The sequence below is a fragment of the Panicum virgatum genome, chromosome 2K (assembly GCF_016808335.1).
Source record: "Panicum virgatum strain AP13 chromosome 2K, P.virgatum_v5, whole genome shotgun sequence".
NCBI lineage: Eukaryota > Viridiplantae > Streptophyta > Magnoliopsida > Poales > Poaceae > Panicum > Panicum virgatum.
In genome coordinates this window covers 16,797,040-16,867,513 of record NC_053137.1, presented here as the reverse complement: position 1 = coordinate 16,867,513, position 70,474 = coordinate 16,797,040, and the positions used below count along the sequence as shown (strand labels likewise).

General features: G+C 45.0%; 6 protein-coding genes and 2 pseudogenes across 6 annotated transcripts in view; 5 read left to right on the top strand and 3 right to left on the bottom strand.

The window, feature by feature from the left end:
- Positions 1–5,035, top strand: part of LOC120669339 (granule-bound starch synthase 1b, chloroplastic/amyloplastic-like) — a 6,097-nt gene extending 1,062 nt beyond the window's left edge. The window contains exons 2-14 of the mRNA XM_039949110.1: positions 1,184–1,527; positions 1,837–1,917; positions 2,020–2,118; positions 2,216–2,305; positions 2,422–2,485; positions 2,563–2,663; positions 3,120–3,229; positions 3,326–3,572; positions 3,650–3,826; positions 3,917–4,108; positions 4,273–4,359; positions 4,443–4,571; positions 4,667–5,035. Of these exons, the coding sequence (XP_039805044.1) occupies positions 1,195–1,527; positions 1,837–1,917; positions 2,020–2,118; positions 2,216–2,305; positions 2,422–2,485; positions 2,563–2,663; positions 3,120–3,229; positions 3,326–3,572; positions 3,650–3,826; positions 3,917–4,108; positions 4,273–4,359; positions 4,443–4,571; positions 4,667–4,783 (1,827 nt within the window). The 5' untranslated portion in view covers positions 1,184–1,194 and the 3' untranslated portion in view covers positions 4,784–5,035. The remainder of the gene's footprint in view (positions 1–1,183; positions 1,528–1,836; positions 1,918–2,019; positions 2,119–2,215; positions 2,306–2,421; positions 2,486–2,562; positions 2,664–3,119; positions 3,230–3,325; positions 3,573–3,649; positions 3,827–3,916; positions 4,109–4,272; positions 4,360–4,442; positions 4,572–4,666) is intronic.
- A 7,736-nt stretch (positions 5,036–12,771) lies between these two features.
- On the top strand, positions 12,772–14,388 carry LOC120669330 (type III polyketide synthase B-like). Its single transcript, XM_039949103.1, has 2 exons — positions 12,772–13,039; positions 13,158–14,388. Exons 1-2 carry the CDS (start codon positions 12,841–12,843, stop codon positions 14,201–14,203), a joined length of 1,245 nt encoding a protein of 414 aa, XP_039805037.1. The 5' UTR covers positions 12,772–12,840; the 3' UTR covers positions 14,204–14,388.
- A 112-nt stretch (positions 14,389–14,500) lies between these two features.
- Positions 14,501–16,211, bottom strand: LOC120669322 (annotated as a pseudogene).
- Positions 16,212–20,477: 4,266 nt separating this feature from the next.
- LOC120669312 lies at positions 20,478–21,645 on the top strand (annotated as a pseudogene).
- Positions 21,646–32,045: 10,400 nt separating this feature from the next.
- LOC120695155 lies at positions 32,046–37,508 on the bottom strand. Its single transcript, XM_039978464.1, has 3 exons — positions 37,288–37,508; positions 36,187–36,663; positions 32,046–32,050 (listed from the first exon to the last, which is right to left on the bottom strand). The coding sequence occupies exons 1-3, from the start codon at positions 37,469–37,471 to the stop codon at positions 32,046–32,048; spliced, it is 666 nt and encodes a 221-aa protein (XP_039834398.1). The 5' UTR covers positions 37,472–37,508.
- Positions 37,509–47,902: 10,394 nt separating this feature from the next.
- Positions 47,903–48,959, top strand: LOC120669302 (ethylene-responsive transcription factor 1B-like). Its single transcript, XM_039949081.1, has one exon. The coding sequence runs from the start codon at positions 47,960–47,962 to the stop codon at positions 48,719–48,721; it is 762 nt and encodes a 253-aa protein (XP_039805015.1). The 5' UTR covers positions 47,903–47,959; the 3' UTR covers positions 48,722–48,959.
- Positions 48,960–54,104: 5,145 nt separating this feature from the next.
- LOC120695154 (probable trehalase) lies at positions 54,105–59,256 on the top strand. Its single transcript, XM_039978463.1, has 11 exons — positions 54,105–54,135; positions 54,178–54,883; positions 55,974–56,089; positions 56,254–56,354; positions 56,465–56,574; positions 56,688–56,760; positions 57,019–57,186; positions 57,277–57,367; positions 58,197–58,314; positions 58,409–58,622; positions 58,838–59,256. Exons 1-11 carry the CDS (start codon positions 54,105–54,107, stop codon positions 58,922–58,924), a joined length of 1,815 nt encoding a protein of 604 aa, XP_039834397.1. The 3' UTR covers positions 58,925–59,256.
- Positions 59,257–59,613: 357 nt separating this feature from the next.
- LOC120669292 (antifungal protein ginkbilobin-like protein) lies at positions 59,614–60,421 on the bottom strand. Its single transcript, XM_039949071.1, has one exon. It carries the CDS (start codon positions 60,249–60,251, stop codon positions 59,817–59,819), a length of 435 nt encoding a protein of 144 aa, XP_039805005.1. The 5' UTR covers positions 60,252–60,421; the 3' UTR covers positions 59,614–59,816.
- Positions 60,422–70,474: the final 10,053 nt, after the last annotated feature.

Below are 70,474 nucleotides of genomic sequence, written 5' to 3'. Positions count from 1 at the left end.
GACAAACTGGGGCTGTGTTTAGTTCCAAAATTTCTCTCTCCAAACTTTACTATTCATCTATCACATCAAATCTTTTGACTCATGCATGGAGTATTAAATGTAGGTAAATAAAAAAACTAATTGCATAGTTTTGATGTACACGACGAGACGAATCTTTTGAGCCTAGTTAGGTCATGGTAGGACAACAATTACAACAAACAAACGAAAAGTGCTACAGTGTACTACAGTGTTCGATGCGACCTTTTTTACCACTATTTTACGGATCTAAACACAGCCTGGGTCCACTTTCTTTTCAACATGAACATGGAAGTAGGTTGCTAGGACAGCGACATTTGTGAATTTGTGATAATTATGGATTTTCCATGTTTTTGCTACACCATAAAATTTCATTGGTTCAACCCTATATCACCTGATAAAAAGAAAAGAAAAATTCTCACATACTATAATCATCTCTCCACAAGCAGTCCTCAGTATGAAAAATGTCCTATTTTCTTCAACGGAAAAAAATCTCCTATTTCAGTTGAGTAATATTAACTAGAGTTTATTTAAGTAGTAGAACCCAAGAGGAAATATTTTCTTTTCTTATTACTTTTACTTTGTTTGAAGCCACAATTATAAACAAAGAAACCTATTTTTTATCTTTTTAGTGGAAAAGGTTCTTTCCCTTTATCCTTACTTTGTCCGACACCGAACTGGCTAGCTGAACTACTGTACGAGGGTGCTGAAGTGCACAGTCAGTTAGGTGTCAGAAACCTCATTAACTTTTTGCATAGGTCTAGCTAGGATCTTGGGTAACTGAATGTGGCGATAACAGAAGAGGCCTTCCCTTGGATGGTGTCTTAGATTGAACTGGAGGCATTGTCCCCTTGAATAACATCAGCACCTTGAGTTTGAGTATTCTCATCATTCAAACACTTGAAACATCTAAAAGTTATATTTGGATCTAGTCACATAACATTTGTTCTACATCAACATAACATGTTCTTTGTGCCACTTTGTGTAGATTGTTTTCTTTTTTTAAAAAAAAATCAGGTTTCATATTTTTTGTTTATATTATAAGCATCTAGTATACAAATATTTGTGCCACTCCCCATTGAGAATATTTGTGTAAGCAATGTAGTTTTTCATGTTTATCTGAACCAGGATGACATAAAAAACTTTTGTCTTCATTGGCATTTGACAGGTCACCACTGAATGGCTGCAGCAATGGGTTCAATATCTGCCTATGGTTCTTACCAAACAAATAGGCCCAGTGCACTGAAGCAGACACCTCACATGCAATTCCAACAATGTTGTAGAGGTGGAGTTAGGTTCGTAAGCAATCATTCCCAATCCGTGCGAAGTAAGACACGGCTGTCCAAAAGAAGAGCCACAAATAATGGAATTCGTCCAAAGACTACCAGGTCTCAGGCACCTATTGTATGTTCCACTGGAATGACCATAATTTTTGTTGCAACTGAAGTACACCCATGGTGCAAAACTGGTGGCCTCGGTGATGTTGTAGGAGGACTGCCCCCAGCTCTGGCTGTAAGTGTTCTTGCGAAACATTGCTATTTTCAATAACCACAAGTTCCAAAGTTTGAGTTCATTCTGCAAACCAGTTATGTTCTGGTGTTCCTTGCCAAATTCTTAGGTAATTAAGCCTTGTTGATAATATCTGATCACCCTTGAATTGAACCATATCAAGAGATTAACTCAAGATAGTTTCTCTGCTTACTATAATGATGCTTAATGCAGGCTGTTCTGTATCTATTTCTTCTGTTCTGAGATAGTATTGTACAGACATTTCTGTGTAATACAGTGTTTTGCATTATTTATGTATCATTTTTTTTGTAGGCCATGGGACACCGGGTCATGACGATAGCTCCTCGCTATGATCAATACAAGGATGCATGGGATACAAATGTCCTTGTTGAGGTATATGTTTTTTACTTTATTGCTATTTAGCTTGCATTTAACTTGTGGCTGCTTAATGACATTTTATATGCTAAATCACTAAAACATGTTTCACTTTTGTAGGTAAATGTTGGTGACACAGTAGAAACTGTTCGCTTCTTCCACTGCTACAAAAGAGGAGTTGATCGTATTTTTGTTGATCACCCTATGTTTCTTGAAAAGGTCTGTCCAGTTGCATTTCTGTGTGCTTATTGAATGACATAATTAGGTGTAGTGAACTAGTGACCTTTCAATGTTGCATTTGAATCATGTACTCCAGGTATGGGGCAAGACTGGTGCAAAATTGTATGGTCCTACTACTGGAAGTGATTATAGAGATAACCAGTTGAGGTTCTGCCTTTTGTGCCTTGTAAGTAATCCAGTCAACTTTTGAATTTTGATTATTCAGAGTATGCTGCAATCCAACAAATTTCTCCATTCGATATTATTTTTGTGAAATTTCTTCTAATCCAGCTATTCTTTTAGGCTGCTTTGGAGGCTCCAAGAGTTCTCAATCTCAGCAATTCTGAATACTTTTCTGGACCTTATGGTAGGTCTGTCTGTTGAACTAACATGGCCACACACTCTTACTTACTAGCATTCATGTTTTTCTTTCCTTGTAATCAGGTGAAGATGTTGTCTTCGTAGCGAATGATTGGCACACTGCAGTTCTGCCCTGCTATCTGAAGAGCATGTATAAGCCAAATGGAATTTATGCGAATGCTAAGGTATCCCATTTTCTTCTTTTTTTTTTACTTTATAGCAATATTGGGACACTAAGTTTATGGAGAGTAATCATGTGTTGGCTTGCTAAGATCTGTTCTTTGTTATGAATCTAGTTAGGATTACAGGACAAAAAATGTAACAATACCTAAAGAATTGAGTTTTACTCATAGAAGTATTGTAATTCTTAACGATATCAGCAATAACTTCTCTTAACTACAGTTTAGACTGAGGCGTATTGTTGTTGGATGACGTATTGTGCTAGGCTTGTAACCGTTCAGGATCTGTCCTTTGTTATGAATCGAATGTAGCCATCATTAAATGACTATATATGTAACCAACACCCACTCTAAGGGATTGAGTTTTACTCTCATAAAAATATTGAAATTCTTCAGAGTGATCTTTTTAGTCTTCATACTTCACATATTTTCATTTTTTTTTGGTCAACTGTGATCTTGTAGGTTGCTTTCTGCATTCACAACATTGCCTATCAAGGTAGATTTGCCAGAGCAGACTTCGAAGTTCTTAATCTACCTGACAGTTTCTTGCCTTCATTTGATTTTATTGATGGGTATGGGCCTTCATGCTCTATTCCCTCATTTGGATAAAAGAGTATTCTGTATATTCTCTTGTTTCTTTGACACTGGTAGGATGTGAATGTGTGCAGACATGTTAAGCCTGTACTAGGGAGAAAGATTAACTGGATGAAGGCAGGGATTGTTGAGAGTGATCTGGTTCTAACAGTTAGTCCACATTATGTCAAGGAACTCACTTCTGGCCCAGACAAAGGTGTTGAGTTGGATGGTGTCCTTCGCACAAAGCCCCTCGAAACTGGAATTGTAAATGGCATGGATGTTTATGAATGGGATCCTTCAACAGATAAGTACATCAGTGTGAAATATGATGCAACAACGGTAAGGTCACTATTTATGACATTTGCCCGTTCTTACCACATTTGGAGATTTCTCTACTCAATGAAATAAATTGTCAGGTAACTGAAGCAAGGGCTCTCAATAAAGAAAGGTTGCAAGCTGAAGTTGGATTGCCTGTGGACTCCAACATCCCTGTTATAGTTTTTGTTGGCCGTCTTGAAGAACAGAAAGGATCAGACATACTTATTTCAGCCATTCCGGAATTCGTGGGCGAGAATGTTCAGATAATTGTTCTTGTATGTTTCAATTAATAAGTGAATCCTAATGCTTTCACATGCCGTAATGCAAGCTGGTGGTTGATGAGAAAATTTTCTCTTGCTCTTCAGGGTACAGGGAAGAAGAAAATGGAGGAGGAATTGACGCTGCTAGAAGTGAAATATCCAAACAATGCCAGAGGCATAGCGAAATTCAACGTCCCATTAGCACATATGATGTTTGCTGGGGCTGACTTCATCATTGTCCCAAGTAGGTTTGAGCCCTGTGGTCTCATTCAGTTGCAAGGGATGAGATATGGAGTGGTAAGAATTTCTAACTTGCCTTGTTACATTTCCAGTTTGATTTCATTCGAAGGTGTATCTTAATTCTCTATAAACTGTTAGAAAATACTACTAAGTTAAGTAGAGAAGGTGAAGAAAAATGATCATTGATGACAAAATTCTGCAAATATCTTTTTTTTTTCCAGATCCCCATCTGTTCATCAACTGGAGGACTTGTAGACACGGTTAAGGAGGGTGTCACCGGATTCCACATGGGTCCCTTCAATGTCGAGGTAAAGCACAGTAGGCAATCACTGACTCTTTGGCTCTCACGCCCGAGAAATAGTCCCTGATCATAGCCTTTGCTATCCTGTAGTGTGAAACTGTCGATACAGCTGACGTCGCAGCAGTGGCATCAACTGTCACACGCGCTCTGGAACAGTACGCCACCCCGGTGTTCCATGAGATGATTCAGAACTGCATGGTGCAGGACCTGTCCTGGAAGGTAGGCACAGATGCTAAGCTCTTCATTTGTTTACCGTAACCGTGCAGCAAATTTTTGTGAAGATACAGGATAACCCCTTCCCTTCTCTGGTCCAGGGGCCTGCGAAGAAGTGGGAGGAGGTGCTTCTTGGCCTCGGGGTCGAGGGAAGTGAGGCGGGCATCGAGGGCGAGGAGATCGCCCCTCTTGCCAAGGAAAATGTGGCCACTCCCTGAAGCCTCACGTGCCTGTGAAATATGCCTTAAGCATTATGACATGTTGAGCCAGTCACAGGCATAGGTTAAAATTTCTTAGCCTTCCATGACATGTTGAGCCAGTCACAGGCAAAGCCACTAGTTTCACGCCTCTACGTCATGTGTAATATAATGCTTGATATTCTAAAGAAGGCGTGCCTGGTTTGGTTCATGCGCCACGTTAGCTGGATGTTTCGACCTACTTCTCGAGTTCAATCGCCAAGTTTGGAGCAACTCCAATAATAGCCTCACCGTCTAAATATCAAATCGAGTTCAATTGCCAAGTTTGGAGCAACGCTAGCAATAGTCCCTAAATCAGACCGTCTAAATTGAGTTTAATCGCTGAGTTTGGAGCAACTCTAGCAATAGTCCCTAAATCAGACCGTCTAAATGCTAAACGAGGGTTGCCTGTTGCCTCTATTTTTTTAGAGGTCTTCAAATTTGCTCTGAGGCCAAATGGAGGATGGAGGTGAGAATTTGAAGGTCTTCCCAAAATAGAGGGTCTAATAGAGGGCCCGTTGAGCGTGTTTGTTTAAATTAACCATTTAAACTTGAGATAGAAGGTTGTTTAGAGGGTCTGCTCGAGTTGCTCTTATGCTCTTATGTAAATAGTTAATGTGAGTGGGTAACTCTAAAGGATCACGATAGGGCCTTGAAAGACTAGCTTATATTGTTTCAAGTCTTCTTGTCCTGCGTTGTTCGCTTTTTATACCTTGTCAAACCAAACAAGAGGGATCCCACCTCGAATGCCTCCGCAATCTATTTTCAGTCCCGTTACCAAACTGGCGACACTACATTAGAATGTCTCTAGTAGTCTTCTAATTATCTTTCTCCAATAGTTTTCTATAGTTTGTCTCCAGTAGTCTAACAATAATATTTTTTCATAACTGATGTGGGGAGATGTCACAATACTAATTTCATAACTATTATGGGAAGGACTACTTTTGCAGACTCCCAAAGCCAAAAGAACTTTCCCCAATAATCAAAATGCTATATCAACGCATCGGACAATCAGATTATAAATTTAAATCATAAATTTCAAATACAATTCATTTTTCCTCGACGAAATAAGTATAACATCTTATCCCGAAAGGAGAAGGAGGCCAGCCAGCCAGGCCATCGTTTTACTGTAGATCACTGTGCAAGTATTCATGTTTCTCTGGTCAAGAAGAGCCTCGGCCTTAGCACTTGCCTGCAACAGCTGTTTGGAGGACATCAAATTTCCAAAATCCAAAATTCAAAACCTGTAGCCATTTCCAACGGAGCAAATTCTATTGCAGATTGTAGAATGAAGATTCTAGAATTCTGAAAATCTTGGCAGTCGGAGGCCCTTTATGGATGCCTTGGTGGATTCTAGAATCTTGGATTTTAGATGGTTTGCCAAAATCTGGATTATAGTTAGAATCTGAATAGTGCCGTTTGCATCCTTGGTTAGAACTAAATTCTATAAAATCTTATTCTAGAATCCAAGGATCCAAACAACACTATCTAGACGACGGTATGTAACTCCCTGCCGAGTAGGGTCCCTGAGTCCATATGCCTACCCTCCTCGACTACCCTGCTCAGACTACCCGGCAGATAGACACTCGGCTGGACGGCGCAAGGGTCTTTAGCTGATCAGGATGAAGGCTTTTAACCGACCGACTTCCTTGTAAACAATCCAAGTAGATCTTTTCTCTTACTTATAACCCACGGCTCCTAGACTATATAAAGGGTCATGGGATCCATACAGAACACTCCATCATCTCGCAAACCCTAATACAACAACCAATAGGACGTAGGGTATTATGCTACTCTAGCGGTCCGAACCTATCTAACCCTTGCGTCACCACATAACCATCGACCTCTTGGTTCCAGAATCCTTCACCTGAAATCTACTGCCGGGTGATGGAGGTAGATCTAGATACCTCCCTGTCGAGTGGGGTCCCTAAGTCCAGGTGCCTATCCTGCTCGACTACTCTGCCCAGACTATCTAGTGTACAGGCACTCGGTTGGAAGGCGAAAGAGTCCTTTGTGGATCAGGAAGAAGGCTCGACATAGATGCTCGGATATCTAGGGATCTTAATCGACCAGCTTCCTTGTAAACAACCCCAGTAATTCTTTTCTCTTACTTGTGGGTTAACCCACCGCTCCTAGACAATATAAAGGGGTCGTGGGGGATCCATAGGGAGCATTCATCCATACACACCATCATCTCGCAAACCCTAATACAGCAGCCAACAGGACGTAGGGTATTACGCTACTCTAGTGGCTCGAACCTTTCTAACCCTTACGTCACTACGTAACCATCGAACTCTTGGCAACCTTGTCATCTCACTACTACAAAAAATCATTAACCGAGGCGGGCAAAAATGCTTAACTGAGGCGTTTTTGACAACCGCCTAGGACACATCGTCACGGTTAATAAACCATTTTCCGAGGTGGTTGCTTGCCCGCTTCGGATAATCAAATAGAAAAAACAAAAACAAAAATAAAAAAGCCCGTGGACAGGCCCGCCAAGCCCATCCACGGGGGAGGCCTGCCGCCGCCGCACCACTGCCGGGGAAAACCGGATCCACCCCTGCTCGGCTGGATCCGCCGTGCGTTCGCGCCCCACGTGCCGGATCTGCCGCTGCTTGCCCCAGATCCGCCGTCGGTGGGCCGCCGCTCGCTGGCCATGAGCGCCACCGCGGCCACGGCTCACGCACTGAGCCCTGCTCCGCGCACTAGCCCTAGCACTCCGCGGTGGAGAAGATGGCCCACGACGCCGCTGTCGAGGGCCTCCACCCCGCGCGCTCGCCCACTGCTCCGCGCCTGTTCGCCGCGCCAAGCCTAGCTCCGCCGTCACCGAGGAGTGAGGGAGGGAGCTCGTGGGATCTCGTCGGGGCCGCCAAGAGTTTGCGCCGCACCTGCCTTCCTCCTGGCCGGATCTCACACCGAGCGCTGCCGGGCAGCCAGATCCGGGCGCTGTGGAGTGGAGGGAGGCAAAGGAGCCGCCGCCGGATCCGGGCGCCTCCGCCGGTTCCGAGCCTCGCTGGCGAGATCCCGCGAGCTGCGGAGGGGCAGCGTGGCGCTAGCGGAGGGCCTGTGGAGGGGCGGCGCCTAGCGGAGGGATTGCGGCGCTGCGCCTTGCCGGGCCCGGGCTGCGCGCTGTGGCGAGGGCAGGGAGAGAGAGAGAGTATGTGAAACCCTATGGTAGTATATATACGTGTGCTTGCAATTGGGCTTTTGGGCTAGCGGATTGGGCCTAATTTACCGAGGCGGACAATTTAATGTGTCCGCCTCTGTTAACTGATTTTGCGAGGCGATTTTTTATAACCGCTTCGGTTAATAAAAACTAACCATCTCGGTTAATCGTAGGTATTAACCGAGACGGTTTTTTAATGTGCCCGCTTCCGAGGCCTTTTCAAAGCGCCTCGGTTAATCAGTTTTTATAGTAATGTCTCCTACTTGAGACCTCTTATGCTATGGTATGGCAAGAGGGGAGGGAAGCACCCCTATCTATAGGATTACATGGCTCATATGATTTTGTCATGTGTTCATCTTCTACACACTTCTTTATAAAATATTTAACTCTAGATTTTTTTCTCATACATATCTAATTATACAAATATCTAATTTCTAGAGTATTTCATATTTCACCATGAAGCATGGTAGCCATGGTTCATGTATACTCTCTAATCTTCTAGAAGTTTCTCATAATTATATATTTCTACTTCAACACCATGCATAAATCTATGAAGAGGAAACACTCAAGATGAAGCTCCTTCAACATAAAGAAAAAAATGGAATGCTAACAGCATAATGTTTCTTCATTTAAACAATTAGACTTGTCAAAAAAATATTGTGTAACCTCCCCACATGCATAGAAGAGAGTAGAAGATGCTAAAGAATACGTGGACAATTGTACTTAACATCAACAGATGCAACAAATTGATTCAACGAATGTCATTATCTCCATCATCTTCATGAAAATTGTAAACAACTAAATCCTGACAATTATGTCCCAGGTAGGTGGCACCTTGTAAACTGAATATGAGAAAACCATCAGACTCAGTGTGGCCTTTTCTCCACCTCTTTGATGCTAGTGATGAACTCCTGTCCACCTGCTGATGTAATTGTGACAATACCTTCAAATCACGTAGGCCAGAGAGCTTAGCAGCCAAATCTAAGGGTAATTTGATGTCTTTCTTAATTTTATTCCTTGATAAGATGGTGACTTGTAAAATAAATGCATGACTATTTTTAGCCATACAAAAAACAAAATTAGCAAAGCAACAAATGGAATGTCCGAAACAGCATAAAACTTACATATGACCCCTCGGGATAAGAGTCGAGAAGTTCATACTCTTCAGCGGTTACAATGGGAACCTGAAAGTGTCGATTACAATTTGAGCAAGGACCACAGATTTAATTATGAAGCTAGATGTGTAAGAGCTTTTTAGTCTGTTTCTAATTGTTGATTTCAAGCCGTTCTAAAATTGAAAGCTATCCTAAAACTCATACAATTCTTCTCATTTCTATATTTATTGCCTCCTCAAATAAGATAGTTAATTTTTGGATCAAAGCCAGTTGTGTTACTTTAATTTCCAATATTGTTGACCATTAAACTATTTTTATCCTATAGATATTCCTCCTGACCTTAAGAAGAAAGTATTTGGGAAATTTGAGTTCATGACATTGTTCAGAAGATATATGCTCACAAACATATTTCACCATATCAAGATTGTCACCAATTGTATGCTCCTCCACCAGATTCATCTGCTACACAACATTAGTGAATAGTCATAACCCTTATATGAAGGAAAACAGAATGATTTAACTATATTCTAAAGCCTTCCAATACCACATACCTTACACACTTTGTCATTGAACATGATGAAGTTGTTTTGCATCACTTGGTCTGCCCTCACAAAGAAGATTGAATGATTAACACCTGGACGTGCATGATGCATTCTCTAGCTTCTCAAGTTGCTGCCTCATCTGATCAATCTCTCTGTCTTGACATTCAATCCTTCTGTTAAAATGTTCTTTGCTCACCTGGCACCTTTTGTCACACAAGATATGCCATACTGATAGTAGCTGATAGTGTTGCATTAATAGCCCCGAACCATTGCCACGTCATTGAACGAAAAGAAGTATGCAGATCAACAAAGAACTCTGACCGATTCCTCCTACAGAAAATGTATTAAATAATTAAGATATCATAGTAAATCAGAAGATAGAGAGAATTATTAGAACATGCTTAATGTTTAGAATGGAAAGCTGAAGATGGATATTTGTAGAGTTAGAACATACTCAATGTTCAATGTGGCAGTCGTGTGGTTCTCAGCAATAAGAGACTTGAAATGTTCAACATGGAACTGCGATTTAAGATAAAACAAACTTACATAAGGTCTCTGATATGGTTAAGCATTTGATTGTAGAGTGAAGATCAAACAAATAAAAAAGGATGGCAGTCACCAAAAAAGAAAATACAAAGCAATGTATCCAGAGCATCACAATAGTGAAAAGAATTTAGAAACAGTACTAAAAATTGTGAGTGTGTTTTGTTGGCATTACAAGTTAGAGCAGAAATCTCACCATAATTCTCTCCAAGTTCATCCATGAAAGCGTCGTCAATGTAGAATTGTAGATAAAATAAGGAAACAAAGCATAATAGTCAAGAAACAAGCATAGATCCAACCAAGTAAGATCTCGGATTCCTTGATACACTTTGCATCAATTCTGGTTTCAAATATATCTCAAACATCAAATCCATCCTAGAACCTTTCTCTTATCCCTTCGTGTAAATTTCATAAAACCCCAGTTTTACGGTTCTAGTGTCAAAAATCCTAATCTTGTATATGTCAAACAACCCAGTTTTACGATTCTATTGCATCATAAAACTCATCCCTAAACAATTTATGTGAAATATGACAAGTGGATCTCAATACATGACATAGCATAGTATCCATTCCAGGTGTTTACTTGACTTGGGACTCTAACACATGACAAATCAAGGTTAATCATATGGAAACAGATTGAGTCATGGTCCAGCTGCACTAATTGTAATGAACCATTAATGCTAGTGCAAATGAGCGAGGTCATCTACATCTACGGGATTAGCTGCCACCCATCAATTTGTTGTTCTTCAGTTGTGATCATGGTTCTAGAGCCGAGACAAATATCTCATTATTTTTTCATATGTTAGTATCCAGGAATGTAGTGACAAAGAACCAAGCTGCGTTGGCATTCATTATGCTATGAAACCTGTAAATGTTTATGCACAAGAAGCACATCTGGTATAGGATTTTATTGTAAATCACACTTAGAGAAGGTTAGTTTAAACAACTTCTACAAATGGCTCCAGGAAATGATTCAATAGCCAATCACAATTATCCATATTAGTACCAAAAAGGAACTCAGGATTTTTGCACATATAACAGCATGATCAGGTGACAATGGATGGCCAGAGGGGCTATGTAAGCACTGTGACATGGTGAGCCCTGAAGGTAAAGGCCAACAACATGATCAAACAACAGGATGAGTCCTGATGGAAAAGAACACTAGGGGTAAATAATCAAGGTGGTGAAAGGGCACGACATCAGTGATGGAGAGGTCCAATGGTTGCATGTGATGGTGCCTGGGTGCCAAGGCTCGAGAGGGCTGGTGCTAGCTAAGGATTGAGTTAAAGGAGATAGGAATGATGAGTGAATCTATGATACCAGCCCGTGGACAATGCATTTGAGCTAAAAACATGTCATACATGATACAAATTTTAAGCGTCGCATTTTCATGAGTACCATCGAATTGGGGTCAAGTAACTCGTGCTACCAGTCCAACTGGCCTGGGATTTATCCCAATTTGGCTCATTTTTGTGCCACGTGTTCCCGCAATCACAATTCACCCAAAACTTGTTGTAGTTGTTCGAGATAAGAAAAATATATATGAAATATAGTGTAAAGATCTATTTATTCCCGAGAAGTTGATGGACAAAACGTGAATTAATGGCCGTCAACAATAGCGTATGGCGTTGGAGAAGAAGAAGGATGCGGCAGCGGTAATGGAGAAAGGGAAAATTTGGAGCTAGGGTTTAGGATTCGCCCGACGTTCGGGGTTAAAACGGGGTGAGAGTGAGAGCCAGGGATGGTGTTTCGCATGCCTCCTTGCCATGGTGGTCAACGTGCAGCCGTCGGAGTGGAGTGGTGGCCAACTAGAGCTCGACCAGCGGCGAGAGAAGGGGAAAACACTGCTGACAAGTGGGCTCAGCGATGAAAAGGGTGAAAATGGTAGTTCAACTTCAATTGTCAAAAGCAAGGCCTTCCCAAGCTCCAAAAATCACCAAATTTTAACAGGAGAACAATAAAATCACAAAGATCATTCTGCAACAATAAACACTCAAAATTCTTTTCCAGGTTGATCACAGCAAAATAAACAAAATAGAAGATTTTGCATCTTCCAATAATTATGCTCCAGTTTGATGGTCACAAAATTTAGAAAAAAATATTGTAAATTCATCATTTCTACTATGTGAATAAAATATTTGAGGGTACAGTTTCAAAGCAAAATTTGAACTTTCATCACAAACACTCATTCAAACAATGCATAAAAATGAATAAACTCATGCAAGCGTATGCACATGCACATGATGCCTCATTATGCTTTAGTGATGTTAATGATGCTATTATTTAAATGTTAATCATGATTACCAAGTTTGGGTCGTGACAGATGATATTACCATTTACCGTTTTAAAGGAGATTATAAGTAGCGTTTTCGACTCTCCACAATTTTTAGTTTGGCCAATCGCCCTTGCACGCAATCAGAAGACTGACAAAAATTTACTGGTAATCAACCAATCGCTCATCTGCTCGGCACCAACCATGCTTTCCAGTCACCATGCCCTTGTTGCCTCCCAACTGCAGGCAGTATCGTCCAGGTCGTGACTCGTGAGCAGAGTAAGCTATATATGTGCACAGCCTCCAGATCGATGCTGCATCTTCTTCAACCTCTAGCTAGCTACCTATCTGATCGATCGATCTCTCTGCTACTGGCCAATCACCATCTCGCAAAGGGGACGATGGTGAGCAACGACGCTGACACGGGCGCTCCCAACCAGCAGGCGTCGTCCATGGCCCCCAACCCCGGCAAGGCCACGATCCTCGCCCTCGGCCACGCCTTCCCGCAGCAGCTCGTCATGCAGGACTACGTCGTCGACGGCTTCATGAAGAACACCAACTGCGACGACCCGGAGCTCAAGGAGAAGCTCACCAGGCTCTGTAATTTAATTATTAATCACAAACGCACTCGATCGATCGATCGATTTTGTCGATCGGTTCATGATGATTTTGCTGGCGATGGCGATGATGGTTGATGCATGGATGCAACTGATCGCAGGCAAGACGACGACGGTGAAGACCCGGTACGTGGTGATGTCGGAGGAGATCCTGCGGAGCTACCCGGAGCTGGCGCAGGAGGGCTCGCCGACGATGAAGCAGCGCCTGGACATCTCCAACAAGGCGGTGACGCAGATGGCGACGGAGGCGTCGCTCGCCTGCGTCCGCGCCTGGGGCGGCGCGCTCTCCGCCGTCACCCACCTCGTCTACGTCTCCTCCAGCGAGGCCCGGTTCCCCGGCGGCGACCTGCACCTGGCGCGCGCCCTCGGGCTTAGCCCCGACGTCCGCCGCGTCATGCTCGCCTTCACCGGCTGCTCCGGCGGCGTCGCGGGGCTCCGCGTCGCCAAGGGCCTCGCCGAGAGCTGCCCCGGCGCGCGCGTCCTGCTCGCCACCTCCGAGACCACCATCGTGGGCTTCCGCCCGCCCAGCCCCGACCGCCCCTACGACCTCGTCGGCGTCGCCCTCTTCGGCGACGGCGCCGGCGCCGCCCTCGTCGGCGCCGACCCGGCCCCCGCCGAGCACCCGCTCTTCGAGCTCCACGCCGCGCTACAGCGCTTCCTCCCGGGCACCGACAAGACCATCGAGGGCCGGCTCACGGAGGAGGGCATCAAGTTCCAGCTGGGGCGGGAGCTGCCGCACCTCATCGAGGCGCACGTCGAGGACTTCTGCCGGAAGCTCATGGCGGAGCGGCGGGAGGTCCTCGCCGGCGGCGAGGCCATGGGGTACGACGACATGTTCTGGGCGGTGCATCCCGGCGGGCCGGCGATCCTGACCAAGATGGAGGGCCGGCTCGGCCTCGCCGGCGACAAGCTCCGCGCCAGCCGCTGCGCGCTCCGCGACTTCGGGAACGCCAGCAGCAACACCATCGTGTACGTGCTGGAGAACATGGTGGAGGAGACCCGGCGGAGGAAGGCGGCGGCGGCGGCGGCGGAGAAGGAGGCCGGCAACGGGGAGGACTGCGAGTGGGGGCTCATCCTGGCCTTCGGCCCCGGGATCACCTTCGAGGGCATCCTCGCCAGGAACCTGCAGGCAACCGCGCAAGCCTGAACCTAAAATCAGCAGTGTCATTTGTTTACAAGATCACTGATAGCAATTAGCAATCAGCATTGTCATTTGCTTACAAGATCAGTGAAATAAGTGAGGCTCCAAGAATTCGTCCTTGAATGGGATGCACAAAATGGACAAAAAGAAACAAATCTGAAATCAAACATAACAAAAGTTTGTTGTCGACCATGAATACTTCATTGGCCACAGCATCAGCAGAGTTTTATTTTGACAGCCTAGTTAATGCAAAGTAAACAAAAAAAAGCAGCACTTGCAACTGCTGCTGTTCCATTTGGCCGCTCTTCTCTTTAGATCAGCAGGGCATCTTGAAGCCCATGTACTGGCCGCTCGTGTACTCCCCCCAGACGCGGACGGCGCCGGAGCACGCGATCACGGCGGCGCTGAGGGCCAGGATGCCGGCGACGACGAACACGATCAGTGAGGCCCTGCCGGACCTCCTCACGGCGCCCTCGATCGCGGCCAGCCCGACGGCGGACGCCGCGAAGCAGGTGGCGCCGTAGACCAGCGCGCTCGCGATCCCGGGGACACCCAGGATGATGAACTGGGCCATGGACATCGAGGCGCAGAAGAGCACCATGAACATCGTCGTCGCCGACGCCGTCTGAAGAAGAAAATCATTTAGTCGGGGAGGAGAGAAGATGAACAAGAACTGTGGTGGATGTGATCTCATCTTAATTACTTTTGGGGGGACCCCGATCTGGAGGAGGACGGGGTTGAGGAGCAGGCCGCCTCCGATGCCGAAGAGCCCACTCATGACGCCGGTCAGCAGAGCGGCCACCGGGAAGACGTACGCCGGCAGCGCGTCCAGCTTGCTGCACACCGACGTCGCCTGCGTTCGTCATCGAGCAAAGATGATTGTTACTGGGAAAGTGAACAATTTTACAGCTTCTTTGATGACTACTAAGGGCCTGTTTAGCAGGGTTCGTTTTTTAGACCGATTTACAGAACAGCTCCACGCTACAGTGTCTTAATTTGCGCAAAACAGGTGAACGAACCCAATTTTGTTGGGTTTTTGGTAACGATTGCAGTAGTACCTGGTCTACTCCGTGTTGAGCTTGTGACTTTCTCCTTTGGCGCCCGATGCACGCTGTGAAAGCCTCGGCGACAGGGATCTGTGCCACGGTGATGAGCCAGTACGCGATTCCACAGGGCTTTATGTTGAAGGCTCCCTGAAGAGTCAAGAAACAGGTCAAGGATGTGTCCGGTCCTCACAGTTTCTGAAAATTTGAAACATGAAGAGCAGCTCAGCTCAGCTCGTACCTTGGCGCCGTCACCTCCGATGAACAGGTGCATGGCGAAGAAGCAGAGCCAGACCGTGACGAGCACCAGCAAGTCCACCCACTGGCAGCGCCGGCCGCCTCCGTTCCGTCCAAGGAGCGGCTCCACCTCCGCCGCGGCCGCGCCGCCGAGCTCCGCCGTCTCGGCGCGCCACCGGCGCACCCCGGCGCGGTACGTCTTGAAGGTGGCGAAGGCGAGGAACAGCGAGAAGAGCGCGGTGACGAGCCACTCCGGGAACACGACGTTGCACACCACCCCGGCGCTGACGCCCAGGAGCAGGCACGGCTGCGACACCACGGCGATGCCGTAGTCGATCGACGGCCGCCGCGGCGGAGGAAGAGGGTGTAGAGCACGTTGGAGAGCGTGCCCCCCGTGACCATGAACGTGGAGAAGGCAACCGCCGTCTTGAGGCCGAGCCCTGCGGCGACGGTGAGGATCGGGACGTACAGCGAGCCGCCGCCGACGCCGCCGGCGCTGGAGACGGCCGCGGCCAGGAAGGAGAGGACGCACGCAAGAACCGCGCCGCCGAGGTTGGCCTGCGGGGAAGGTGGTGCCGTCAGGTGCGAGCTCCATTGGGACTGCTGGTAGATTGCTGGGCTAGCCGCCGCCGCCGCCGCCGCCGCCGCCGCCGCAGCTCCGACAGAGGAGATCAGGATCTGCGAGGAGTTCATCATCTTCATCATCTTGCTAGTGTCGTGGAGGCGACTTGGAGTTGGAGAATGCCGTGCTTCTTCTTGTCCTGTAGGACTTGGTAGATGTCAACTCTGGTTTTGCTGTGATGCTAATGGACGGCGAAGCTGAGTTGGGAACAGTTGAGTATGTTTGTGTACAATGTACTATATTGTATAGTAATCCACTTGACGCTTGTGATCGATGTGCATGGTTCCATTTTCTTTCTGTTATGTTTAGAGAGGTTTCTGCTCGTGGCGGCAGCGACGAAAGTTGTAGTTGGTGTTAAGCAACAGATTTGCTTATTATTTGATTTGGTCAGCAGTTGTGGCATGTCTTGCATTGTGAGGTCTCCAACTGGTTTTGTCTGTTGTTGCGTGCTTGTTCTTGTCGTGTGGTGGTGGCGTCAGGACTGTGAGGAGGGGAGCCAAGAATTTTTAGGTGCCGGGGTCAACATGCAAGACATTGGTGAGGGTCACGGGGGTCATCAGTACTTACCATGTACTCGGACATATAACTTTCCTGGTTGATTTCTCTGATGGATTTTCCTTTTTTTTCTTTTATTTTTATCTTGAATGAATCTTTGAAAATCATAGTAAAACAAAAAAAAAACCATAAAATGAAAATTCAATTTTTTTGGACTCCACACGAATAGATATATGAACATATAATATGATATAATTTAGTAATTTTTTTACTTTAGATATATACTTTTCTATAATTAATTCATATCTATATTTTTTTATGGTCCAATTATAGTGAAAATTTTATGGTGGGCTATATATATATATGCTTGAGCAACTGAAGAGTCTAATATATATTGGAATTAAACTCCTGATTCTATAACTCAGACATACATAATCCAATGAGCATGAAATTTTTACAACAGCTAAATCATATAATGATTAGACCACTATTAAATTTTACCATAATGGGACAAGAGAAAATGTAGATATGAAGTAATTAAAGAAAAATATATGTCTAAAAGTATAACAATTTTTTACTAAATTATATCATATTATATGTTCACTGCATAGATCTACTTATGTGGAGTCCAATAAAATTAGATTTTTAATTTTATGATTTTTTGTGATTTACTATAGTTTCTCAAAGATTTATCCAAATAAACATAAAAGAAAAAAGGGACACCACTAAGAAAAACCATTCAAGGAGATCATTTGTCTAGTATCACTAGTCTGAGGATATCCGGTTTTCGAGTTTATGGTGGAAATATAAACTCGGTCAACAGTTCAGAAAGATAAATAGATCTTTTTCTGACCTAACCAAATCATACCTGTTATCACAGGGACAAATCGGCTGCTGGATGTGGTTATATTTCGCTTCGAGTGATGATTTCACAAATCATCCCCTGAAGCAGAAGGACCGCGAGCGCTGGCCTAATGGGCTGTAATTAGCCTCATGCTAGAACGTACAGTTTCCGTAGATCAAAACTACTCAAGTGGAGAAAGATTCTATGCATGCAAAAAAGGACAATGATATCATGTTACAACATATTCAAAGCTAAAAAAACTATAAGTATTAAATTGAGCATCCAAATTTAGTTTAGGTTGCACCATCATCTTTCTTATGGCAAGATCTTCAAAACAAAACCACACTTGCCTATGTTTGCTGATTCGAAAAAAAATTCAATACTTAATAATGAATTTTGGCTATTGGGAACAAATATTTTAACAACACGAAAAAATGATTATCTTCTACGAACAGAAAGTTAAACATAACGAACAAATAAGAATATACAACAAACAAAACATTACACATCGCGAACATTTGGTTTTATAGGATAAAAAATAAAAAATAAATATATATCACGAATAAATGAGTCAATATCATCGAACAATTTAATCTACAAAGTGAATAAATAATTTGGTATTGCGCACAGATAAATATTTTATGTGAAGAAGAAATGCATAGTGAATAAATGAGTCATCATAGAAAATAAATGAGGCATCAGTAATAACTAATGAATAGGTAAAAAGAGTGGAATAAGAAATTAAATAATAAATAGAAACATAAGAGAAACAATGGAAAGTCGTATTAAAAAATACATCAATCATTAGTACATTTAAGATAGAGAAATAAAATATAGAATGACATAAGAATAAAAATATAGGGATGAATATGAATTATAAAGAATGTGAATGCATTATATACTAAAAGTAGAAAAATTACGAAAGAAAGAAAGATGATGAAAAAAGGAACATATTTTTTAAGTGGAACAGAAATTACCTATAAATTATTATAAATAAAATTAAAAATAAAAGTAGGAAGAAAAATAAATAAAAGAGAAGAACCAAAAGAAAAAAAAGAAGAAGAGAGGAGAGGAGTGACTGCAGGTGCCAGCACGTAGGTGCTGAGAAAAAAAAAAGAGCACGCTTGCACATAGAGGAAAAATAAAATAAGCTGCAAACATACATGCAAGTGGACATGTGTGGTGCCATACCATCTACATCGAGAGAAAAAGAAAAAAAGAACTCCAAACATGCATGCAAGTGGGCATGTATGGTGTCGGACCATGCATGAAGAGAGAGAAAAAGATGAGCACAAAAAAGTTGTGTAAGAACATGTACAAGAAAAAAAAAAGAACATGCACAAGAGAGAATGAGAAACATAGGAGCCCATGCGTGCATGCATGCGGTCCAATCAAAAAAGGTTATGCATGCATGCACATACGGTCTATTTTAGAAAAATTATTCCATCCAAGCACTATTGGGTTGAATAAACAGACGGACAACCCAAAAAAGATGTGCGGAAGGCTAAAAGTACGGATATTTTCCGACCAGACTCGAATTAGATCCAGTCTCAAAGGGTTTTTATCTGTTCGTATCTGATTTTAAGTATTCAATATCCGTAGTCGATTCGTATTCGAATACTCAAAAGTTACATTTTTTATAATGTCGATATCTATTACAATTTTATTCGGCAAAAATTAACATTATCCATATCTGACTCCATATTCGAACAAAAATATAAAAATAAATACGATATCAGTAATATCTATTCTTATCCGATTCATTTACATTCCTACCTCCAGACAATGGATTGCAGGTTTGCAGCGCCGGCGATATATAGCCTTGGCGTCGGCTGCTGCGACCTAGAGCCCACGACAAAATACGGTACCCCGTGAAAAAAATACAGTAGCTTATAATTGTTCGAAGCCCACGAAAAAACAACAGTAACTTGAGGCCCAGCTTGTCGGCCTGCTAGACACACTTCTTCGTCGTGGGTCCATAATTGTTTGAACATGCTGTTATAAACTAATTAAAGCCCTTATTATTGTCCAGGCAGCGCTCTCACGCGAAGGAATTTAATGGGCCTAGTGGGCTTCCAATATCCGAAATGCACCCCATACGAAGATATTTTGGGCCCAATTACGCACTTATTCACCAGTTGTTTACTCTCAGTTTAGTTGTGACGGTGTCCACTTAGCACATTTGTCTATCTGTCTATACTATATCAACACTAGGAGAACAAACTGCAGCTAATAAGAGCAACTCCAACCCACCTCCTATTCTTGACCCCCTATTCCACCCATATGAGAGTCTCTCATCCTATCTCTCTCTCTCCTATTTCACAATGAACTCCAACAGACCTCTCATACTAACTCATATATCTCCAACTCCCTCATTCTTTATTCATATAAAGTAACTACCATGAGCATTATTTCGAATTACCATTTTATTTTTGCATGATTTATTTCCAACGGCTATATTTGGAACTACAATATTTAGAACCCGTTTTTCAACTACAGTAATTCTGAAGGTACTATTCACAACGGCTATATATCAAACTGCTACTTTGAACCCCATATTTTGCAACGGCTATTATTTCCAACGGTTAATATTCAAACGGCTAGTTTTTCCAACGGCTAGTATTCAAACGGCTAGTTTTCTCACATCTATATATATATGCGGATGCCTGGACACTGGAGACCACACCAAACCATTCTCCATTCTCTTGCTAAAATGAGCTCTCTTTTTCGTTTAGACTCCTCATCATCGTCGTCGGATGACGATGATGAACTGATCCTTTCGGCTCTACACATAGCGCACACGCAGTACGAGGGTACAAGTGCTCCAAGACGGGGTGGCTCTGTGGTTGGTCGTCAATATATCTATCGTGATAGAATGAGCGGCGAGTGGCGGTTGTTCAACGATTATTTTTCGGAAAATCCAGTCTATGGTCCAACTTTCTTTCGTCGCAGGTTCGTAATTACTGCATCCAATTTGATTTTAATTTAACTCTATTTTTACATAGGGATTCTTATTTGTATTTCTTTGTTCAGGTTTAGAATGGGTCGTTCTCTGTTTATGCGCATAGTGCAAGCTATAGAGCAACATGATGATTATTTTGTGCAAAAGAGGGAGTCAAATGGTCGCCTTGGGTTATCTTCTTTGCAGAAGATTACTGCAGCATACATGATGTTAAGTTATGGTGTACCAGCAGATTTTATGGATCAATATATTCGTATAGGTGAAAGTACTGTTATAGAAAGTCTTAGAAGGTTTGTCATTGACATTATCGAGGTCTTTGGAGATGAGTACTTGAGATCTCCGAATGAGCAAGACACTGCTAGACTACTTGCAATTGGTGAGCGTAGGGGTTTTCCAGGGATGCTTGGGAGCATTGACTGTATGCATTGGGAGTGGAAAAATTGTCCTACAGCATGGCAAGGTCAGTATACTGGTCATGTTCATAAGCCCACAATCATTCTGGAAGCATTGGCCTCACAAAATTTATGGATTTGGCACGCATTTTTTGGTTTGCCGGGGTCTCATAATGACATCAATGTTCTTCACCGTTCACATCTGTTCGGAAAATTAGCTGAAGGAGAAGCTCCACCGGTAAATTATACCATCAATGGCCATAGCTATTCAATGGGGGTACTACCTTGCATATGGCATTTATCCGAAATGGGCAACATTTGTGAAGAGCATGAAGTCCCCGCTTGGCAATAAGAAAAAATATTTCTGCCAAGCACAAGAAGCAGTTAGGAAAGATGTGGAAAGAGCTTTTGGAGTTTTACAAGCTCGCTTTGCCATTGTTCGTGGACCAGCCCGTTTTTGGGATAAAGCCACTCTTAGAGATATCATGATAGCTTGTATTATCATGCATAACATGATTGTTGAAGATGAGCGCAATGAAGATGAAGACTTCCGCTATGATGGTGTTGGCCAACTTGTGCGTCCATCACCAAGAGAAGTTCACAATCGCACACGGGAGTTCCATGAATTCATGCAAGCTCATCATGAAATCAGAAATGTTCAAACTCACTCTCAACTTCGAGATGATCTCATCGAACACCTCTGGAGTCGTCATGGAGACATGTATTAGTTATTTAGCTATTTTTTATTAGAGTTATTTAGCTAGTTTGGTTGTATCCTTATCATGTACTCTTGTTTCACAGTCATGTACTTTTGTGTCACAGTCATCCAATAAAGCATATAATTTAGTATGAAGCATAACCATGGCAGCATAACCATAATTTAGTTCGAAGCCATACAATACCAGGACACAAGTTCATACAATACCAGGATAGCTAAATTAAACTACAAGTCCGTACAATACCAGCTAAATTAAAGTACAAGTCCATCTCAATATCAAGCTCCACCAAAGCGTCGAGAAATGATCTTGTCTTGCATCTTCTCATAGTAACGACGTTGACGCTCATCCAAACCATGAAGGTCCATTTTCATGACCTTATCATCTTCTTTCCTTCTCTTTAGTTCTAGCTGGTCTCGCTGCAGGTCACTCCTCTCCTTCTCTGCAGCCATTTTTATTTCAAGCCTTTTCATCTCTAATGCAATTCTCTCATCGTTTCGCTCTTTTTTTTCATCTCTTCCATCTCTTTCTTCTTAGCCCACAAATTCTCCATAGCATCCATGTAAAGGTTTGAAGTAGGAGAGATGGGGTCTTTACCTTTGCGTAGGCGTTCTTTCTCCTTCTTCCTACCATCAGGTCTTGCATTGGTAGCTTCTGTGGACTGACTAGCACAATCCTGTTCATTACCATGACCATTTGTAGAGCTTGGAGGAGTAGATGCCCCTGGACTAGCATTGATGCTGGTCTTCTATTTCTTATTTGCACATGTCTCATTCCACTTTTCCTCGTACCGCAAGACGTTCCAACAATGCAGCAAACAAAATGCTTTGCCTTCCTCTTTTTTGAACACTTCACGGGTTTGAAGTATCTACACACCAGATTTATGTGTGAATGAACATATCTTGTTGTTAGCAAAGCAATAAATTAAATGCTGAAACAATAAAACAACAATGCATACCCTATCTTTGTAACACCCCTGTGTTAATCGTCTCGCTAATCAAGAGTTAACTCGTTAATCGTGGACTCAAATTCGTCATTAACGCTAATCGCGTTCGCTTAGCAAACATCTAATTAGCCGTGTTCGATCTCGTTTTTGTCCTTGATCCGAGCCTCAATTCAACTTTCGCCCAAAACGAAAGTTGTAGATCTTTTAATCCTCTACAACTTTTATTTTGGCCAAATTTCAGGTTTCTATATGGATTTTGGACTTTCAATGGGTCAATCTGGGTCAATTTTCGTTCAAATGAGTTCACTGTTCGCTACAGCGTTTCCACTGTGGCCGCCCATGCCGGCGTCTGGCCGTCGGCGAGCGTCGCCACGCGTCGCGACCGCCGGTGATCCTCGTCGTCCGCGCGCCGATCTTATCCTCGCGGTCGCACTGGAAGCTTCCCGTTCCAACCGTTCCTTCCCTTTCCTCGAGCTCGGGCGACCCAATCGCACAGACTCGCCGCCGTCCGCCGCGCCGGCCACGGCTCACCACTCCGCCTCGATTCGTCGCGCCCGGAGCCGCGCAGACTCGCCGTCCACCCACTCCGACCACCCACGAGCGCGGACGAGCCCCTACCCCGACCGAATCGAGCACAGACGCCGTCCACCGTCGCCGTTCCCGTCGAGCTTCGCCATCGCCGTCGAACTCCCTCTCCCGGTCCATCTCCGCCCAAATCGAGCCCCTGGTGAGCTCCACCGCGCTCTCCTCTCCCTTCCTGACCCTTTCCCCGGCCGAATCCCACGCCCTCGCCGCCGCAGCGCCGCCGCGCCACCGTGGCCGCGCCGCCGCCTCCGCGCGTACGCCGCCGGACCTTTCCGCGCGCCGCCGCTCGCCGTTGCCGCGCGCCCTAGGGCCGCCTAGCCTCCCCGGAGCTCAAGCCGCCCCACCCCGCGGCCGCCGCAAGCCGCCGCCGCCGGAACGCCGCACGCCGCCGCCGCCAGTCGCCGCCGCCCCTGGGCTGGTGTGCCGCCGCAGCGTCGCCCCACCTCGCGCCGCCTCCGCGCGGGCTGCGGGTGCGCGGGCCCCTGCGCGCGCGGCCCGCCAGCGCTGCGCCGCCGGCCGGCCGGCCAGCAGCCGCCGCGCGCGCGCCAGGGCGCCCCGGTGTGCGCCGGCCCGCGAGGGGCAGAGCAGAGGAGGGGGACGAGCTGGGCCGGCGCCCACTGTCCAGTGGGGCCCGGCTGTCAGTCCCCCCCCCTTTTATCTTTTTAGTGTTTTTCATTTAGTTAATGGCTGAAAACTTCTAGAGTTTGTAGAAAAATGAAGAAAAATCCAAAAAATACAAAGTAAATTTTGTTAGCTTTCTAAAATCATGATCTGCAGAGGAAAAATGCTTAAGCATGCGTTTTATCACTTTTGCTCTGGTGAAAATTCATTTTGTGTTTAAACTAGTTTATTTTGTACCACTTGTTCTATGGTTCTAAAAATTATGAAAAATTCGCAGTGGATTACTCATTTCATGTTTAGTCCACTGTAAAAGTTTCTTGGCTTGTTGCTATACGCTTTTGGGTAGATCTATTTGTACTTCGTTTACTTGCTAGGGTTAGTTACTTGTTTCTTGCATGCAAAGCAAATTCCTGTTAATTCATGCTAACCTAAGTCGTTTTAGTAGTTGTTTTTGTTGGAAACACTTCAGGCTAAATGTTTGAACTTTGTTTTCGCATCGTAAGCATTTATGCCTTGCACTGAGTTCTAAATTGTTGCATGACATATTTTTATTCGTGTAGACGCCACGACCGACGCTGTCCACGAGCTAGTTGCTGAGCCGGTCCAGGAGCCACGAGCAGGAGCGCAGCAGGAGGACGCCGTTGAGCACGCCCCCGGAGACCTAGTTAACCCCGCTGACCTGCAAGGCAAGCCCCGGAGCATAACCATAATTTAAAATTACTCAATGTTTATTTAAGTATTGTGCATTTATGTTCTAGGAGTTGAATGGAACCATAGTATGCATGTTTTCCCTAGGTACCGTGGGCCTATACTAGTATGCAGGTGTCGATAGAAATGCTTTGCTAAATAGGATTTCGGTAGAAGTCGAGTGATTGCTGTCACTCGCGAGTTTAGGATCTTGATTCCTTAGCTTTGGGCTTGGAAATACGTTGTTGAGTAAAAAGAATTGGAGACCGGGCGGGAATGAGTTGGTTTATGTGAGAAAATGGACTCCCGCCTGTGTCGATTGAGGACCGTACCGTTGTTGGCCCTGATGACCGAGTTTGAACAGTACTAACCACATACCGGAAGTAGGAGGTAGTCGAAACCGGTAAGCTGTGTACCACATTACAGCGGTGATTTGAATTCCGCCATGCTACGCTGGGCGTGGGAGTTGGCGGGTGTTGGATAGGATGCCGCCTCCGGGTTCTCCGGGAGTTCACCGCGAGGGGCCCATCACCTGGGTTTTAGCAGGCGTAGTTCAGATGTCGTGGTAATGTGGGAACAGTTGACGCGCATGGCCCGGCGGGGCTTACATGTGTCGTGTGAGTTAGGTCCACCTTGCAAGGTTAAATCGGATCGATTCGCCGTCTCTCTCGGTTAAGAGAACCTTGGTCACTGCGTCACATCGTAGTAAGAAGTGAAATAAGTATTGAAAGGTAGCGATGGAATGTTGTATTTGTTGTTCTAAAAGATAATCTGTTCTACCATGTGTGTTTTAGATGAATAGGCGAACTTAGTAATACTTGGTATACTAAACGGAGCTAAAATATTGAAAGTAAGGATTCACTTCTAGCAGCTTTTCAGCAAAAGAACTTCAGAGCCAAAAAGCTTTGCATGTCTAGTTAGTGGGCTAAGTATACCCAGAGTCGGGTAAGCCTTGCTGAGTATTAGTATACTCAGGGTTGTTGTTGTAACCCCTCTGAGCAGGTTGTGTCCCGGCGGACTTCGAGGAGATCTGTGCGTCCTGGATTGGACAGCCGCTTCCTCCAGGTTGGACCGTCGAGTGGGCCCCGTCTTCCCCGTGAAGAGTGGGCAGGTTAGCGTCACATCGGTGGGCAGGATGTGGAGCTCACCTTTTATCGTCGTCGTAGCTATCGTATTGTATTTCGAACTCAGTTTTAAACTTCCGCTGTGCGTTTGAACTCTGTTGTTTGTATTTAAGACTTTTATGTAAAACCTGTGTTGTAAATTAATTTGAAGATTTCTGTATGCGGGTAACACCTGTGCTCGTCTTCGTACGGGTCTAAGTGCAATTGTGATCCTGGAGTACAGTAGTTTAATCGGGATTTTACCCGACAGCCTGTCAGGTTACACCGTTTTAAGTGCACAGTAACTGGATTAAGTATTAAGATGATGGTTAGTGCATTTAAGCCGGTCTAATTTGGACGGTGCTGCTACAGCTGGCATCAGAGCTCTAAATTGCACTGGGGTGATTACCTTGCAACGATTTTGGGTTTTTCGAAAAGTTGACGCTAGATGCGCTAAGGAATAGAATAGATAGTTCGTATGCCCTAATTATGTTTTATAAGTTAGGTGGCAACTAAGTATCTATTTTATTCCAGCACTTCCAGCTTTTACTTTTTGTTAAACCTTATTTCGGTAACGACGCACCTACGCTGAGGTAAGCAAGGTAAGCATTCTGGTAGTCCTTAGAATAGCCCACGTGTTTCATACGTGCGCGGGTCCCGTATGTTGAGCATACGAGGAGGTGATAAGGCTCGATTCAAACGAGCCTGTCGCTATCTGCCGCCTGATATGGAGTGCGGATTTCATGTCGTGTGATTGTGATCACGGCCATTTCGTAAGGCAATGTTACGAGATGTAAACCTGTCATGCGGTTGGCCATGACCGTGACCCTTGGGACACGTCTACCCTTGGATGTCCCGTAAGGCGAGTGTACGGGAAGTGAATACGTTGTTATGACGTATGCAGCGCTGCCCATTCAGCGTTGAACGTCTGGGTGCCATCTCTATAGTGGATGGTAATGTATGTGTGAATATGTGGGAAACTGCATATGCGTTACCCGTGTGGCGTAGGACACATGGGGGCCGTTCGTGTGTGCTGGCACGAAGGGTCCAGAAATGGATAGTTATATCTGTCTCTGTGTTCTTCTGCAGGAAACTAACTCCGTAAGCGCGTTATAACATCCTTGATCGTGGGAACGACTAGTCTATATATAGGGAGAGAACGTAATTGTGCCACCGATTGCTCTCGTATACCATATTTTGGTACTTGTTTGGGTGAGAAACGCTAGAACGTGGCATGCATCTTGTATTCCTGAGTTGTGTGTTTGTTTTGTTACCTTCGGTTGCGCTTCACAAAAATTTATTTGGATCACCATGTTTTTACTATGTGTTCTTAAAAATTTATTTGTGTTGCGTTACCAAGTTTAAACCTATTTCTTTTGAAAACTGTCACTTACGTCAGCGCTATGTGTTCTTACAGATGGCTAGCTTCACGCACGTGATCGTGGACGCTGAGGGTTGGGCGCATTCCAGTGCCCTCCACACCGGCCACTTTCCTCGTCTGCTGTGGCAGATGCTCAGGGCGTTTGACTACACTGAGCCCCCACAGTACTCCGGACACGAGTCTAGCTTGCTGGGCACCGAGCGCTGTCAGATGATTGTGAAGATTCCTGCTTGCCCCGCTCGCTTGGATTGGGACTCGTGGCAGCTCACTGTTTATGGTAGGAAGCTGGCAGACTCCTGGGAGATTGCAGCTAGGAGGGCTATTGAGGAGTTCTCAGAGAAGCATAATGCAGAGGTGATAGATACTCCTTACAGTGTGTTTCCTCTGAGGGATGAGACCACTCAGGCCTATGCAGATCGGGTTAACCGCAACCTGAACATCATGATGCCCGACTACAGCGTCAGGACAGCACTCTCGTTCAGCTACTCCTCAGCCTTGAGCAACATGTATGAGCAGCTTCGCGAGGAAAATGCGATATGCAGGAGCAAGGCTCGAGAGGCTCACCTCCATGAGCAGCACATGATCGGTACTCAGGATAAGATCAAGACCCTGAAGGCCAAGTCCAGAGCGAGGAAGATCAGGATTCAGGAGTTGCAGGAGGAGTTAGAGAACAGGACTCAGATGGTGCAGCACCTTGAGGGGCAGCTTCAGCAGGCCCAGGAGTGGATTGAGGATGCCCAGGCTCAGGTGCAGGCAGCAGCAGAGATGGAGGCTGATGCAGCAGAGGAGGAGCCAGAAGAAGAAGAAGAGGAAGAGGACCCTGAGGAGATCGAGGGAGTGTCTGGAGTCGAGTCGGGACCAGGGACTCCGTGAGGACGCAGCGGGATAGTGTTGATTCTCCCCTTGCAGTGTAGCCTTACTGTAGGATAGTTGGGTAGGATGACCAACATAAAGCTTTAGGCTAACCTTGGGTTGAGAATTCTTTTGTGGCTCAGTAGTTCGAGTCATGTAGGATAACCCTCCTAGTGTGGTGTGTAGCCGGGTCATGTAAGACCCCGTAGTGGTGTGTTGTAGGGTCGTTTGTGAACCCTTCTCCCATGTTAGGTTGTTGCCGTAGCACGGCTTGGGTTGTACTAAACCTTGTTCCAGCTGAAGCAGCGTGGCTGCTTAATGTAAATTTTACTCCCATAATGATCTTTTCTGTCAGTGTGTGAAAATTCAGAATTGAATTGTGTTTTGATCGTCTTCGAATCTGAAACATTGTTGAGCGAGGTTTAGTATTGCATACGTTAGAACTACTCTGGACGAAAACTTGTTGTGTTGATACATTTTCAACCAAAGCAAGTAAATTTAATTCCCTTGGTGAACCATCTCGCGAGAGAAATGATTCATGCCGTGTGTTCATATTATATATGCACATTCTTTATATTGCATGAATTAGTCCTGATAGCGAAATGGCTAACCAGGGGAATGACTATTTTGCAGATGGGTGATAATCATGACAATGACAATCACGAGGCACTGCCCCAGCAACCTCCCTCTTTGGCTCAAGCTGTTGCAGCTCTTATCGCAGACCGCAACGAGCAGACGGAGTTGATAAGGCAACTGGTGCAAGCCCAAGTCAATGCCGGCAGAGGTCGACATGCTCTCCCGCTAGCACCAGCAGAAACTGACTATGTCGGTTTTCTGGCCACCCAGCCACCTCTGTTCCACAAGGCCGATGATCCCCTTGAGGCTGATGCCTGGATTCGCACCATTGAGGATAAGTTCAGCATCCTCAATTGCACAGAGATGGACAAAGCCGCCTTTGCAGCGCAACAGCTGCGAGGACCTGCGAAAATATGGTGGGTCAATCACAAGGCTCTACTTCCCGCTGGTACACGTCTCACCTGGGATGAATTTGTGGCAGCTTTTAAAGCACACCACATCCCTACCAGCTTAATGAGGCGAAAGATGGCAGAGTTCCTAGCCCTGAAGCAAGGGACTAACACCGTGCTGCAATATGCTCAAACCTTCAATCAGCTATCTCAGTACGGCGGTTTTCATGTGGATACTGATGAGAAGAAGCAGGATTGCTTCAGAAGGGGACTCAGCACAAAGCTTCAAGACAAGCTAGCTCTCACCACGTGCAATAACTTTACTGATCTGGTTAATAAGGCCATCACGCAGGAAGATGCCACGCTGGCACACAAAGCTGACAAGAAGAGAAAGGCACCTGCTGGATCCTCCAGCAATGCACCCCAGAGATACAAGCTGGTTCAGACAGGGAATCAGCAGGCTTCAAACCGTCCTCCACAGCAGGGCCGTTGGGTCGCTAGGCCACCCCAGCAACAGCAACCGTGGGTACCTCGTTTCCCGACACAGCAGCAGAGGCCGCTAATGCTACAAGCTCCACGCCCCAACAACTACCCATGTTACAATTGTGGTAACCTGGGGCACTTTGCGCGTGACTGTCGTCTGCCACCTCGGCAGAATAACTACAAGACTCCTGCGCTGAGTCAAGGTTCCAGCCAGAAAGATCAGAAAAAGAAGATTGTACCTGCCAAGACTGGTCGTGTGAACTACACTACTCTGGAGGAAGTCCCGGAGGGCACTCAAGTGATGGCGGGTACGTTCTCCGTTAATCACTGCCCTGTTACTGTGCTATTTGATTCTGGAGCATCTCATAATTTTATCAGTGAAGCATGTGTGGCACGACTTCACTTACAAGTATCATGCCTAGAGAAATCCTACATTATTCAGACACCTGGCACCCGATTAAATGCTGGCCAAGTAGTTCGAAATGTTCCCCTTACCTTGGGTGGGAAGAATTTTCCACTCACTCCCATTGTTCTTCCAAGTCATGGGATAGATATCATACTTGGAATGAATTGGATGAAGAAGCATGGCGTTATCATCAATACCTCTTCTCGTATTCTTCAGTTCAACTCTTCCATGTATGGTTCTATGGACATTCATCTTTCCCAGCATGCAATTCCAGCCACTGTCATATACCATCTGGAGGGAAAAATTCTAGAAGTAATTCCGGTGATTTGTGAATACCCCGATGTGTTTCCTGAGGACTTGCCAGGCATGCCTCCCGATCGGGATATTGAGTTTGTCATTGAGTTACAGCCTGGCACAGCCCCCATATCTCGAAGGCCATATAGAATGACTCCCAGTGAGTTAGCTGAATTAAAAATCCAGTTACAAGAGTTGCTGGATAAAGGCTATATCCGACCGAGCACCTCACCTTGGGGTTGTCCGGCTCTGTTCGTAAAGAAGAAAGATCACGGACTGAGGCTATGTGTGGATTATCGACCGCTGAATGCAGTCACCATCAAAAACAAATATCCACTTCCTCGTATTGATATTCTTTTTGATCAATTAGCTGGAGCTAAGGTATTCTCAAAAATAGATCTACGATCTGGTTATCATCAAATCAAAATCAGACCGGTGGATATACCAAAAACAGCTTTCTCTACTCGTTATGGTTTATATGAGTATTTGGTGATGTCTTTCGGATTAACCAATGCTCCCGCTTATTTCATGTACCTCATGAATTCGGTATTCATGCCGGAGTTAGACAAGTTCGTCGTGGTCTTCATTGATGATATCTTGATCTACTCCAAGAATGAGGAAGAACATGCTCATCATCTTCACATAGTACTTCAGCGTCTGAGAGAGCACCAGCTTTATGCCAAATTCAGCAAGTGTGACTTCTGGCTGAAGGAAGTGCCATTCCTCGGTCATGTCATATCTGCTGAGGGCATCTCTGTGGATCCCAGTAAAGTGCAGGATGTACTCGATTGGGAAGCCCCAACTTCAGTCCCTGAAATTCGCAGTTTCTTGGGTTTAGCTGGGTATTATCGTCTGTTCATTCCAGAATTCTCCAGAATTGCGAAGCCAATGACTGAACTTCTGAAAAAGGGTGTTAAATTCTATTGGAGTATTCAATGTGAGGAAGCTTTCCAAAAATTGAAGACACTTCTCACTTCTGCTCCAATCTTGGCCCAGCCGGACACTACAAAACCTTTTGATGTCTACTGTGATGCCTCAGGCACAGGACTTGGCTGTGTTCTGATGCAGGAGAACCGAGTGATTGCTTATGCATCTCGATCACTCAAGCGTCATGAAGAAAACTATCCCACTCATGATCTTGAATTAGCAGCTGTGGTCCATTCACTGAAGATCTGGCGACACTATCTCTTAGGTTCATTGTGCAACATCTATACCGATCACAAGAGTCTCAAATATCTGTTCACTCAAGCTGATTTGAACATGCGTCAAAGAAAATGGCTTGAGTTGATTAAAGATTATGAGCTCGAAGTGCATTATCATCCAGGCAAGGCAAATGTGGTTGCCGATGCGCTAAGTCGCAAAGCTCACTGTCATTGCATTTCAGCTATACCATTAAGCGAGTCTCTTTGCTTTGAAATGGAAAAGCTGAACTTAAGTATTGTACCACATGGCACATTGGCTCATTTAGAGCTTACTCCTACTCTTCGCGATCTCATCGTAGCGGCACAAAAGCTAGATAAAGGGGTGAAGGAAATTCAGAGAAGACTATCAGAAGGAGACCCTAAAGTGAATTGCTTCCACCAGGATACTGAGAATGTATTATGGTTCAAGAACCGATTAGTGGTGCCTAAGAATTTTGAGCTTAGAAAACAGATCCTTGATGAAGCCCATACTTCACGACTATCAATTCATCCGGGTAGCAACAAGATGTACCAAGATCTGAAGCAACGATTTTGGTGGACTCGGATGAAAAGGGAAATAGCCAAGTATGTGTCAGAATGTGATATCTGTCGGAGGGTTAAAGCCAGTCATCTCAGACCAGCTGGGACTCTTCAACCCTTGAGTATTCCTGAATGGAAATGGGAAGACATTAGTATGGACTTTATAGTTGGCCTGCCTCGAACTCAAAAGGGTTACGATTCTATTTGGGTTGTGGTCGACAGGCTAACCAAGTCAGCACATTTTCTTCCAGTCAGTACTCGTTATTCCACAAAAAGATATGCTGAATTATATGTTGAGCATATCTTATGCCTGCATGGTATACCAAAGACTATCATCTCTGATCGTGGTAGCCAATTCACTGCTCGTTTTTGGGAACAATTGCATACTTGCTTAGGAACTCGAGTAATTCGCAGCTCTGCTTACCACCCTCAAACAGATGGCCAGACAGAGAGAATTAATCAGATTTTGGAAGATATGCTCCGTGCTTGTGTCTTAACCTATCCACAAAAATGGGATCAATGTTTGCCATTAGCTGAATTTTCTTATAACAATAGTTATCAAGAAAGCATCAAAATGGCTCCATTTGAAGCCTTATACGGTCGTCGATGCCGTACACCTCTTAATTGGTCTGAAACCGGGGAAAGAACAATCTTTGGGCCCGACATGGTTCAAGAGGCCGAAGAACAAGTCCGCCTTATCCAAGCCAACTTAAAGATTGCACAATCTCGACAGAAGAGCTATGCAGATAAAAGAAGAGATCCACTCGTCTTTAAGGTCGGTGATCACGTCTATCTGAAAGTATCACCTTGGAAAGGCGTGCAAAGGTTTGGAATAAAAGGAAAGTTAGCTCCCCGCTACATCGGTCCATATCCAATTGTGGAACGATGCGGTCCTGTGGCTTATCGGTTGGATCTTCCAGCGAATCTTTCTGCGGTTCATAACATCTTCCATGTGTCACAACTCAGACTGTGCCTTAGAGTTCCGACGGAAGCTGTTGAAAGTGACTCGATTCAATTAGAGTCTAATCTCACTTATTCTGAGCATCCTATCAAGATCATTGATCGCAAGGATCGAGTTACTCGTCGCACAACCAACCGATTATACAAAGTTCAATGGAGTAATCACTCCGAAGATGAAGCGACTTGGGAGAAGGAGGAATTTCTGAGATCCAAGTATCCGGAGTTTTTAAACGCTCATCCAGGTACTACATCTTCGAACCCTTTCCGCCTGTTTGAATTCTCTCATGCTGGAATCTCGGGACGAGATTCCTTTAAGGGGGGAAGGCTGTAACACCCCTGTGTTAATCGTCTCGCTAATCAAGAGTTAACTCGTTAATCGTGGACTCAAATTCGTCGTTAACGCTAATCGCGTTCGCTTAGCAAACATCTAATTAGCCGTGTTCGATCTCGTTTTTGTCCTTGATCCGAGCCTCAATTCAACTTTCGCCCAAAACGAAAGTTGTAGATCTTTTAATCCTCTACAACTTTTATTTTGGCCAAATTTCAGGTTTCTATATGGATTTTGGACTTTCAATGGGTCAATCTGGGTCAATTTTCGTTCAAATGAGTTCACTGTTCGCTACAGCGTTTCCACTGTGGCCGCCCATGCCGGCGTCTGGCCGTCGGCGAGCGTCGCCACGCGTCGCGACCGCCGGTGATCCTCGTCGTCCGCGCGCCGATCTTATCCTCGCGGTCGCACTGGAAGCTTCCCGTTCCAACCGTTCCTTCCCTTTCCTCGAGCTCGGGCGACCCAATCGCACAGACTCGCCGCCGTCCGCCGCGCCGGCCACGGCTCACCACTCCGCCTCGATTCGTCGCGCCCGGAGCCGCGCAGACTCGCCGTCCACCCACTCCGACCACCCACGAGCGCGGACGAGCCCCTACCCCGACCGAATCGAGCACAGACGCCGTCCACCGTCGCCGTTCCCGTCGAGCTTCGCCATCGCCGTCGAACTCCCTCTCCCGGTCCATCTCCGCCCAAATCGAGCCCCTGGTGAGCTCCACCGCGCTCTCCTCTCCCTTCCTGACCCTTTCCACGGCCGAATCCCACGCCCTCGCCGCCGCAGCGCCGCCGCGCCACCGTGGCCGCGCCGCCGCCTCCGCGCGTACGCCGCCGGACCTTTCCGCGCGCCGCCGCTCGCCGTTGCCGCGCGCCCTAGGGCCGCCTAGCCTCCCCGGAGCTCAAGCCGCCCCACCCCGCGGCCGCCGCAAGCTGCCGCCGCCGGAACGCCGCACGCCGCCGCCGCCAGTCGCCGCCGCCCCTGGGCTGGTGTGCCGCCGCAGCGTCGCCCCGCCTCGCGCCGCCTCCGCGCGGGCTGCGGGTGCGCGGGCCCCTGCGCGCGCGGCCCGCCAGCGCTGCGCCGCCGGCCGGCCGGCCAGCAGCCGCCGCGCGCGCGCCAGGGCGCCCCGGTGTGCGCCGGCCCGCGAGGGGCAGAGCAGAGGAGGGGGACGAGCTGGGCCGGCGCCCACTGTCCAGTGGGGCCCGGCTGTCAGTCCCCCCCCCCTTTTTATCTTTTTAGTGTTTTTCATTTAGTTAATGGCTTAAAACTTCTAGAGTTTGTAGAAAAATGAAGAAAAATCCAAAAAATACAAAGTAAATTTTGTTAGCTTTCTAAAATCATGATCTGCAGAGGAAAAATGCTTAAGCATGCGTTTTATCACTTTTGCTCTGGTGAAAATTCAATTTGTGTTTAAACTAGTTTATTTTGTACCACTTGTTCTATGGTTCTAAAAATTATGAAAAATTCGCAGTGGATTACTCATTTCATGTTTAGTCCACTGTAAAAGTTTCTTGGCTTGTTGCTATACGCTTTTGGGTAGATCTATTTGTACTTCGTTTACTTGCTAGGGTTAGTTACTTGTTTCTTGCATGCAAAGCAAATTCCTGTTAATTCATGCTAACCTAAGTCGTTTTAGTAGTTGTTTTTGTTGGAAACACTTCAGGCTAAATGTTTGAACTTTGTTTTCGCATCGTAAGCATTTATGCCTTGCACTGAGTTCTAAATTGTTGCATGACATATTTTTATTCGTGTAGACGCCACGACCGACGCTGTCCACGAGCTAGTTGCTGAGCCGGTCCAGGAGCCACGAGCAGGAGCGCAGCAGGAGGACGCCGTTGAGCACGCCCCCGGAGACCTAGTTAACCCCGCTGACCTGCAAGGCAAGCCCCGGAGCATAACCATAATTTAAAATTACTCAATGTTTATTTAAGTATTGTGCATTTATGTTCTAGGAGTTGAATGGAACCATAGTATGCATGTTTTCCCTAGGTACCGTGGGCCTATACTAGTATGCAGGTGTCGATAGAAATGCTTTGCTAAATAGGATTTCGGTAGAAGTCGAGTGATTGCTGTCACTCGCGAGTTTAGGATCTTGATTCCTTAGCTTTGGGCTTGGAAATACGTTGTTGAGTAAAAAGAATTGGAGACCGGGCGGGAATGAGTTGGTTTATGTGAGAAAATGGACTCCCGCCTGTGTCGATTGAGGACCGTACCGTTGTTGGCCCTGATGACCGAGTTTGAACAGTACTAACCACATACCGGAAGTAGGAGGTAGTCGAAACCGGTAAGCTGTGTACCACATTACAGCGGTGATTTGAATTCCGCCATGCTACGCTGGGTGTGGGAGTTGGCGGGTGTTGGATAGGATGCCGCCTCCGGGTTCTCCGGGAGTTCACCGCGAGGGGCCCATCACCTGGGTTTTAGCAGGCGTAGTTCAGATGTCGTGGTAATGTGGGAACAGTTGACGCGCATGGCCCGGCGGGGCTTACATGTGTCGTGTGAGTTAGGTCCACCTTGCAAGGTTAAATCGGATCGATTCGCCGTCTCTCTCGGTTAAGAGAACCTTGGTCACTGCGTCACATCGTAGTAAGAAGTGAAATAAGTATTGAAAGGTAGCGATGGAATGTTGTATTTGTTGTTCTAAAAGATAATCTGTTCTACCATGTGTGTTTTAGATGAATAGGCGAACTTAGTAATACTTGGTATACTAAACGGAGCTAAAATATTGAAAGTAAGGATTCACTTCTAGCAGCTTTTCAGCAAAAGAACTTCAGAGCCAAAAAGCTTTGCATGTCTAGTTAGTGGGCTAAGTATACCCAGAGTCGGGTAAGCCTTGCTGAGTATTAGTATACTCAGGGTTGTTGTTGTAACCCCTCTGAGCAGGTTGTGTCCCGGCGGACTTCGAGGAGATCTGTGCGTCCTGGATTGGACAGCCGCTTCCTCCAGGTTGGACCGTCGAGTGGGCCCCGTCTTCCCCGTGAAGAGTGGGCAGGTTAGCGTCACATCGGTGGGCAGGATGTGGAGCTCACCTTTTATCGTCGTCGTAGCTATCGTATTGTATTTCGAACTCAGTTTTAAACTTCCGCTGTGCGTTTGAACTCTGTTGTTTGTATTTAAGACTTTTATGTAAAACCTGTGTTGTAAATTAATTTGAAGATTTCTGTATGCGGGTAACACCTGTGCTCGTCTTCGTACGGGTCTAAGTGCAATTGTGATCCTGGAGTACAGTAGTTTAATCGGGATTTTACCCGACAGCCTGTCAGGTTACACCGTTTTAAGTGCACAGTAACTGGATTAAGTATTAAGATGATGGTTAGTGCATTTAAGCCGGTCTAATTTGGACGGTGCTGCTACAATCTTGCTCCGTCAAACCGCTTTCCTGCCTTCTTTGCACATGACCATACCATGAACAGAACTTGTTAACTGCTTCTAGAATGATACCCCAACGATGAGCAAGAGAACCACAATTACGGTCAGTCTCAAAATCCTTGTGCAAGTGGTAGTGCTCATGAATTCTTTCCCAATAAGTAGCACGAGGTTGATCAATGCCTTGTACTACATCCATACTAATTTCTAACCATGCTGCCACCAACAGATTGTCCTCCTTAACACTAAAATTTTTGGATCTCTTCTTGTTACCTTTCACACCAGTGGTAGCTTCAACAACTGCACCCTCTCTGAATACTTGTTCCTCTTGTGGGCTACCATGTTGAGTCTCAACAACTTGCACATCATGGTTGCCACCAGCATTGGTCCCATGCATTTCCAGATCGTGGCTGCCACCACCATTGCCTGCAAGCATATCGATCATCCATGGTTCCATCTTGCTCCCTACATTATCAGATCGAACCATGTCACACAAAAATTGCAAGAACATTTTAGAAATCAATAGCTCTGTTGAAGCTACACAAGAAAATTGGCAAGAAAATGGGCTGTTCAATTGCCCTGTTCCTCTCCCTCCCCAAGCTCCCTCTCCTTCCAGCGCTAGCAGTCTACCCCAAGCTCCCTCTCCTTCCAGCAGCGCTAGCAGTCTAGCACAGGCCAGCGCGGCAGCCACTGGAGGCCAGCGCAGCTCAGCGCCCGCGCGGCGGCCGCGGGAGGCCGGCTCAGCACCCGCGCCGCAGGCCACGGGGCCCCAGCGCAGAGCCCGCCCGGCGCAGCGCCCGCGTGGCTGGCACGGGAGGCCGGCGCAGCGCCCGAGCTGGGGCTACTACCACCTCCTCCCACATGCTGCAGGGGGCTTTGGCGCGCAGCTCCGGCCATCTCCTCGGCGCGCAGCTCCAACCATCTCCTGGTCCCGCAGGGGGCCTTGGCGCGCACGGATCCGCTGCAGCGCATGGGGTCGCACCACAGGGAGCGCAGATCCGGCCGCCGGCACTGCTGGCCCTCCTCTATCACCCTAGATCCACTATGTGGATTGCAAAAAATGGATGGAGACGACGGGGAGGCGCATACCTGGCGGGAATGTCCCAGCCGGCGCGGGAAGGGGCGACGGTTGCTCCTCCACGTGGATGAGAGTCCGGACCGGAGCTCCTGGATGTAGGAGGTCGGAGCTCGCGGATGAGAGATCTCCTATCGCTAGGAACGTGATGAGAGATGGGTTGGAGGGGATTTTTGGGTTTCTCTCTCCTAAAACCATAATAGGAGACGCGAAGAGGGGTGGGTTGGAGTTGCTCTAACCATATAACTTGATCATGTTAAAAACAATACAGCTGCTACACCGAACCATCTATTTTCACTGCTAGGCTGGATTGTAAAAATTCAGATTAAAATTTGAAAGCAGATTACTAAGAGGCTGTACAACTAGCAAACAAGCTAATAAGCTAAGGTGGTAACCAGAAAGGAGGCTAGTGTTTTCTGGGTCTATTCTAGTTAACAACAATATCTAATTTTGTCCATTTCATTTATACGTTGTCTTCTTATAATATTATGTTTACTTTGTTTTATTATAATCAATTTACTAAGATTGTATTACATCTTCCCTAAAATAAGATTGTATATATTATGTCAAAACTAGTACGAAATTCCCTCTTACCTCGTTGTGTGTATTATTTACCGGTTTATATGGGGGGCCGCTAATTTACGGTCAACCGTACGGAACCCCTCCGTACGGTCGATTTTCCGACCATTCGGTTTTTTCCTATTTTAGTAAGTTTTTTGTCGTTTTCTGATTTCAAGAAATTTTTTCAAAGAAAAATTTTAGAGAAAAAAATTTTGGCGAGAGACATAAAAATTTTTCTAAGAAAAAAATTGGCGAGATAGAAAAAATTGAAAAAATATTTGCATCCAAACGAAAAAAAGTTTGGGGAAAAAACTTTTACAACCTAAACTAAAAAAACAAATAAAAAAATTTTGACAAAAAAAATTTTGCATCCAAAAAAATAAAAAAGAAAAAAAATGCTAACTGGGCGCCACCGCCGCTCCCAGTCGCAGCGCCGCCCCGCCGCTAGCACGCCACCGCACCTCCCCGCCGCCGCTCCGCCCTGCCGCCTCCCCGCCGCCGCTCCGCCCCGCCGCGCCTCCCCGTCGCCGCTCCGCCCCGCAGCGCCGCCCCGCCGCCGCTCCGCCCCGCAGCGCCGCCCCGCCGCCGCTCCGCCCCGCCGCGCCTCCCCGCCGCCGCTCCGCCCCGCTGCCGCGCCTCCCCGCCGCCGCTCCGCCCAGCTGCCGCTCCACCCCGCCGCGCGCGCCCTGCTGCCGCTCCGCCCCGCCGCGCCTCCCCGCCGCCGCTCCGCCCTACCGCCTCCCCGCCACCGGCCTGCCTCCGCCCACCACTAGCCTGCCTCCGCCCCGCCGCGCCATGAATCTGGCCTGTGGAAAAGGAAGGGAAAGGGAAGGGGGAGGCCGGAAGGAGGAGGGACAAGGATCCCCTGCGCTGGATCTGGGGAGGACGAAAGAAGAGGAAGAAAGGGGAAGGGAAAGGAGCCGGGAGCGCTTGAGAAAAAAGAAGGGGAAGGAGTGGTGGGGTCCACTATGTGGTGGAGTAGGTGGAGTCGACCGTAAGTTTCCCACTGTCCGGTCACCCGTAGATTCATCATCGCGGTTTATATGTGGCTTCCTAATGGAGTCCGGAAAAAAATAGTATATACAGAATTCATATTAATCAAAAAATGGAAAACATGCTACCTCGTGGTTATCTAAACTTTTACATTAGGATCACCCTCATCATTATATCCTTGAAAATTGTATAATAAAATTCCTTGTTAAAATTTTCCTAGCTACTTGTTGAGAAGGATATATATTCTCCTAGGCCTGTTAATTTGATGCCCAGCATGCAGGGAAGCTATCAGGTTACCCATGCATTCCGGGTGCAGGTTTTCCTCCGATCCCAGCCCACTGCACACCTCGCACTACGTGGTTCTCTTCCCATGAACTAACTCGCGCTGCTAATGATCAATAAAATAACCGAGAGATATCCATCGATGGTAACAACAAAAGGGCAAACGTTAGTGACAAGAAATATATTGCTTTGTTTTCCGAACTTCATTTTCACCGGAGATCGCCCTTTGTCATTTCTGCATATGCAGATCGAACCGTAGATTTCCCATTGGTGTTTGTATATAAGATTGGTCCTGCGTCAGGGTTAAAAGAAACAGGGTTCAGAATATCCGTGGCCACATGATGCGTCGCACCTGATCGAGCAGTAGCCATCACGCACGTACGCATCAGTGATGTATGGAGCACACTCCCTACTTCCTGGAAACTGCGGCATGATGCGTACCTAGCCTAGTGACAGTGCTGCACACCCTTTCCAATTCAACCAGAGCTGTTTGGCTGCAATTTTTTTTTGGTCAGAGACTAGGATGTAGACATGGATAGTTAAGTAGTATGGTCCATACCTATTACCTAGTCCAAGTTCTCTGATCAAAGAGCCAGCCAGCCCTCTGAAATGAAGGAGGGAAGAAGTTGAAGGGAGAAGCGACTTCCTCGTTCTGACTTGGAATCCCTTGATCAACCACTTGAACTTGCTTGGGAGAATATCAACCACAAGAAGAAGGAAAGTCAACACACATAAAAAAGTTTGAAGTTTCCTGCTGACTGCATCCCTGCAGGGTCAATTTCTACACGCACACAGTCATATTTCCTTGTTTTCAGCAGCAGAAATACTCCACTAAATTTGAGAGAAAAAAAGGAAAACGAGTGGGTCCCTAGCTAGTGGCGTAACTGTCTTAACAACATGCTATAAACAAAGTGGAATTTTGAACAAGAACCCCTGCTACCTGCCCTCGCGGCACAAACAATTATTTCCCTCCGTGCTGCTGGCTGGGTATATTATTTCTTGTCAGCGCGGCAGCCCAGCTGCTGCCCCCCACAAAATAAATAAAACTACTTGCTCGCACACGATGACTAACCACAGACCAAATTGCAAAAATATCCCCAGCGTACGTCGCAGGTATTAAGTCCCCGGAGAAACGGATCGGAAGCTTTGCGTGTGTTCATTTCATTCAGATGACCATTGACTGAAGAACAGTGATCGGCATGCAGCGGGATCCTCTCCCCGGCTAATGAAGCGAACGAACCTGCCTGATGGACGCAGGATTTTGATTCTGCGGCGGGGCAGCGTTGAGCGCGACGGCGCTGCCTTCTTGCGTTGGATGACTTCTTGGATCTGGGCCGGCCGGCCGGCCGCCGCCGCAGGGACATGATACGAAGCGTCGTCGATCGACAGCCGTCGCCGAGAAAAGTCGGGGAGGCGGCGGCTCCGCCGTCCACGTCGTCGGCGTATGCGGGCAGAGAGGCAGGCGGCATCGTGGAACCTTCTTTTGTCGGCCGGCCGGCGGGGCTCGCTTTGTCCGCGATCCACAGATCTGTCACTAGCTACTATATATGTTTGTTTTTAACAAATTTTATGTTAATCTGTCACTAGCTACTATGTTTGTTTTAAACAAATTTTATGTTATCTAGTAGCTAGAGTCTCTAGTATATGACTGGCCAGGTACGGCCCTCTGTGGGTAAGTGCTTCACCAGAGGCTACTAGCAAGCTGCTACTGGATGGATTGCAGTAGGTAACTAGGTACTGCCCAGGTAATACTGGGTTTAATTTTATATATATGCTAGCTCTTAATTCTTATGTCAGCTAGATGTCATTAGCTAGGGATTTATCTAAGCACGAAGATCGCGAGGCTTTTGCTGTCATGTGGATAGTGCTCAAGATATCCAGCATATACTAATAATGGGCACCATCCAGGGAAAACAAATTTGCCGGTACTAGTACTAGTAGTGTAAACTAGCACAAATCTCTCAACCAGGCGCGACCATCTATTGGGTTCGAGATATGGCTGGCACGAAAGAGACGACACAGTGGCAAGTGGAAGCGCCTAGCTAGTTGTGTGCACTGTGCGTGCCGTCTTGTCCAACTTTTAGATAAGAGGAAGAGAGCTAAGAGTTCAAGATACCGAGGCGAGGCAGAACGGTCATTTCAGGGGGTTGAAGCATGTCATCCTGCAGTTTCTAGTACTGCTAAGAAAGTATATTGAAGGTCATTACGCATTGGTACGGTATATATCTTGAGAGCTTGAAAAGACTAATAGCGAATAAAGAAAGACGATGCAAATTGATTTCAACAGATGACTCTTAATCCCCCGGGCGGTGCATATATTTGGTGCAATCTTCTCTCCTGGATTTCTCTACGAACAAAGTGCTCTTATTATGGACGAGGTAGTTATACTGTTCAACCACTGTAATAGTGTACTTTGGTTGTGTCTAAACAATTTATCAAAGTAACTAATAATGAAAACTTTTCATGGCTATTATATACTCCATCCGTTCCAAAATGTAGGTCGTTTTGGCTTTTCTATATTCATAGTGTTTGCTATGCACCTAGATATAACATATGTCAAGGTACATAGCAAAATATATGAATTTAAAAAAATCAAAACGATTTATATTTTTGAAAGGAGGGAGTAGGTGAGAGCGAGGAAGTTTTACATGTGTTAGAAGTTTCTAAGACAAATTCGCAAAACTCGGAGTAAGTCCTTTAATTTTAACCTATCAATAATACACTGTCGCTGCAGGAAAAAGGGCCATTAGTACCGGGCGCATGGCGCCCTTAGTACCGGCTGGCCGGTACTAAATGGACCGTCCATTTAGTACCGGTCGCAACGCTTTAGTACCGGTCGCAACGCCCGGTACTAAATGTACCATCCTTTAGAAAAAATACATCCGGATAAATGCGCGTGCGTTGGGGTTCGAACTTGTGACCTGTGGCCTCGCGCGTAGTCTCCTTTACCATTCCATCCACACAATCCATGTGAGTGGATGGAAGATATTATCCTTTTGAAGTAACCCAGGTGGACCATTTAGTACCGGGTCATAACACCACCCGGTACTAAATGCCACCATTTAGTACCGGGTGGTGTTAAAAACCGGTACTAAATAGTTGGGCCCCCGGAAGACATTTAGTACCAGACTATAACACCAACCGGTACTAAATGGTGTCATTTAGTACCGGGTGGAGATATGACCCGGTACTAAATGGCTCCGGGGGGCACTGTGTTGTAAAACCGGTACTAAATTGACATTAGTACCGGCTTTAAAGCAACCGGTACTAATCGGAGGTGGACGAATGCCACTTTTTCTAGTAGTGTGTGTCACAGTTTGATATATTTTATTCATTGATGTATTGAAACTTCAAATTTCTCATATATATAGAACTTTAATTTATTGTCCATGCATGATGCATGTTCTATCCTTGAGCTGGCAGCTTTCTGTAGTGTTACAGTGTACAAGATGTGGAGTTTGGGCGTGATTGTACTAGGGTTTATTATTTTTGTAGAACTTTGCATCCGTATCTACACTGTTCAATAACAAGTACAGGAGATATTAATAAAGTAGTCATCTTTATTGTCCATGTCTATCCTTATTGTTGACATTATGCAAGGAGCGTGGGGAATAGAGGGCTGATATGAATAAATTATTAGCACGTAAAAAGACACCTGCACAGGGTGTATGCATGCCAAAAATGTAGAGAAGGCCGAAAGGGAAAGGTTGCAATCATGCTAGTCATGGGTTGGTATATAGCAATATTTAATTTGTTTTTCTATTGCTCCCTCCAGTCACAAATGTAGTTATCTCTCACAACTCTTTAATTTGAAGGGTAGTTATAATTTGACCACTATTTTTTATTTGATTATATATTGATAAATCACAATGAGTTATGATATAATGAATCTACTTTTGAAGACCATGTGTACAAATGGTTTTCTGTGGAGCGAAAAGTTGAGAGAGAATGAATTGTATCGATTTCATGGGGACCACTGTTTATATACATGCTCAATGGGCTAGGGTTGGACTTTTTTGGTGATTAGCAACTTCTAATAACATCATTAATAATAAATTAGTGAATTGATCAATAATCTAATTGCATCACAACAGTTTTTAATGTTTCATTATATCCTCCAATTATTCTGAAATATTATGGTTTAATGGTATAACTGGAATCTTGTAGTACACCCAAAATTAGTGTATTTATGACTAGATCGAGGGGCTATAAAAGTTCAAAATTGGTACCCTTGATACCTAGACATCTAAAGAGAGAGTAGGTACGGTGGAACTTATACTAGTACTACAAAAATAGTTAAATCAGGTAGACAAGAAAATAAAGGAAGCTCAAAGTCAGTTTTAATGAAAGAAATTAATTAAGACGCATATTGGAAACATATTAAGTACATTCGATGTCTATAAAATTTAATCATAACAATAATCACTACATGAGTCCAATTATATAAAAATGTTTTTCTCTTTTTTTTCTTGCATTAATGTAGAATCCTAGTTTTTTCACGGGCCCTAAATCTGAACAAAGTGGCAATTTCTTGTTTTTCTAGCAATGTTTTTATCTAGTTATATATAAAACCTACTACAACAAAAGAAAATCACTATTTAATAAAAATTATTTCTTTCAATTTCCATAACATAAATATGCAAATTTTGTATATAAGATTCAAATTATTTTGTATGCAACTTACAATACATCTCAGGCTCTCTATATGTAATAATAGTTTAAAAAAGGTTCCTTTTGGAGCATGAGGGCAGCTACCGGGGACTATTGTGTTAATTTGGTTTGCACCGGAAAGTGCCCAATCTAGCCAAGCCAAACTTTAGTCACCATTTAGTGCAGAAATTTAGCCTTGTTAGCATTCAGATTTGCTCACCTTAGCATGTGTTTGGTTCAAGGATCTAATGCAAGTGCGTTGGGTTGGGTTGGACCCATTTTTCTAGGTGTTTGGTTTGGAGTCTAGAGGGTTGCACTACTACAGAAAATATTTATCGAGGCGGACAAAAAAAACATTAATCGAGGCGGTTTTTGCAAACGCCTCGGAGCTTCCATCACGGTTAATTAGCATTAACCGAGGCGGTTGGCCTACCCGCCTCGGTTAATAAAATAAAAAAGGAAGCCCTTGGACAGGCCCGCCAGGCCCATCCAGGTCCTGCCGAGCCCATCCAGGGGGCCGGATCCGCCGCCGCTCGAGCCTGCCCAGATCCACGCCGCCGTGGTGCTGCCCTGCCATGGAGGTCCCGCCCGTCGTGGAGCCCGACCAGATCCACGCCGCCGCGGAGGTCCCGCCCGCCGCGGAGCCCGACCAGATCCATGCCGCCGCCCGGTTCCGGTGGCGCCGAGGCCGCTCGCGTGCGCCTCCATGGCCGCCACCGCGCCGAATGTTGCAGCAGAGAGGGAGGTGTCCGCCGCCGCGCCGGACCTGTTGCAGGGAAGAGGGAGGCTGGGTCGCGCCGCAGGAGGACCGCGCCACCACGCCGGGTCGCGCCACAGGAGGACTGCGCCACCACGCCGGGCGCGGCGCCGCAGGGGGGCGGCGCGCCCCCGCGCCTGGCCGCGCCACCGCCAGGGGCCGCGGGTGCCGCCGCCGCGTGCTCCGCACGCGGATCCGCGTGCCATGCCCACGCGCAGGAGTGGAGTGCGGGGCAGGAGGCAGGAGCAGCAGGAGGGAAGGGGGGCGGCGGGAGTGCTAGCACGAGAGAGGGAGAGAGAGAAGGCTAGGGTTATCTTCCTTATATAGCTGTTCTCAGCAATTGGGCTCATATAGGCCCATTTGGGCTCGGCTATTAACCGAGGCGGACTTTTATAAGATGTCCGCCTCCGGAAATTGGGGTATTAATCGAGGCGGACATTTTAAGAAGTCCGCCTCGGTTAATCGATTTTGAGAGGCGGTTTTTTGTAACTGCTTCGGTTAATAAAAAACGACCGCCTCGGTTAATCGAAGGTATTAACCGAGGCGGTTTTTTTATGTGCCCGCCTCAGAGGCCTATTTTAAGTGCCACGCAAAATAAAATTCTGTAGTAGTGTTGTGTTCAACTCCAGAGAAGAATATGCTCTTCGGATGCCGCTCGGAGTGGTCCATCCAAATCGAGCGGACCATACCAAATCAGATGGACGTCATCTCTGGCTCGAGCAGAGTGGGAGGAGCACCAGAGGGCGGCAGTGCACGGACAGGCATGCTCGGTGGCCCACATGCTTGTCGTCGCAGTCGTCGACCAGGCCGGCCCTCACGGTCCATCTCACCATTGCCCCAAATTGAGCGCGAGCACAGCAGGAGGAGCACTAGCAGGAGGCGGTGCATGGATGGACGTGCTCGGTGTCCCAGTGACACTCGCCATCGCCGTTGTTGACCAGGCCAGCCCTCCGCCGCGACGAGATCCATGATTGCTCGCCGTGGCGTTTGCTGCTGCTTGGATCTCTGTCGCTGCCTCCTCATCACGTGATGAGAGGCGAGCGAGCCGCGGGGCGGCGCGACAAATTAGCTACAAGAGTAGGAGTGGCTCCCGTAGGAAGAAGGGGAGGGAGGAGGAGGAAGAAGGTAGGCAGAGGGAGAAACATCCACTCTATCCCACATCTATATTCTTCGAACCAAATAGAAAATTAGGATGAACTCAACCCTTCAGCCAAACATCAAATCGAACCAACCCAGTCCAAAAATGTGGGTCACTGTAGTCCCCGAACCAAACACATGTTTAGTCTATGTTATAAAATTAGCTAAATCATGTAGGGAGCACGCCTATTCGATGGCCAAATTTTGACTTGGCCAAGGTGGCAAATTTTCTGTAGCAGAGTGCGTTTAATTTCATACTAATTTTACCATATACATAGCTTGAAAAGTTACTGGCATATCCTAAATATTACAGATACACTCGAAAAAAATACTAGAAATAACGATTCCATAGACCATAGTACCCTTATTAATACTCGTGCTCCAAATAGATCCAACCAATTACTAAAATTAGCAAGTCAAGTATATATCCATTTAATCTACCAACAGGCGGCCCAGGAGGGAAAGGTTATTCATCGCGCGCGTGAGTGGGTGCTGGAGCATCGCAGAAGATTCCCAGTAGAGCGGATATACCTTGGATTGTGTGCTATGCATACGTTCAGACTAAAAAAAATCTCTATTTCGCAAACCGATTTTCCAAATTTAATTTTGACTACATTGTAGTGATCTTTACGTTGAGATCTTCGAAACTAGATCACACTTGCTTACATTTGAAAAAAATAAACAACTTTCTTTTTTGTTCTAAAACATTTTTCTTTGTTCTTAGAATAGTTAATTTTGTTTTTGCCGTACCTTGTTTTATCTTTACACCTATCCCTCTTATGATGAATATCCCTCGGAATATTTATTGGGAACATTTTTTTGGAACTTCCGTGGAAACGAAAACACTTTGAATATCTCAAAACAATTTGAACTGTTTTCAAACAAATCTAAATATCTCGGAACAAATAGAACTATTCCAAACAAATTCGAAATATTCCAAACATTCCGAACATTCTAAAATGTTCCAGAACAACCGAACAAAACATATAGTTTTGCTTGAATATCTTGGAACAAATTGAAATGTTTCCAAACAATCTGAATGTCTCGGAACAATTAGAACTGTTCCAAACAAATTTGAAATGTTTCAAATATTCCGAACATTCTAAAATGTTTCGGAACAATTAAACAAAACTGAATGTCTCGGAACAACTTCTACTGTTTCCAAACAAATTTAACAAGTTTCAAACATTTGGAGCATTCTAAAGTGTTTCGAAATAATTTGAATATCTCGGAACAATTTGAACTATTTTCCAAACAAATCTGAATATCTCAGAACAATTAGAACTGTTCCAAACAAATTCGAAATATTTCGAACATTCCGAACATTCTAAAATGTTCCAGAACAACCAAACAAAACAAATAGTTTTGCCTGAATATCTCGGAACAATTTGAAATATTTCCAAAATAAATCTGAATGTTTCGGAACAATTACAACTATTCCAAATAAATTTGAAATGTTTCAAACATTCCGAAACAACCAAACAAAACTGCTATTTCCAAACAAATTTATAAAGTTTCAAACATCGGGAACATTCTAAAGTGGTTTGGAATAATTTGAACTGTTTCCAAACAAATTTCAATTGGTTCAAACATTCTGAACATTCGAAATGTTTCAAAAATATTTGAAAATCATTCCAAAACAAATCTGAATGTTTCAGAACAATTTGAAATGTTTCGGAATTATATTTATGGGAAACTTTTTATTGCAAACAAAACTATTTGAAATTTGTTCCAAAACAAATCTGAATGTTTCAGAGACATTCGAATTGTTTCGGAAGAGACTCGAAATAAATAAGAATTCTATTTATTGGAAACTTTTTATTTGGAATCAACTTAAACAAATGGCAGATTTATTAATGGGCCGGGCCGGGCCGCAAACTTCAGCTGCACCCGCCTCGCACGATCCTTTCTGCGATGCAATCCTATAAAATCGCACGAAGCGATAAATAGACGCGCCCGGCCAGGAAGGAAGGCAGGCAGCAGCATCCGATACTACAGTACAAGCATGGTCTGTGACGTCACCGTCCCTTGTCGTATCCCGCCGCCCTACGTCAGCCCTGCCCTACGTGCCCGCCCGACAGCGCCCTGGCTTTCCAGTTAAAGCGACAGGCCCCGCCGTCCCCACATGCCAGCAGCGCCAGGCGCTGGGCCCCACCCCAACCGTCCTGGTCGGTAGAAAATTCGCGCCCCCGTTTCTCTCTATATAAACGGGCCCCGGAACAGACGCCGCCGCCGCATCTCGCCACCAGCTGCCGCTGCTGCTGCGGTGCTGCCTCGCCTTCCAGCTCCAGCTCTCCAGCAGTGAGATGGAAACAAAGTCAACCAGAGCACCACCACGATTCCACCCGCCGGCACACAACATGGAGTACCGCCCCATCCACGGCTTCTACCTGTACAGCGACTACGCCGCCGCGACGTCGTCCTCGTCGTCCTCGTCCTCCGACTCGCTCCCGTTCGGCGGCGCGGGCTGCTGCGGCGACGAGGTGCCCGCGCCCGCCGTGTTTTCCGGCTACGGGCGGCGCCGAGGTGATGGTGATGCTGCTGCCGAGGTCTCGGCGGTGGCGGCTGCCGAGGCGGGGCAGGGGGCGCCGTGCGGCGGCGGCGCCGGCGGCAAGCAGCAGGCCGGGGCGGCGTTCATCGGGGTGCGGAGGCGGCCGTGGGGGAGGTTCGCGGCGGAGATCCGGGACTCGACGCGGAACGGCGCCCGGGTGTGGCTCGGCACCTTCGACAGCGCCGAGGCCGCCGCGATGGCCTACGACCAGGCGGCGCTGTCCGCGCGGGGGCCCGCGGCCGCGCTCAACTTCCCCGTCGAGCGCGTGCAGGAGTCGCTCCGCGCGCTCGCGCTGGGCGGCGCCGGCGCGGCGGGTTCGCCCGTGCTGGCGCTCAAGTCGCGGCACTCCAAGCGGAAGCGCCGGAAGAAGTCCGAGATCGCGGCGGCGGCGGCGGCGGGCAGGAGCAGGAGCAGGAGCACCGCGGCGGCGGCGGCCGAGCAGCAGCGGTTCGTCGTGGAGCTGGAGGACCTCGGCGCCGACTACCTCGAGGAGCTCCTCAGGATCTCCGAGAGCTAAGTGTGATCGCTTAGCTTGATCTGATGATGCTTGTGCAGAATTCCAACTATTCCAAGGTAGATAGATGGCTTCTTGGGGTCAATGCAATGCCCAAGCCTCTTGGATGGTATATATTTGCGATATTGAGGGCCCTCATTTCGAAAGTTTTGTGATTTTAGTGCAAATTTGAACTAAATCCCAAAATTTTTGGACAAAAGACCTTCAATCGGAACAAAAGAGAAAGAAACTTGTGAGTTCACTTTGAGCACTTGCTTGGAATCCAATGTGCACTCAGATCGGCGCCTGCTATTTTGCTGCTACCTATGCACAAACTTGCTGTACAGTAGCCATTACTTGCAAGTGATGACAAGTGAGCAATTTGATGGCCCCTTTCTGATGTAACTCGTCAGGGGGGTTGCATGTTCTGTGAACTGGGGACTGCACAGGGATTGGTCCGTACATGCCACCCTAGATTCATGCATCTCCCTGCTTTTTGCATGGATTAGACAATAATAATCCATCCATCTGTAGAATATACAAAGAAAAACAAGTTGCTCGCCTTTTTACTGGCATGTCAATCTATATTGGAACTTTGTGCTCTGTCCTTGTCCATGATTGAGATACTACGTACATGTACTGATGAAGTTGCCATCTATATATCTGAATTTCTTCTTGGGATTATCTCCACACTGGTTGCTTGGGTTTTGTTCTAATTGTTATCAGATGCAATGGATTTTCCTTGCCTTTGGAATGTTCAACACTACCTGACATGGTAGCAGTTCATATATATGTATGACCCACACCCTTTGATGATGCTTTTTGCAGATTATTAATTGACTGAGAAAAGGTAACGAGATCATGCATATGGCGAGTCTGGATCTAACGGCACGGTGTAAGTAGTGCAATCACCATATATACCCAATTGCACTTTGCCATTCCAGGTCCTTTCACTCCATGGGTTAAATTTTTGTGGCTCTTTTTTACATCATTTCGCATTTATTTGGTTTCTGTAACTTCAAACACATGTACCTTGCGAGGTAGGGCCATCTGCAATGGGCATTGAATTCTTTTAAACTCATTCACTGTTCGCTTGAGATTTTTTAGCTCTAGTTTTCTTGACTGCAACTTGATGGATTTATATATATCTGATTAGTTCCAGCTAAGTAATACGGCCAAGAACAGTTCTTTTGTAAAGATATGCCCCATATACAGGCATGTATCAGTTTTCGCCATTCTTGAAGATTATGAGTCATTCAAGGATACATTATACAACAGGGTTCGTTCTTAGGCTTATATAAATTACTTTGACTTTTCTGAGTTATATGATTTGTGGCTAATGCTCCATAAGCTTTAGTTCGATCTGTTTGTGGTAGATGAAATGGCTTTGGAATAAAAATTTTACGAAGATAATGGTACTACTACTACAGATATAATAAATATCAGGTGGGTGGTAATAGTAAATGTACTTCATCAGAAAAATGACAGGAAGTAGCTGATTAATTGGTTGCTGGTTCCTCCTACTTGATCCATTCTTATTTCGGTTTATTACCAATCTGAATGTTATTTTTAAAGAATGTTGATAATTGTTACAGGAAATGCCATCTTATGGTCACAATGGTGTTAGCCACACAACACTGTGAAAAACAGTTAAAGTTAATTATTCAAATCTTTAATTTGTGACTCTCAAGGCCTCAACATGCATCTCAAGTAATTGTAAACTCATAAGGACCAACGTATCACTCAGTATACTTCTAAAGTTCAAACGATATTTAAAGCGTTTATTTACATAATATTTGATCAAATCCTATTAAAGTTAGTGCATAATTTAGGCATATAAAACAGGAATACATAATCATGTTATCCTAGGATGAAGACAAAAGAACCATATTTGCTACCAAAAAAAGAAATTATTAGGGACAAAAACATAAAAATCAAATAAAGAACAAATAAATCATAGAAACTAGAACTTACTGGAAAAAAGAACTATTGAACATACATTTATAAAAAAGTAATGCTTTCTCAATAATTATAGTAATAATGTGTGTACTAGGCTAATAAATTGGACGAAGTACCCTTTCATGTTCTCGGCTCTAAGCTATTCATGATCTCCAGTAACTAAAACAACCAGCTAATAATCTCATGGAAACCTTGTTTTCAACTCTGGATCTCATTAGGGTATATACCATGCATGTAACCAGTTAGCATTGGGTATCTCTCATTTTAAATTTTACTATTACTAATTGGATGCTCCTTTTGAAGCCTCCAGGTGATGCCACTTAGGATCCTAAGTGGACAGTCTAAAAAAATAGAGAAATCTTATAAATTTTTACAAAAATCAGAAACATCTAGCCATCAATTTGGCAACTCTAATCATAATATCATTAGATCTGTTATCTTTTTCTAATAAATTACCCACCTTTGCCATTATGAAAATAAACTAAAGTACCCACTACACATGTATCTAAATTACCCACCTCTACCATTATAAAAATAATCTAAAGTAACCCTCTAATCTTCATGCATGTAAATTACCCATTTATGTCATTATAAAATAATATCTAATAACCCCCTAAATTTTTGTATATATTATCCAGTGAAATCATTATAAAAAAATAAAATAAACCCCAAATTTGAATTAATATTATATTATTATAATAAAATCTAAAAGTTCATAAATATAAAATTCTAAATTACTATTTTATCATCATTAGTACATTATTTATGTTATTATTTATATAAAAATACTAACCATATTGTCTGTGTCACCATATATTCATGTATAAGAGAAGAGATAAGAATACCAATTTTCATATTGTTCACATAGCTCAAACAAAGTGTTCAATTAAATACATATCAAACATATATGGAGGTATGATGCAAAGTGAGAAAAAAATATTAGTAACTAAACTTATCACATTTATTACAATTACAAAATGATAAATATGTATCTTTATAATATTGGATTAGAATATTTACTTGGTTAAAAAGAGTGTGAGATAGATAATTATTAGATATCTCTAACTAGCCCGTGCATAAGCACGGGTTGATAGACTAGTAATTCACAATGCTTCTCTTGATGCTCGCCTTTCACATCCATACATACATTATATTCGTACCAAATATATGCATCAGCACATGTTCTGTTGCTCTAGCTCATTGTCCTCAACATTTTATTTAATAAACTCACTGTCAACACCTGGTACTTGGTCTATCATTATGTCTCTAATGATTGAATTACTTAGCCACGTGCAGCTTGCACTACGCTATGCATCAGGGTGACAAGTCTCTTCTTATAGATTTTATGAACTCCGCAGGAGTACCATTCCCACAATTCAATTGAGTCACACACAAAAGGTCTTGAGTACGGTGTTGTTTCTCTAGTTTATGTGCAGACACTGTTCCCACAATTCAATGATGCATAACTGATATATATACAAGTAAACTGACCCTGTTAGCTAAAAGTCAGTGACGCATGCTTGGTAAAGATGAAATTTATGCAACGCAGGTTTTGTTTTTCCCAAAGTTTCATCAATAAAAAAGTATGATGATCTTCAAAGGAAATTCAAATTAAGGGGAAATAGAGTCCAGGCGAATGAAAGGGAAAAAATAAACAGACAACATAAAGTAGCAGTTTGAGTCTTGTGGTGAAAACAAGATCACATGCATAGTACTGTTGGAAACATTCCTTTTGAAAATTTCGAATTAGGATGGTTCCAGTTTTGATCATTTTTCTAACTTTAATCATATTTTTCACTCGATTGACTGATCTCAAATATTGATTGAAGTAATATATTCTATGTTGTTAATGAAATATAAATATTTATTTTCTAATAAGAAATAAATATCTATATCGTACTATTTCATTTATCCACATAAAAATGGTGAGTATTCTGGACAATTGTATAATCATATTTCTTGAACTGTGTAATCCATATTGAAAGAAAAAAAAAGAATCTAGATCGCAAGGATTTATTTGACATTTACCTCAACTAACTGGAAAAGGGGAAAATTAGATCCCTACAAACTGTATGCAGTACGGGTGCATGGGGGCAAAGCTGCAACCAAAAATTTCTGCCAAAATATACCCAGTGTAGATCATTTTACTTTTTATAATATTGAACCTCTGGTGGTGAGATAAAATTCTGAACCCCAAAAAATGAAGAAGGGATCCCAAAAAAGGAAACAATGTTCGCCAAAGGGGCCGTCTAATTTGCGGTCGCCCGGGAAAAAGTCTTCATACGGTCGATTTCCGACCGGCTGTCGGAACAGTGTCGCAACAGTATTTTTTGGATAAAAACATTTTGAAGAAAATTTTCAAGGGAAAAAAATTGAAGAGACCAAAACTTTTGATGAGAAAAAATTTGAAAGAAAAAGTTTTTCCTCATGGACTGAATTTTTTTTCCGCCAATATTAAGTTGTACAATATTTTTCGATAAAAATTTTCAAAGAAACTTTTTAAGGAAAAAATTGGAGAGACCGGAAAACTTTGATGAGAAAAAATTTGAAAAAGTTTTAAGAAAAAAATGAAAAAATTTGAAGAAAATCTTTTTGCATCTAAAATCGAAAAAAATTGGAACAAAAACTTTTGCATCCAAAAATCAAAACAAAAAGAAATAAAAAAGAAAAAGAAAACGCCACTACTCGGGGAGCTCGGCGCCGCCGCCGGGGGCGAGCCCCCGGGCAGGTCCCCGCCGCCGCTGGCGAGGCCTGAGGAGCGCGCTGCCGCGCCGCGCGCGGAGCTCATTCCGGGAAGCCCGCTGCGCGCTGCGTCCGCCCAGCCGTGTCGCTCAGCGCCACTCCACCTCGCCGCGCCGCTCCGCCCCCAGCCGCTACCGCCGCGAGCTCGTGCGGGGGAGGTCGCTGCCGCTCTGCCCGGGGAGCTCGCCGCTGCTTTGCGCCCTCAGCAGCCTGCCGCGCTCAGAGAGAAAAGAGAGGAGGCGCAGACTGCCGTGCTTAGAGAGAGAAAAAGATACAAGAGAGAGGCTGAGTGGAACTTGGAAGTGATAAGGTCAAATGGGTCCCACCACATGTGGGGGTCGGATGGATTGACCGTAAGTTTTGTTCCGTCCGGCCAACCGTAAAAACAACATCGGGTTCGCCAAATGGGCTGATCAGTTGTCGGCCTGTGTACACCCGTAGAAAAGTCGTTGCCTACCTGTCGGGTGTCCCATTCTAAAAAAAAATGTCGGAAGTCCAGTACTACTCCAGTGCGCACTCGTGTTTGACCGTTTTGACTCGGGCACTGACAAGCACACGACCAAACGCATTCGACAAGCCGCATCCAAGATTCCAAGCCGAGCATCCCAAATCGCTTGGCCGCGGTAGATTCCGCGCGAGCAGCGACGACGGTTCCATTCAAATCCTGCCTGCGCATCCCCTTCCCCTCCTGCACACCCCAAGAACAATGGACGTCGTGGCGCGCCACCGCCGCCGCCGTCAGCTCCTCTTGCTCGCCGTCCTCCTCCTCCACGGCTTAGCCACGGGCGCCGCGGCGCCCGGGGGCGGCCCGGGCGGCGACGACGACGCTGGCGCGCTGCTCGACCTCCTGCAGCGCGTGCAGTCGGAGGCGCTGCGCGCGTTCGGGCCGCGCGGCTTCGACCCCAAGCTCTACGTCGACATGCCGCTCGCCGCCGACCCGGGCGCCGCGGCGGCCGCGCTGCCGCCCGCGCCGTCGAGGGGCGAGATGGGGGCGTTCCTGCGCCGGTACCTCGCGCCGGCCGGGTCGGACCTCGCTGCCGCGGACCCGCCGGACCTGGCGCTGCCCGAGCCGCGCGGGTTCCTGCCCCGGGTGCGGAGCGGCGCCGCGCGGGCGTGGGCGCGGGAGCTGCACGCGCTGTGGGGGAACCTGACGCGGCGGGTGGCGCCGGGCGTCGCCGCAGCGCGGCACCGGCACACGCTCCTTCCGCTGCCCGGCAGGGCGGTCGTGCCGGGCTCCGGCTACCGGGAGCTCTACTACTGGGACTCCTACTGGGTCGTCAGGTCCGTGCGTTGTGTTCCTCCGGCCACCGCCATTTTTGCTTTTGCATGTGCTCGCCCCGATCGATCTGCTCGTGATGCATGCAGGGGCTTACTGGTGAGCAAGATGTACGAGACGGCGAAGGAGGTCGTCGTCAACCTCTTGTACCTTGTCGAGAGATACGGCTTCGTTCTCAACGGTGCGAGATCCTACTACACTAATCGAAGGTGAAAATACTCTCCCCGAAACTAGCAAAGTTGCATTGGATAATCTGATCCTAACGCACACATCATCCAATGCATTAGGTGACAGAATTTCAGTCACTTTCCATTGTAGATGTGTGGACACTCCCTGCACATAAAACTATAGCAGCAGCGTTGACAGTAGCCACTGTTCCACCTCGGCTTCTCCGATCCGCGGACATTGTATCTCACGCGCCTTTGCGCACTGCATATTCATATCTCTGCACTTAAATTGGTTCCTTGACAGCTTCACTGTGTGCGGCTGCAGAGGTCGAAACGTTTTCTTTTTTCTTTTCTAAAACAAAAAATTGGTTCCTGGGCATTGTTCTACTAGTTTAAATGTCATAGAGACAAAATTAAAGCAGAAATATATCAAATAAGGCTCTTATTTTTCAAATAAGTTATCAGTAGAAGGGTTATTTTTCTTAAAGAAGGCATTAAAATGAAAGAAATCTAGTAAAAAAATTGTAGGGAGCGTAGAAATAAAAAATAAATTTTTAGGTATATAAAATGCAACAATGTATCAAATGTGAGTTCTGGGGTATATAACTATAATTTTGATACCCAAGAAAAATGCAAAATGAGAAAAAGAAGTGCGCAGAAGAGGACATCGAACCAACAAAAGCATGGCTGGGACACTGAGGAAATATATTTAACCTATGAAAATAATAAGAAAAGCTTAGGGATATATGAACACTAACAAAAGGTTTAATACCGGTTGCCTAAATAGAGAAAAAATTGAATGTCACTTAGCTTTGACATCCCATTTATCTTGGCCCTTACGGCCCACTGGCCCAATACAGTTATCGTGACCTCTCTTGGATCTCGGCCCTAACGGCCCGATTTTTATGCTCTTAGCTAGTGGCCCATACCCACTTCTATGTGACCAGGCCCATCAATCAAACTACGCTGGAAAATCCCAAATATCCCCTCCTACTAGCTACTGTAATTCTTTTTTTGCAAAGCTACAAATAAACTGATCGATTTTATCTCAGAAGTACATGTTTTCTCCTTTTCAATTAGATGTAGGGATGCTTCTGCAGAGCAATTCATCAATCTGATTTTTTCTATGCAGCCAGCCACCACTCCTAAGCTCCATGGTTTTAGAGATATACTCAGCAACCGGTGATTTGGACTTGGTGAAGAAAGCATTTCCTTCTCTGCTAAAAGAGCATAGCTTCTGGATGTCAGGTTTGCTACTTAATTCAGCAAACATATGAAACGTGATATCCATCACATTATTTGAAGCATTGTTTAGGTTACCCATGGAAATAAACTCAAACATTAATATTCTCTTTTAGAATCTAGCAAGAACCACACAGGTACTTTTATCCTACACTAAATTTATTATTCAGATTTTCACAGAGTAATGGTAAGGGATAATCAGGGACAGATACATAGCTTGACTCGGTATCAAGCTATGTGGAACAAACCAAGGCCAGAATCTGCAACCACTGTAAGATCTTCTACATTTGAAATCATCGAATCTGCTGAATGTACCTGTTCTTCTTAGGAGTTATCATGGTAATGATTACTAGGGTATTCTTTTATTGTGCTTTATTTTAGGATCAGCAAATGGCTTCAAAGCTCTCCTCTGAAGTTGATAAGGAAAATTTCTATCACCAAGTTGCTTCAGCGGCAGAATCGGGGTGGGATTTTAGCTCTCGATGGATGAGGTGATGCCTATACTGTTCAACAATAAAAAAACCCACTTATAATCTTCAAAAAAAGGATAGTGCAATTCGTAGTAAATCACTCTTCTAATGGTTGTAATTGTTGTTTTGGGTAGAAATCCTCCTGACATGACGACATTGGCAACAACATCTATCATACCAGTGGATTTGAACACGTTCATATACAAGGTGGGGTATATATGGTGTTCTAATTCAAACACAAGCATGTTCAAATTCTAAAATTGAAGGGTACATCATGCTTATGCACTTTACTCGCTCACTAGCATATACCCAATATCTAGGAGTGTTCTTGCGGCAAAAAGTTAACTGACTCGAATCAATAATAATTTACTTTTTATCAATAAGCAATAATTTTCATAGAATCTAGAATGGTACTGATTCTTAAATCTTCAAATAAAGTAATGCATACCTTTGTGTGCAAAACAGATGGAGAGAGACATTGAATTCTTTGCTGAACTTACAGGAGAACATATAATTTCAAAAGAATTTTCTGATACTGCAAAGGCACGTCAAATTGCAATAGACTCTATTTTATGGAACTCTGAGATGGAGCAGTGGCTTGACTACTGGCTTCCTGCTGATGTACAGTGCCAGGTACTTAAGAAGGAAGAAGGATTATGCCTTGACCTATCAAACTGCTATGAACATAATTATGATTTAATTTGATATGTCTTATATTTTTAGGGTGTCTACCAATGGAATTCTAAGTCGCAGAACCGCAACATCTTTGCCTCCAACTTCGTACCTATCTGGCTAAATGCATATCATCATTCAGGTGTGTGCTGTATGTTTTCCATGTTCTGCCTCCAACTTCGTACCTATCTGGTTAGCAAATGGAATTCCCAAGGTTTAATATCAATAAATTGGAAATTATGTTAGACAATACTGTACAATGTTTTTGCTTGACATCTTTTTTTATTGACTTTTCCTTCACATACTTCTGTTTAATCCAATAATGTATAGGATCCAGGTTTTGTCAAATATTCTTTTTGACTGAATCTGGTATGTACAATTTCCTTTTCCTTTACATCCTTCTTTTATTGTATAGGTTAAGGCTTTTGTCAAGTATTGTTTTTGACTGAATCAGGTATCAGAATGAAGGCAATATTCTGCAATATAGGACAAACTTTTGTTAATTACCACTTTTCCAGATTGTTTACTTTTTGTTCTATCTTTTGCTATATTTCTTGAGTATTGTGGTTGGACAGTGAAAACTGGTAATCCCAGGACAATATGTTTTCTATAAAAATAAAGTGGGCCAATGCGTTTGATCTAAAAGAAATTAAATATGGGAGCAAGTTCTTAGGGGGAAAACTCCTAAATATTATAGTCACTTGAATAATTTACATTGTTTTCATGATTTGAAAGGAAACATCATGTGTAACCTTATAGTACTAGTATGGTGCCTAAGAGAAACGCTAATGATCTCCTTCAGTTACTAATATTGCCTAGGCACAACTACCCAAACTGAACATATCTTATAGTACAGAAGAATGAGAATTATTATATCTAAAAAGATTTGTGTTTGATTCCTTTTGCTGCTATCATTGCATTGTCATTGGGTTTAGCTGAAACAAAACCATAATTAGCTGAAACAAAACCAGGCTCGGTGAAATATGTCAATGAGGCAAAATCAAAAGGAGTCATGAGAAGCCTGAAGGCATCAGGGCTACTTCATATGTCTGGAATAGCGGCTTCATTATTGAACACCGGGCAGCAGTGGTTAGTTGTTCCCTGAAAAGTGAAAACGAACACTTGTCTCATGTATAGTTTGATCCCCCATTTCAACAGTTCTTCCAAAATTGTAATGCAACAGGGATTTTCCGAATGGATGGGCCCCATTGCAGCATCTGATAGTTGAAGGACTGGTGAACTGTGGTTCAGCAGAGGCGAGGGAATTTGCTGAAGATATTGCTTCAAGGTGGGTGCGAACGAACTACACCGCCTACAAAGCAAGCGGTGTTATGTATGAGAAGTATGATGTGGAGGTCTGTGGAAGATCTGGTGGTAGCGGCGAATACAAACACCAGGTACGGTTATAGTTGTAACTTTGAAAAATATTCCTCTCAGTTGTCAGTCATGATGGGTAAGCATGAAGTATCAAGTATGATCAACCTGTTCCTTGATAAATGGTAGCGGACATTTTTACACCATGATCCTCGTATATGATGATGCATGCATATGTTCTAAGCAGCTGATTATTGCTCATCTTGTTCTAGTTCAAGCTCATGGGCATCTTTTGCAGACTGGTTTTGGCTGGTCCAATGGTGTGGTATTATCATTCTTGGAAGAGTTTGGATGGCCCCGGGACAAGGAGATTGTCTGCTCCTGATGCAGGAGAATCCACAGAAGAAGCATAATGCAACCAAATCAATGTGCATACTTTGCAATAATGCACGACGGTTTGGAAAAGGTGGTCGTTTTTTATATCGAGAATTGGACAGACGCTTTTAACCCTGTTTTACGTGACCTGTGTATGAATACTCCTATGAGACGCCTGAAGAGTACGTTTTTCAATGTTGAGTTGGGAAGCGGGCTTTCAGGACATGTTATGATTTGAAGTACTAGCATTCTAGTTTCAAGTTGAGAAGTGGGGTTTGTTTTGACTTGTAGTAAGTTTGAGAAGATTGGAAATAATTTGTTCGGATTCCGAAAAGTTTTAAACAACAATTCATTTCTGAACTTGCCCGTACTCAAATTGGAGACCTCTGCCTCCTCAATCCTCATACTATACTATACTATATTAAGGTGCATACTAGTTGCCCAAAAGCCTCTGTCGTGGAAAAAGCGGGCATTACACTTAATACTACATCTGCATTGATTGATTCACTAATCACTGCATACAGCCTGCAACAGAAACGTTAAAAGTTCGGTTGGCAGGCCGATCCACCCGGTGCTTAAACATGGGTGCGAGCACTACCTCTTCGAAAGGGTTCTGCATTTCCCTCCCGATCTCACAGTAAAACCAGAGGACCTCCCTCCCGTGTTTGTTTGCTTTTTTTTTTCGATCGCGCAAAAAACTTCATCAGAACTTGCCTGAGCAACTAAGCATCAGATTGGCCAATCAATTCACCATCAGTTCGTATGGTTTTGGCATCCAGGAGCAAAGCTAGGCATGCAAATTATTGAGTAATAGTGCATGAATATAATGGATGCCACCTGCGCACGAATGAGCATACATTTTGGTTGCGCACGAAGACGAAGACGAAGTGACATGGCAACCATCACACGAAGGCGTACTGCTCGTAGCGCACGCTGCAGTCGACGAGCACGGCCCGGGCGCCGACGCTGCGGCCGCAGGCGGCCTCCATCTGGGACACGGCGGAGCGGAGGCAGGCCGCGCAGTCGTCCGCCGCCGCCGCCGGGCGGCACGCGGCGTGGCCGTACGCGAAGGCGGCCGCGTACGGGGAGATGTCGTAGAAGTCGCGGCCGGCCCGGGCCGGCGTCGCGGACACCAGCTCCGCCAGCACGTACGCCAGGCTCGCCGCGAAGGGGTCCCCGGCGCCGTACGACGCGCCGTTGCACAGCACCGAGAGCGCCTCCGTGTCGGGCGCCGCCGCGGCGCCGCGCGGGGAGGCGAGGAGCAGGAGGAGGCACATCGTGACGGATGGGAGGAGGAGGAGGAGGGGCGGCGGCGCCTGGGGCGAGGACGATGCCATGCTGCTGAACGAGTAACGGCGGCGATGCTCTGCGCAGGCTGTTCCTTTTTGGCTTAGCTTGTGTGTTTTCTCTTGGTGGTGGCGTTGGGACGGAGAAGAATGCGAGGCGAGGACAGGAGAGGGGACACGGACTGGCCGGCCGGCCCGGGCCTGGCCTGGTTGGTCCTGCAGCCGGTCTTTCGTCTTTGTCATGTCATGGCGTGATGCTGGGAGACTGTACTATGTTCGTTTGTAGCCTTGCCGGCCGGCCTCCATTATTTGTGGATGACGTGATCGAGCAGCAACGCCATGGTGGGGTCGTGCGGGTTTACCTGCGGCGTTGGGTAGGTGGGGAATGCTAGCAACGCGACGATCGATCGATTCATCACGTGGCGATTGTAAGCCAAGCGAAACCCGGCAGATTCAAAACTTGATGAGTTTAGCCTAACTGTGTCTGGTTGCAGATTCCTGCGACCGGACTGTGGCCGGACGAAATCACGCAATGTTCGTGGCACATTTATTTTCGCTGTGTCTCCGTCCTCATTCCCATGTCGAGGCGAATGTGAGCATGTCGTGTCCACGGTAATTCGGTAGAGGTGTGCGCGGCCATGGGCCACAGCGATGATTTGTTTTCTGTTGCGTGTTAAAATTTCACATTTGCCCACATAATGCGTAGTTAAATCTCACAAAGAAGCGCACTGGGCACTGGCAGCTTCGATAGAGCAGGCAGGGCTTGGTGCAAGAGCCAGAGGAGGCCAAGGCCCGACTCATGGAGCCATGGCCCACGGGTTGGAAAAAGGAATAAAAAGAAAAGAAATGTGATTTTGCACCACGAATAACCATAGAGGTACCCCTAAAAAAAAAACTCATAGAGGTGTGCTCACCTTGCACATGTACCTTTATTTATGCAAACGCGCGCACACCTCTTTATGAACATACACGCACAACCCGTATAAAATCTCATATGGAACGAAGCAACCCTCCCCTCCCCTTACAAAGAACAAACGTTAAGAATTTAAGCCGAAGTCGTTGAGATTATATTCGAATTCTAAATTTAAAATTTTAAAAAGAATTTTAAGAATTACTATCGATCGTTATCGCCCTACCTCTTTTGTCCACGCAATCAATGAGTGCTCCGTTCGCTTGCAGCAATCACTATTCACGTCAGGTGTCCATCAAGAGCATTTGATAATCTGTAACATGTTGCATGAGGCTGGGAGTTTTATATGCACAGATATCTATATTGGAAACTAGGTAATCGTGTCAGATGGGTTTTATGGTGATGAAACTCTACTCACATCCCATGAAATTCCAATTTTCTCTCTTCTTGCAACGTCAGCAAAATTGATGATATTTAATGTCATAAAACTTTTCATGAAACCCCCACACAAGCTCCAAACTGGGCCAAATCGTCTGTCCTGTTTTGCGCTAGGCGTCCTACGAGCCAACGAGCACACATCAAAGCCATTTTTATTTCCCATTTGCCAACTTTGAGCCCAACACCATGCACCTGGGCCACCCTCCGCTTAATTATCACACAGCGAGACGCCGAGACCATTCAGTTCAATCTCAAAGCTTACAAGTTCATTTATTTACAATAGATTTTTACAATACATTTTAATCTATAAGCTCACTGTTACCAAGGCCAAAACACCCTAAAAAGCATACTGTTGACACAGAATCACGCCAACACACTCAAATGCGTTAGAACGCGCGAACGATCATCAAAACGATCAACACCTGCGAAACCCTGGGCAGGCCGGTATGACCGGTGCCGCCGACCGGTCTGACCGGTGCAGGCAGGGCGTCGCCGGAAACCTAGAACAGCGAGCTCGGGAGGGACCCCGTCGGAGCTCGTGAACGTAGGGTTGTCCTGAGATCGGCAGGCCACTCAGAACGTCTTCAAATGCCGTCGAGATGAAGGAAGAAAGCAATCTAGAGTTGAAAAAGACTAGAGTTTGAGAGACAAAGAGTAATGCGATATTTTGATTGATTCGATTGGGAATAACCTCAATCGGCCTTAGCCTTTATATTGATAGGCTGGGGAAGATGTACCCCTTCACGAGTAGGGTTACATGAGGACTCTTTAAAAAAACCCTAATTCTACTCGGACTGTACATACCAGACCGGTCTGACCGGTCGGCCCGACCGGTCAAACCGGTCGGCCTCGGCAGCTGCCAATTTTGGCAGTCAACATATGCCCTCTACTTTTTAGTGAGTTTACAAGCTAAAAAGCAAAACAGAAGTATTCTATACAACACTAGGGCCTAAAAAATATTGCTAAGGACGATTTTCACAAACTGGCCATCTTTTTTCTTCATGCATCTTGCCACATGTTGGGGTAGAATTTCTTTAAGTACTTCCCATTGATAGCTCTAGGTAGTCGATCTCCTTGTAGCATTTCCATCATGTAGGAATTCTCGAAGATAACTTTAACAACTCTATATGGACCATCCCAACTTGGCGACCACTTACCAAACTTATTGCTTTTCATCCCAAGAGGCAATATTGTCTTCCAAACTAGATTTCCAACCTGAAAAGATTTATCTTTCACCTTCTTGTTGTAAGCTCTAGCAACCCGAAGCTGGTCCTTTTCAATCTCTTTTAAAGCCTTCATACGCTTGTCGGTCACCTTATCAATATTATCCATCATTGAATTATAATAATCAACAACAGAAAGATTATTTTGCTTAGCCAATCTATAAGCATCCAGATTTACCTCAACGGGTAAAACAGCCTCTTGACCATACACAAGCTCAAAAGGAGTAACCTTGGTAGCACCACGACGAGATATATGATGAGCCCACAATGCTTCAGATAATATTTCATGCCACCTCTTAGGATTTTCTTCTTAATACGTTTGATCAAAATCTTATTACTTGACTCGGCCTGTCCATTGGCCTGAGCATAATATGGAGATGAATTGAGCAACTTGATCTTGTAAGATTCGATAAATGCATGCATCTCTTTTGATATGAATGAAGAACCTTGATCCGTAGTCAAAGTCTGAGGAATACCGAATCTATGAATAATATGCTCGGTTATGAACTCAGTCACCTCTCTATGTGTCATATTCTTCAAAGGAACCGCTTCGGTGTGGCAGAACCAGTTTGAATTATACCAGTTTGAGTGCACTAAACACCTAAACGCACCTCAACCAGTATAATCATTGGTCCTTCGGGTAACATCCCGATATAGCCACTGAATATCGGATCGTAACACAAGTGTACATCCTGCACAAAGGCGAGTCAGAGATACAACAATCCATAATATTTTACATCACATAGATAAAAGGGTGTAATTTACATCAGAGCTGAAGCTAGAAAGTTGAAGAACTTTAAAGAGGTTTTACAGAAACTAAGTGTAAAAGAGAAGTTCTACAGCAGAAATGTAAAACACGACTATACATAAACATCGTAGGAGTGATGTCATGGTAAGCCCGAACATGACATCATTCATCCGACCCATAGCTGGTAGATGGTTCCCATTTCATGGACCAGCCAGTAGGTAAACCACTAGGCCAAGTCGAACTAGTGTTTTGGTCATCAGAAGGTATTCCTGAAAACATTGTCAAAAGCAAGCCTGAGTATACTAATACTCAGCAAGACTGACCCGTCTAAGGGTATAACTTAGTCCTTTAGCTAGACATGCAAGGCTTGTGAAGGCTCTGAAGTTTCTTTTGCTGAAAAACAACAAAGAGTAGATCCTTACTTTCAAATTTTAGCTTTCAGATTCTAGTTTTATTATCCATTCTAGGTTTGCACTTATCTATACAAGCATGGTAAACAAATTATTTGCATTCAACAAGATTGAGTATCATCTTTGTTCCACTTCTTACTCTATGTGGCAAAGAGATTAAGCAGTCTCAATATCCGTGAGAGGCGAAACAGTTCGAACCGAATTTCAATCCTTGCAAGGTAAACCTAACACACACGCTTGGAGCACTGTTGAGTAACTTCAAAGCAACCGTTTGCCTTTCTTTCCGGATCGTGGATCAGCGCCACTCTCCCCGACTATAGGGCACCACACCTCGTCCCTCATAGTCGTAATCGTAGCGCTACTTAATATAACTTTCAACATAAATTAACATTCCTATCCCTAAGAGAGAGTGGAAGGTATGTCCACTTGCCAGGCCGATCAGTTACTAGGCTTGCCGCGTACCATATTTACGGCATGTGGTTAGTACTTTCAAACGCTTAATCAACACTACCACACACTACGGCCTTATCAAGTTTATCAACACAGACGGATTTCAATATGAAGCTTGTAACCAAATCCGTCCATGGTCCTTATAGTGATTGCAGAAAGTAAACAATCAACTCCTATAAGCTCGCGAGTGACAGGCAATCACTCGACTTTTACCGGTCCTATTAGCATAGCATCTATTCGGACTCAAATCTAGTGTTCAATCAATAGGTACCTAGAATTATGTATCTAAGGTTTTCATTCAACTCCAATAACTTAAATGCACAAGTAAATAATAACTATAGATTGTATAATTTAAAATAATAGGATTATGCACCGGGGCTTGCCTGGAGTGGTGTTTATAAAGTCAGTGGACTTGGGTTCTTTTGAATCAGAGTTCGGGGCTTCAGTTAATTCAACAACTTCGGTCGGAGCTTCGGAGAATTCCTCGTCTGGTTTCTGGATGATCTCGTATGTTCCATCTGCTAGTGAGTTCGTTTCGATATTCAATGCAATATTTGAAAATTAGTGAAGTGCTTTAGTATAGCTTTCCTTCACTAAAGAGTTGAAAACCAATAAATTAAACATTAAGATAAAACTTAATAATTTTATTTTACTGGGCAATTATTTATAAAGTAAAAGTAAACACAATAAAATTCATAAAATTTCATGAAAAAGAGGTTTTTATTTTACAAAAAGGAAAGTTTTAATTATTTTCTTAAAACACAAACAAGACATAGGAAAGAAATTTTTGAAAACATAAGTTAGAGTTTATTAAAGGGATTAGAAAAATTTTGTAAATTTTTACCTGCTTTAAAGAACACATGGTTCAAAGTTGGTCCAAGGCATAACTTTAGAACGCAAGGTATAAAAGAAAAGAGCTATTACTAAGTTTTATTTCTTTGGAATTTGCCACACAAGGAAATATTTCAAATTCTTCACACCAGATGATAGAACTAATTAAAAGGAACAAAAAAAATTAATTTGGCATTTTTCTGATTTTTCTACATTTTTCTAGAATTTTTCAAAGTTCATTTGAAAAAGAAATAAAAGGAAAAGGGGTTTTTGCAGTAAAGACCCTGGGAAGGATTGCAATTCTTGCAATCAAGTCCCTAGTCGGAGTTAAAGGGAAGGAGGAGGCTTGACCGGCCGATTCCGGCGAGGCTCGTCGCCGGCGGTGAGGGCCAAAGGGTCAGAGAGCATCAGGGGACCGAGGCACACCTTTTGGTGGCTTGGGAGCTAGGAATGGTGGCCTGAGGAAGCTCGTCGGCGTTGGCGCAGAGCACGGCGGCGAGGGCGCTTGTTGACGGTGAGCTCTGGTGAGGGATGGGTGACGAGAGATGGCAGGTTGGCTTCACGGGCTCGTGGTGAAGCTCGCCAGAGGGTTGTGGAGGTCGGGGTGGTGCTGTGGTGGTGGATCGGCAGCGGGCACAGCTCGCCGGTGAGGATGGAGGAGGGGCGGCGGTGCACGCCAGAATTGGTGGCGGTCGGGGCTATTTATAGCCTGGAGGGGAGGGGATGAGCACAAGAGAGGGTTCCTGGAGGGGATAAGCTTGCCGGGGAGGTGAATTCGGCGGCGAGCTAGGCAAACCACGGCGGCCGACGGTCTGGCGGGGCGCGTCGTCGTGGCAGGCATGCGGGGAGCCAGCAGAGATGGAGCTAGCGGTGGCGGGGCTTCACGCGCAACACGTAGAGACGGCGTGTCGGTTCGGGGGGGGGGGGGTAAAACTGGGGGCAGCGCCGTGGAATCGACCTCGCCGGAACTGGGAGACCCGGCGGCGGGTGCTCTGGTTGGCGTGGCAGCAAGAGGGAGGGGGCGCACGGCGCTGGGTGGGGTCAAGGAGGTCTTCAGGAGGCCAAGTGGCACTCCAATCGATGGGGTGGACGCCAATCCACAACGGGAAAACGGCGGCGGCGGCGGAGCAGAGTCCGGCGAGGTGGGAGGTTGAAGAAGAGGATTGAGGGGCTAGTTTGTACTTCCTGAAAAGTTCAGGGGTTATACTGTAAACTAAAAATTTCCGTTGATCTAGGGCTCAAATGAAAAAGTGCCCAAAATAAAAATTGTTCAGTTTTTCAAGACCTACAATTTTCATGTTGTGCAAATTTTCACTAGAACAAAGGATTGTGAAATATTTTGAAAAGTTTGAAAGAACTCTATTTGAATAAGGAAAAAAATACTTTTTGATTGCAAATTCATCACAATTTTGGACTTAAATGCAATAAAGCTGCCAAAATCATGATTACTTGTATTTTGCAAGAAAACCCTTCAAAATTTTGAAAATACTCCCTAAGTTAAAACTTTTTGCAAAAAGGGGCTAGTAATTTTGCATAATTGCAAAAATACCCCTAATTTGCACTGAAAATCTTTGACAAACAAACAATAAACACATAATTGCACATATTATCCTATGTTCTATGATGATAGACACCTGAGGTGTCACATTCGGTCCATTTAGTAAAATAATCCGTAGCAACCAACACGAAGCGATGCCCCTTTGAAGACTGAGGATTAATTTGCCCAATAAAATCCAACCCCAACCTCGAAACAGCCATGGTTTAATGATAGGATGCAACGATGCAGCAGGTACCAACTGCAAATCTCCAAACCGTTGACACTCTTCGCATCCTTTATAATACTTAAAGCAATCCGAAATCATGGAAGGCCAATAAAAATCGGCTCTCCTAAGTAACCACTTTATTTTAGGAGCCGATTGATGAGTACCACAGATACCTTCTTGAACTTCTCCCATAGCCACTTTGGTCTGATCCGAGTCTAAACATTTGAGAAGCAAATCTTCGGTGGTTCGATGATAAAGCTTGTCATCAATTAAAACATACTTGAATGCTGCACGCCGAATATTTCGCTCTGCACCACGACCAGGATCTTTAAGATAGGAGATTATAGGAACCCTCCAATCCTGATCTTCGGCCCTTTCCACAGCCGAATCGGTGTTTTCTGGCGACTGGGTGGTCAGACCGGTCTCTGGACCGGTCAGACCGGTCTGTGCGGTCAGACCGGTTGAGTCAACCGGTTTGACCGGTTCGTCCAGAACCTGCAACTCGGCTTCGATCTGCATCGGTTTTCTAATGTTGAATTTTCCTTTTCTAACATTATAACCAGATGTTTGCTGAGCCAGAGCGTTAGCCTGTCCATTTTTTTCTCTTGGCAAATGTCTTATAACGAATTCATCAAAAGAAGAAATAATGTCGAGGCACTTATCAAGATATGCATTTAATGAACCATTATAACATTGGCATACCTTGGATACTTGCTGCACAACGAGAAGCGAATCACTAAAAACTTCAACATGCTTCACGCCCATGGATTGTAAAATCTCCAAGCCAAATAATAAAGCTTCATACTCAACTTGGTTATTTGTGCAATATTCTTCTAATCGGTTTGAGAACTCAAAAACAGCACCACTTGGAGATATAAGGACAGCACCAATTCCTCTCTCATCATCACAAACAGATCCATCAAAATAAAACTTCCATGGTGTGCAAAAAATATGGCCTATTTCTAAATCATGCTCATCATTAATCCGATGCTCAACAATGAAGTCCGCTACGATTTGGCCTTTCATAGATTTCAAAGGTACACAAGCCAAATCATATTATATCAAAACATATGCCCACTTGCCGATTCTACCACTCAAAATCGGCTTTTGCAACATATGTTTTATCACATCAGTTTGACATACCACTATGCAAATACTAGATAGTAGATAATATTGCAATTTAGTACAAGCATGATATAAAGATAAACATAACTTTTCAATAAAAGTATACCTTGTCTCTGTATCAATAAGTCGTCGGCCTATATAGGTAACAACATACTCCTTCTCTTCGGTCTCTTGAGTCAAAACAGCTCCAATAACTTTATCTTCAGCTGCTATATAAAGTTTAAAAGTGACACCTCTCATAGGTGCTTTAAGAACCGGTGGCGAAGACAAGTAATATTTAATTTTCTCAAATGCCTCTTGCTATTTTGCCCCCTAAGTAAATTCGGCTTCATTCTTTAACCGAAGAATAGGAGTAAAAGCATCAATCTTTATCGACAAGTTAGAAATAAATCTTCTCAAGTAATTTACCTTGCCTAGAAACTTTTGCAAGTCTTTCTTGCAAGTAGGAGCCTCAACTTTCCTCATAGCTTCAATTCTTTTAGGATCAATCTCTATGCCCTTCTCATGAATAATGAAACCAAGGAACTTTCCAGCCGATACTCCAAAAGCACATTTAAGTGGATTCATCTTCAAACCATACTGACGCATCCTTTTAAGAGCAAGTCTTAAATCGGCTAAATGAGAATCCAAACCGGCCGATTTAATAACAATATCATCAATGTACACTTCCAAGATGACACCAAGCAAATCATGGAAGATTAAATTCATAGCTCTCTGATAAGTTGCACCAGCATTCTTCAAACCAAAAGTCATAATCACCGACTCAAACAAGCCAACAAATCTGGGACATACAAAAGCCGTTTTAGACGTATCTTCTTCGGCCATAAATATTTGATTGTAACTCGCATTACCATCAAGAAAGCTAATAATACGATGTCTCGATGCTTTATTGATTAGCTTGTCGGCTATAGGCATAGGATATTCATCCTTGGGAGTAGCTTTATTGAGATCTCTAAAATCAATGCAAAAACGAATCTTGCCCGAATCTTTCTTTTCAACGAAGACAATATTAGAGATCCAATCCGCATAATGACAAGACCGAATAAAACCAGCATCTAATAGTCGATTAATCCCTCCTTAATTCGGTCATAAATACTAGGATTGAAACGTCTAGCCGGTTGCTTATAAGGTTTAAAACCGGCTTTGATTGGCAAACGATGCTCAACAAGATCACGACTCAATCCCGGCATTTCAGAATACTCCCAAGCAAAACAATCAATATACTCTTTTAATAACTTTATTAAATCGGCTTTAAATTCAGCCGATAAATTCTTGTTTACAAAAGTCGGCCTAGAAATAGTACCATCACCTAAATCTACCTTCTCTAAAGGATCAGCCGACGTGAAACCTTGGCCTAGCTTGTCCATGTCCTCTGACTCTTTAATAGTCTCGCACTTATCATTCGTACGTGCCCGATAGTGCTCAATGCGCTGTTGGAGCCTCTCTGCGTTGGACCGGTCGACTCTGGTGGCCGATCCGAAGAAGACCGGTCTGACCGGTCGTGGGACCTGGTCTGATCGGCTGTATCTGAATCGCCTACTGGACTCATCTTTACAGCATTAAATGATTTAGCCGATTTTCCATCGGCTTCAGAGTAGCAGGAACGAAACCCTCCTTGGTACAACTGATAAGCTCATAATCGGACAGATCCAAGCCCGATAAGCACTTGATGTTGTCATTAGCACCAATAGAGTTGGAATCGACGGTAGCAATGAAGGAAGAAGTATCACCAGCTACTATCTCGACCTCATCACCGATCCACTGAATAAGAAACTGATGTAAGGTAGATGGAACACATTGATTGGCATGAATCCAATCACACCCAAGTATTAAACTGAAGTTACCTTGCACTTCTGAGATGAAGAAAGCTGTAGCGAGCGTCTTGCTTGCAACAGTCAACTCCATGGACGCAACCCCCTTAGCACCAATGGGATCACCTCCACCCACACCACTAACCGTCATGTTGGTCTTGATCAGCTCCTCATCTTTCCTGCCAAGCCTCTTGTACAATGAGTAGGGCATAAGGTTTACAATGGCCCCACCATCCACTAACATGCGGGAAATCGGCTTTCCATTAATATGTCCCCTCATGTAGAGGGCCTTCAAGTGGTTATCCGATTCCTTGGGCTTCTGGAACACAGCATCAGGAGGCCCAAACTGACGATGAACTACCTCCTCTTCGGGAATTATAAGATAATCCGAAGACATATGCACAACATTAATTTCCAAATTGTTGCGCTCCGGAGATGCCTCATAATCCACTAGTTCTTCTTCTTCCTTTGCTGGAGGAGCTGGTTCCACTTCATCAACATGAGAAACTGAAACAGGCATTGCTGATTCGACTGTGCCTTCTGCACTAGGCTCAACCGGTCTGAC

Excerpts from the sequence above, each read along its gene's own strand:
- LOC120669330 (XM_039949103.1), top strand. The coding sequence starts at position 12,841 with ATGGTGAGCAACGACGCTGACACGGGCGCTCCCAACCAGCAGGCGTCG. Across the intron at positions 13,040-13,157 it reads GGAGAAGCTCACCAGGCTCT|GCAAGACGACGACGGTGAAG; the intron begins GTAATTTAATTA and ends AACTGATCGCAG.
- LOC120695155 (XM_039978464.1), bottom strand. The coding sequence starts at position 37,471 with ATGGTTTTAGGAGAGAGAAACCCAAAAATCCCCTCCAACCCATCTCTC. Across the intron at positions 36,664-37,287 it reads GGCTGGGACATTCCCGCCAG|GGAGCAAGATGGAACCATGG; the intron begins GTATGCGCCTCC and ends CTGATAATGTAG.
- LOC120669302 (XM_039949081.1), top strand. The coding sequence starts at position 47,960 with ATGGAAACAAAGTCAACCAGAGCACCACCACGATTCCACCCGCCGGCA.
- LOC120695154 (XM_039978463.1), top strand. The coding sequence starts at position 54,105 with ATGGACGTCGTGGCGCGCCACCGCCGCCGCC. Across the intron at positions 56,575-56,687 it reads TTTAGCTCTCGATGGATGAG|AAATCCTCCTGACATGACGA; the intron begins GTGATGCCTATA and ends TGTTTTGGGTAG. Across the intron at positions 57,187-57,276 it reads CTGCTGATGTACAGTGCCAG|GGTGTCTACCAATGGAATTC; the intron begins GTACTTAAGAAG and ends TTATATTTTTAG.
- LOC120669292 (XM_039949071.1), bottom strand. The coding sequence starts at position 60,251 with ATGGCATCGTCCTCGCCCCAGGCGCCGCCGCCCCTCCTCCTCCTCCTC.